The following is a 72,089-nucleotide window of genomic DNA, read 5'->3' on the forward strand; positions in this document are numbered from 1 at the left end:
CCTAAAAACATAAAAAAAAATAAAAATAAAGCAGTATGAAATTTAGTAATTTTCCACCTGTAATATGGTTCTTCTTTTGCCTTATTTCCAATTTTTTTTCTGAGGCTTTTAGGCTCAGACTTTACCTTTTGCCTTTGAAGACTCATATATGGCAACAAATTATGCTCACTTGGGGGTCAGTTATTAACAATTTTTAACTTAATCTTATTTAAACGTTTAAAACAAGAGTTAAGTATAGCACGTGAGCATTTCCTGCGTGCGGGGACTGAGAAGCTTCCGAGGATTCGGGAGAGTCCAGGGCTCAGCTTACAGTCATTCCCTTTGCTTCACTAAGAGGATTCAGGAAAGGAGGAACAGAGACTGTCCTGAGTTTATCCAAGGGCGAAGGACGGACTGAGAACCCGGCCGTGAGTTAGCGGAGGGTGAGGTGGCAGTGGATGCGGACAGCCACACCGTGGAGCCAGGCTGCTGGGTTTAAATCTCCCGCCTCCCCGAGGAGGCGACACCTCCGAGCACGGGTGTAGAGGGGCAGGGGCTGCCGGAGCGCCCCGAGCTCGAGGGAGGCAGCGGAACCAGTGCTGAGACGAACTCCGGGGCAGGGCGCGACCCCAGCGACGGCGGACCAGCCGGTCCAGGCTGCGGCGTTGTGGTGAGTGTCACTGGCCTCCCCGCAGCCCCACGTCGCCCCGAGGCCAACCCGAGGCCAACCGAAAGCATCTTCCGCCGCTGCCAGGGCCCAGCGGCCAAACCCGTGGTTTCCATGGCGACGCCCCAGGGTAGAGGCGCCCCCACGCACTCAGCACTCACACTGTCTCTCCGGGACCCTGTGGCCTTCCCTCTTGACCCGAGATCCTCCGGGCAGAGCTGTGGCGGGCTCCTCCTGGGATGAGAGGAGAGCCCACCTGCGCTCTTGTGTGGGTGGGGAGCGTGGTGGCGGCCTGAGGCTGGTTTCAGTGATTTCCCCCAAGTGAAGAGCCTGCCATCAGAGGCCAGTGCTCACAGTCTTTAGGTGCTTTCCTACTGACCTCCTTTTGGTGTGCTTATTCTTATGTCATTATTTTGAAATGGGAATGTCTTCTTTAAAAACTAAGTGGAGAGTGGTGGGTAAAAACAAAACGTAAGTAAATGTACGGTTTAAGGTGAACAGCGGAGTGCACGAGCTCCGGTGGGGTTCCGCGCACAAATACTGCAGCCGGGGCCTTGAATCCAGCCCCGCGCATGGATCCGGCTGTGGAAACACCGGTCATCTGGGCAGGTGCCCAAATGATGTCAGGATCAGATGCCTGCCTCTCGAGAAAGGTGGGGGTCGACGGGTTTGGGGGAGGGGGGAAATCCATCCTGGCAACCAATCCGCGGTACTGTGGGTTTGCCAATAGAGGGGGTGGGATTATTTTTCATGTAATGGATGATGATGATGCACAGAGCAGAAAAACTATTATAAACTATAGGTCCCTGTGAAATAAGTTATTGGGAAGGTAACGTTTATCCCTGGTTTTTGGTTTCCTCATTTGATTCTGATTCAGACAATGTACTGTAAGGTGATATTACTTTAGTCATCTTCACATGAATATTTATGGAGTAGCCACAAGTGCCTCAGGCTTTAGTAGGACTTAATTATGCATTTTTTGGCTAAATAATCATCTAATATTATGTACATATTTTTATTTGAAAAATTTTTAATCTTTTTATATATCTTGTCTGTGCCTCACATACCCAATATTCTCTGGAATTTCTGTATGTATTTAATAGTGCAAAATCAATGCAGATCTAGTCATTGAAACAATTGAATACAGGGTACTGTTCTCATTACAAAAATCATCAAAATTTTAGAGTTAAATGAGTGCTCAGAGATCAACCAGTCCAAAGTGCAAAAGCTGGAAACAGGCTGATGGGAAAACTAGAAAGCCATGTTTTTTGTTTTGTTTTTTTTAACAGCATTTTAAAAAATTTTAATTGTTGTTCAGGTACAGTTTTGTGCCTTTTACCCTCATCCCTGCCCACCCCACCCCCACAGCCCTCCCCACCTCCCTCCCATTTCCACACCCCCGCCTTGTTATTGTGCATGTGTCCTTTATACTTGTTCCTGCAAATCCTTCCCCTTTTCCCCTGAAACTCCCTCCCCTCTGGTCACTGTCAGCCTGTTCTCAATTTCAGTATTTTTGGTTATATTTTGCTTGCTTGTTTGTTTTGTTCATTAAGTGCCTGTTAAAGGTGAGATCATATGGTATTTGTCTTTCACTGCCTGAGAAAGCCATGTTTTTATTACAAACATTTATTATAAAACAATAAAATAGTATTTATACCAATGACTGGACTAGGACAAAATATTAAATATCAGATCTAAAACAGGTAATGTAATGTTTTGTTCTACTATACTGTCAAACTTGTGATTTTATTTTGTGATACATCTTATATTTAAAATTTATTTTTATAGTTTACCTTTTTTAGTGCTTGCTGTAGCTCTTTAAAATTTTGTCTTTTTATATTCTCTAACAATAACAGATGAGTTGTGTGACTTTTAAATATGTGTAACTGTAAATATTTCCTCATGGGAAGTGGCTTTTGTTATTTAATAATATCCTTATTCCCTTCTTGCATTTGTCTATTTTGTCAGTTTTTCATTCAACCCTTAAGTTTTTCCTTTTTTCTGAAGTCAAACTTTTCAAACTTGGATCCAATATTAACCATTAAAAGATAGTCACCTTCTATATAATTTATTATTATCATGATTGTCATTATTTCATTTTTGTTTTTTAAATATTTTGTTTATTTATTTTTAGAGAGAGGGGAAGGGAAGGAGAAAGAGAGTGAAACACCAGTGTGTGGTTGCCTCTCACACACCCCCAGTTGGGGGTCTGGTCCACAACCCATGCATGTGCCCTCACTGGGAATGGAACCAGCGACTCCGTGGTTTGAAGAGCATCATTCAATCCACTGAGCCACCCCAGTCAGGGCAATTATCATTATTGTTAATATTTTTAAACAAAGACTAAATTACTATAGCACATATATTTACAATAGCAACATTAACTGTGGCTAACATTGTCATATTTTTTCAAGTATTTTTTTTAGAATAAAGAAATAAAACATTTCCAATAAAGGTGAAGTTCTTTTTCTACCTTTACCATTCTCTTTCTTCCCACCTGATACTGCTTATTCATATTTTTCTTTCTTTTTGGCTTGGCCAGACTTGCTGGAAGCTTATCATTTTATTAATTTTTTTAAATAAGCCAAATTTTGACTGTTGATTTTCTCTCCTTTTTGCCTGTTTTCTCATATTTCGCTGATTGCTACACTTATTTTTTATTTTATTTATTCTACTTTGGGTCTAATTTTCTCTTCTCACTTCATAAGTTAGAAGCATAAATAATTGATTTTATACCTTTTTCCTTTCATATAGGTATTGTAAAGCTATAAGTTTTCATCTAAGCATGCTTTAGTTGCACCCTACAAAATTGGGTGTTTTCATTATCATTTAGTTTAAAATATCTTAAAATTTCTCTAATTTCTTTGATCCATTATTTATTTAGATGTTTTATTTTATTTCCAAATATTTGGGAATTTCCTTGATAGAGCATTGTTATTGATTTCTAAATTACTGATGTTGTTGTCATAGAACATACTCTGTATTATTTTAGTATATTTACATTTATTTATTTTTTTCTGTCTAGCTTATGGTGTATTTTGGTGAACGTTCCACTTACCCTTGGGGGAAAGATTTTATTTATTTATTCTTAGAGGGAAGAGAGGGAGAAAGAAGGGGGCAGAAACACTAATACATCAACCAGTCGCCTCTCGTGCACCCCTACTGGGGACCTGGCCTGCAACCCAGGAATGTGCCCTAGGACATTGAACCAGCAACCCTTTGGGGTTCCCGGGCTGGCACTCAATCCACTGAGCCACACCAGCCAGGGCTGATTACTGCATATCTTAAAAAACCTTTCTAGGCATTCAGTCTTACTCAAATACCATATCTGATTGATTCTAAGAAGCACCTGTTCATAGTTTCACATCTCTGAAATCATTTTTGATATCTGAACTTTTATGTATCCGACAATTTATGATTTAAAAGCATGGTTGACTTTGTAGCTCTTATATAGAGATACATAAAATAATGATGCCCCTTTTAAAGATGGTGCCTTCAACTGATGAAATAGGATAATTACAAATCATTACTTTACCCCAAATAATTTTTATCTATAAGGTAAAATATCAGAAAATTTAATAATAATACAGTGTGCTGGTCAGTTCTAGTGAACAAACACTTTCTTGCATTACTGGTGGGCTTAAAAATGGTGAAATCTCTATGGAGGCCAATTTAGCAAATGGAAAAAAGTTAAAATACATATCTCTTTTGATTCAGCCATTAGACTTCCAGAAATTTATCTTATAGGTATACTTGCAAATAATACATATGTTTATTCATTGTAGCATGGTTTGATATAATAAAATTCTGGAAACAATCTAAATATTCCTCAATGATAGACTAGTTAAATAAATTATATCACATCCATACAGTGGAAAATTCCATGTAATATTCCCTTTCTCTTAGCACCGTACACAGTATGCACTTTTATCCATTATCTAATGCTGCTGTTACTGAGGAGATGTCTGAGACCAGACTGAATTATTTAATTTGTAGGTGGCCCTGCTGCTTCTGTCTAGATGGCAATAGCCCTCTTTATTTATTCTTAAAATTCAGCAACATTCCATAATATATCTTAGTCTTAATCATTCCCTATTAATTTTTCCTGGGACATAATGAGCCCTTTCAATTTTTAGCTTTATTTCTTTGAATGTTTGGCTGTTTCATGTGTTTGTCTCTCTCTGCTCAAGAATATTATGTTAGATTTCAGTTGTTTCTCTTCTAAATCTATCATCTTTGTTCTATCTGTACAGTTTATTTGAATCTAGGCACCTTTATCACGTAATCTCCATTCTGAATGATTTCGCAGGCTTGTCATCCATGTTATTAACTTGGTTTTCTGAAATATCTATTCTACTTTGAGTTGTTTCTAATGTGGTTTCAGTTATGTGTATTTTCCCCTCTTTTTAAATATCTTTTGCTTCCTTCAGCTATTTTAAAATACATGGAGGTATAATTTACATGTCAGCATTCAGAGTAGTTTTTCTTTAATATTTTATGAAGCAGTTCTTCAAATGTTTATATATTTTCTTTTTCACATTATGGCCCCCTCTTTTTATTTTCATGCAGTGGTATAAATGCATGAAAACCCCCTTCCAGGGGCCATTAAAATAACTGCCTTAGAGGCGGGATAGGAAACTGGATACATTATTGTGGTCTCTCTTCTTCAGCTGGCTGCTTGGTGACAGTTTTCACATGCTTTCTCTCTCTGAGCAGTTTCACACAGCATGTATTAGTCATTGGCTTCGGAGGCAGGCAATGCTAACAGGTATCCCTCACTAGTCTACTTTAGTTGGCTGTGCAAGATTCACTTCCAGCCTGCTGTTTCTTTTTCTCTGCAGCCGTAAATTGACTCTTGGCAGAGAAAATAAAAAACATTCTGGCCACCGTAGGTTTTAGGGAGCCCAATGTGTAATACTAATTGCTGTTTTGTTTCCTCCTGAGATTGGAACCAATTTAGCTGTAGTTGGAGAAAGGAAGCAGATGGTGATAAAAATATCAGCTTTATTCTTGAAAGAGCTGTTAGAAGGTATGTTTGGTATGATATCAGTGGTGTTCTAATACTTCAGATCTGGAATTGTCCACCCAAAGGAAAGTTTGAGTCTCCATAAAAGGCAATTTACAGGAGACTTTTGCCTCAAGCTGACTAGGCCACAAGTGGTGATTAAGAGGTTTTTTAAAAAGGGATTAAATTTCCTAATTTTTAGACTTTTGATGAATTAGCTCTATCCAGTCAAAAATGTAAATGGTAAACTCATCAGTCAGATTTCTTACTTCAGGAGAAAAGGGCAAGAGGCTGGGAATATTTATGGAAAATCCATCCTCGTGGAAACCAGAAGAGTTGAAAAGAAGCATGCCCCACTTTAAACATCACAATCCCTTCCTGAGTAGTCTTCTTTGCTAGCCTCTGATAGGGAGATAGCCACCAAGTGGAATGCTGTATACTTCTTCCATAAGTCTCCCCGCTATGCCTTTAAGGATTCATGTTTCCAGGTTAGGACCCACTCAATTTGCCAAATTGAGATTAGAGGAGATGCGTATCAGATTTAGACCTTTTTAACTTTTAAAAAATTTATTGATTTTTTTTGAGAGAGAGAACATTGATTTGTGGTTCCACTTATTTATGCATTCATTGGTTGATTCTTGTGTATGCCCCAACTGGGGATCAAACCCTCAACCTTCGTGTATCGGGACGATGTTCTAACCAACTAAGCTACCTCGTCATGACTGGACATCATCTTTATGCTTCATATTTCATTGTACTGATATTGATTAGTTGCCAACAGATGCAGCCATTGTGCACAGGAGTTTCCTTCTCTAATTTTGGTCGGGGAAGGAATTATGCAAACATGTACTCATTCCCTCATCTTTCCCACGAGCTGTTAACATTTTTAATCATTACTCATCTGACAGATGAAGGTATTGTTTTCATTGTGCATTTGTACATATTTAGTTACAAGAGAGATTAAATAACATTTTTGTGTATTCACTGGACTTTTGAAGTATTTGTGTGTGTGAATTGCCTATTCTTGTTTTGTCCTTTTTTTTAAAAGATTTTATTTAGTTTTAGATGGGGGTGGGGATGGAGGGAGAAAGAGAGGGAGAGAACATCAGTGTATGGTTGCCTCTTGCACACCCCACACTGGGGACTTGGCCCACAACCCAAGCATGTGTACTGACTGGGAATCAAACCAGCAACCCATTGGTTCTCAGGCCAGCACTCAATCCGCTGAGCCACACCAGCCAGGGCTGTCCTTATTTTTCAGTTGGTAAATTTGTATTTTCACTCTCTAGTTATGAATTTCCTAACCTAAAAATATTAAATTTTCTTCCTCATATCTTACCCAGTTATTCCTTTTCAAATTTTGCTTATGATCAATTTTGTTATATAAATTTAAAATTTCTATGATCTGCATGATTTTCATGCCTGGTACCATGCTGGAAATGTTCTTGACCCCAAATTATGAAACATTTATCTATATTTCACATGGTAATGTTGTAAGGTTTTAATATTTAAATTTTGAACCATCCTTACATTGACTAAGAATCAAACACTTTTTCAAATAGATAGTTGTCCCAGTAATATATATGGAGTAATATTGCCCTTTCCTACTGATTTGACATCCTACATTGGTTGTAGTGAGTTGAATGTGACCCCCAAAGATAATAGGTCCTAATTCCTGAAGTCTGTGAATGTTACCTCATGTGGTAAAGTTTTCATAGGTTGGAATTGAGGTAAGGATCTTGACATAAGATTATTCTGGACTGACTAGGAGGGTCCTAAATGCCAATATCCTCATTTTAGACAGAGGCAGAGGGAGATTAAACACATACACAGAGGAGCAGGAAGTGAAGCGAACACAGAGGCAGAGACTGTAGAGGAGGGAGACCAGCAGCCACCGGAAGCTGGGAGAGGGAAAGTTTTCTCCCGTAGAGCCTCCCAGAGAGCACAGCCCGGCTAACACCTGATTTCAGACTTCTGCTTCCAGAAACGTGCAAGACTACATTCTTGTTGTTTTAAACCCCCCAGTTTGTGGTAATTTGCAGTATAACTTGATCACATACTATATTCTTTTATATTCTTTTGGTCTCTGTGGGTTTTTTTTTTCACTTGTTTCACTGCTCTATCTGTTTTGGTATATTATTCTGTTTTAATTAGTAAGGTTCATATTCAGGTTGATTTTTCAAAATTATCATTATTTTATTAAATTTGTACATATACACAACTTTAAAATTCCAATATTAAAGGATTATAGTGCACAGAAGCATTCACGTCCCCATTCCCATCTCCAGTGGCATCTACCTTCAAGCCTTCTGCTTCCTCGTATTTTCTGCTGTTCTTATACATCATGTTTATATGCTGCTCTGTGATTTATTAACTTAAGGCATTACCTACTTACTTTCCATATGGTAAATGAGGACTTAGCTATCCTTCTCCACCACAATCTCCACGTGTCCTTCCCCAAATAGCTATATTACAGTTTTTATTATATCAAATGTTTGTTACTGTGAACTATGAAGTATTGGAACCACCTATACCTCCCTATAGTGCCCTATAGGGCACTATAGGAGGAATAGTGCCCTATAACCATTCCTCCTTTTTTGAACATCCTATCTCTTCATTTTTATTGAAGTTACTATAATTGACTAATTTTCTGAATACCACTTCCCCTTACTGCTCTAACATTTCTGCCATGTGATTGTGAGCAATGTGCTCAGACATGTCGGTTATGTTTCCTGGAGATCTCCTGTGAGACTCTTTCACCTCCTGCCTGAATGTGGGCAGCTGGTTCCACGCAGCTGTCCTCTTGTACCTTCTTTTCTTTGCTCTTCTGGGCTGGATTTTGTCTTCTCTCTGAGAAATCTGCTTTTATTCTGACTACCAATGCTCTGTTCGTGATCTTTTTCTTTTAAAACTTTCAAGATCTTTTTATATAAAGATTTGTGTCCTTTGGTTACAAGAAAATTTCAATTACTTCTTCCCTTAGGCAATCTTTAGAATAATCTTGAGTCAAATATTGGACTTCCTTGATCATCTCTTGTTCTCTTATGCTTTTTATGGTACTACTTTCTGAGAAGTTTTTTTCAACTCTTTCATTTTTAAATGTCAGCTATACTATTTTTTTGCCCAAAGGTTCTTTCTTATTCTTTTTTTATTGCTTTCTAAGTGGTAATCTGTTCCCCCCGCCCCCACACACAGGAGCAGTGTCTTTACTTATCCCTCTGAGGGTATTAGTTATAGGGTTATGTTTTGTTTTGCTCCCTATATTTTGTTTCCTTTCAACTATTATTTCTTCTATCTGTGGGTTTAGTTCAGAGATCTTTCTTGATGGAGTCTTTCCTCAGGTATTTGGTGATCTTTGGGTTTCAATATAAGACTATAAAAAGCTAGTTGGAAGCTTTCTGCATATGAGTGAGCCTGTCTACTGGCGAGTTTTGCTGTACTGTGAATAGGCAAGGATTCATCCCTTTATTTTTATTTTATTTTTGTTATTTTTTTATCCTCATCCAAGGAGGAGAGAGGGAGAGAAACATGGATGCAAGAGAGAAACATTGATTGGTTGCCTCTCGTATGCACCCTGACCAGGACTGAACCTGCAACCCAGGCATTTGCTCTGACCAGGAGTTGAACCCACGCTTGGTTGGAGCATTGACATTATGGAACAATGCTCCAACCAAGTGAGCCACACTGTCCAGGGCAATAATTTATCCTTTTGGAACAGCACATTTCAACTTGTGTACTGCAAAAATTGTAAAACATTCAATACCTGACTATTTATTCAGGGGCACTGACCTCTTTTCCCTTAGACAAATAAGAAAGTGACAACAGCCAACACAACTATAGCCATATGGTGTGAATGAATCAAAACTATACCTATTTTTTTGTCAGACTGGCAGAAAATATATTTTTTGGTGTGCAGCAGAATATTAGTAATTAATTTATGTATGCCCTGAGATGAAAAAGGTTGAAAATCACTATTTAGAATGTCCGATGACATACTCCTTTTCTCTGGAGCTTTTAATATTTTTTAGAGAAAAGAATGTTCCAGTCTTTTCTGAGAAGTGTAGGTGTAGGTTGTGTGCATGTGAATGCTTTGCTACTGGTGAGCAAAAGAGAGCTAGACGTTTGACTTTCCCTTCATCACTTTGTTTTCAGGCCAAGCCCTCTGCCGTGTTGTGTGCCACGTCCAGAGCTTTCCCGATTCAATTTCTTCAACCTCCACTGAGTGACGCAGATTTGGGAGGGGCCTCAGGTTCCAGCCAGCTTTACGCAAACTTCGATGAATCCTCCTTCTACTTCCAAATGGTGAGTCTTTCAGATATTCCAAGGCGTAATGACTCACTTCTTATTAGCATTTCTGCATTAGTTCCTTAGGTTACTATTTCATGTGCTGTCTTCAAAAAAGTAACTGAAGTCTTTCATTTGCTTTTGTCAGTATACTTTGGTATACTTATTCTGTCTATACCTTTAGTGTTCACCTTACTTTTTACCTTCAATGTTATTTTAGTGGGTTTGGGAAGGAAAATCCGGTAAATGCACGTGGTTAATTCACATTTTCAGTAGGGCACTCTTGTAACGTACTTTAATATCTGAAAGGGCAAGTTCTTTCTCTTCCGGGTGATTCTCAGTATTGAGCCTTAGATTTTAAAATTTATATCCTATACATACTTACTTATTTGTAGGCTATAAGTAATACTTACAATTAAAGAATAATATCTTGTATACTTTATATTTTTCAAAGCAATTTTGCACACTATCCCATTTGATCCTAAAAGTATGACTGGCTTTGCACTTGGGTACATTGGGTATGGCAGAGAATTGGGAGAGGCACCGGCCTGACATTTGCAATAAAGTCGGAGATATCATTCTAAAGTTTCATGGGGAATTAGTTTTAATATCATTTTAACATACGAATTTAGTATTTGCTGCTTTAAAGTATCAAAAACATTTGAAATACATTTTTTCAGCCACTTTCAAAAAGATAATAATATTTTCTTCTCTAGTTCACTTGCCAATACATTTTTAAAAAACTTTTCAAAGGCGTTTTAAAAACATTGTATTTATTTATTTTTAGCTAGGGGGAAAGGGAGGAAGAAAGGAGAGAAACACTGATGTTGTGAGAGAAAAACGTCGATTGGTTGCCTCTCACACACCCACACCAGGGACAGAGCCTACACCCCAGGCATGTGTCCTAACAGGGAGTCGAACCTGCAACCTTTTGGTTTGAGGAATGACACCCAGCCCACTGAGCCACACCTGTCAAGTTCCTAATATGTTGTTTATATTTTGAATGGTCTTACTGATTTTCTTCAATATTTTTCAAGTCTTATTTTTTAATAATCTATTTTATTTGCTACTCATATATGAGGTCTGTCCAGAAAAAGCCTAACCATTGTTAATATAGTAAGAATGGTTTGTGTGACATCGATGTAACCTGGCAGCCAAGGAGAGTGGACTGGAATGTGCATGTGTGAACAATGATGACTTCACTGTACTAGTCAGTGGGGCAGCAGACACAGTTGAGTGAGCATGTGTACTGTGTGGCCATCACATTCAAAGTGACTGAGTGAGTAAAGCAATGAATCTGCATGGAATTTTGCATTAAGCTTGAACATTTCTCCATGGAAACTATTCAGATGATTCAGAAGGCCGCAGCTATGAGCAGCTGGTGATTGGCAGCTTCATCACAACACGCCAGCTCATGCATCACATCTCATGCAGTGTTTTGGTGAAACACCAAATCACCTAGATGACTCAGCCCCTCCACAGGCCAGATTTGGTGCCCTGTGACTTCTGGCTTTCCCCAAAACTAAAATCACCTTTGGAAGGAGAGAGAATTTGAACTGTCAATGAGATTCAAGGAAAATACTACAGGGCAGCTGATGGCCATTGGGAGAACTGGGAGAACAAAGTCCCAAGGTGTCTACTTTGAAGGGGACTGAAGCATCATTTTCCTATATACAATGTTTCTTGTATCTTGTATCTTCTTCAGTAAATTTCTCTATTTTTCACGTTATAGTGGCTGGATACCTTCTGGATAGACCTGTATTCTTTATGAAATAATATGATTAAAATGGTATATTAATGATATTTCCGTAATAAATTCTTAAATCTGTCAGAAAGTCTGAAAAGTAGATAATGGTCCATAACCATATTATTTTGGGAACAAAAAAGATCTAATTTGTCTTCTTTATATAGCCTCTTCTTTACAGACTAAAGTTATGCTGATTACTAAAATTATAGACTTACTTATATAAAAAAATCAACCTTATTTTAACTAGAAATTCAAATGTGGTTTGCAGTGTAGACATTAACTTTGTTAATGACTTCTCTTTATCATTTTTATTCTTATAAGTAACATTCTTTTTATATACCTAATTCTAAAAAACCTATGGGTTAAAATTAGAAAACTAATATTGTATGTTTAAGTAAACTGACTGTAAAACAGAAGACAACTTTAATCACACTTTTACCACCTTCAAAAATGAAAAAGATCACTGCCCATGGAGTCAGAAGACCTGGATGTGTGCTAAGTATCAAGATGTCTTTAACGTATGTGTATCCTTGAGAAATTTACTTTAATTTTACAGAACCTCAGCGATGTTTTCTATAAAACTGGAATAATAAAATCTGCCATTTCTAGCTTTCATAATTATCATAAAGATCAAAGGAAATAAAATGTGTAAAACTGTTTTTAAAACGGTCAAGGGAACTACAAGTATAATACAATTATGTTAGTAAGTAGTAGTACTGAGATTATCAGAAATTTTTAAATATCTTAAGCCCTCTCTAAGACTTTACCTTTCATGTAGTTTTGAGTTCTTTTTGAAAAAATGATTAAGCTTTAGTCTTTTTATGAGAATAATAGGTCGAGGTGGTAACCTCTCTGCAGGCAACTTACCTGCTTAGAAGAAGATTTTCGGGTCTGTAATGGGATGGTGGTAATTGCCATAGTCTTTCTGTTTTAGATATACACAGGTGTGCATTTAATTTAATTTTATTGCATCAGTGTCTTATTGGTATATGATTATAGTGCCAAGTATATTACTTAAAACAAAGCTTGCATTTATTTAATATGTGCACAAAACTGACTTTCTTACTGGGACTGTTTGGAAATTTCAGCTAATTTAGTTCTGCACTAGTTCTGCTATCTCAGTGTATTTGTAAATTTTAACTACTCTAGTTCTGTAATGGTTCTAGTATCTCAGTAACAACTCAGTAACCAAACCATGTTTGGCTAGACAACAATTGAGGTCACCTATCTGAAAGGATTCATGTTTATAACCTGGATGTGATTCTAGCCTGATATTATAGCTGATAATTTATATAATATATCCTTTAGAGCAGTTTGAGGAGCAGGTTCTCTTTTTTTAAAATTTAATCTTTATTGTATTTTTCCCCATTACCATTTAGTACCCTTATAACCCCCTCCCTGCAGCAGCCACCTCACTATTGTCCATGAGTCCTTTTTCCTTAGGGGCTGGTTCTCAATCCATGACTTGAGAGTCTGTCTTTTATATCAGTAGTCCCCAACAATTTCAGTAGGCTTCATGACTTATACTTGTCTTTTATCCATTTTGAGTTTATTCTGGTGTATGGTGTAAGTTGGTGGTCAAGTTTCATTTTTTTTGCATGTACCAGTCCAGTTCTCACAACACCATCTATTGAAGAGACTATTTTTTCTCCATTGTATGTTCGTGACCCCGTTGTCAAATATTAATTGACCATAGAGACATGGGTTTATTTCTGGGCTCTGTATTCTGTTCCATTGATCTTTGTGCCTGTTCTTATGCCAGTACCAGGCTGTTTTGATTACAGTGGCCTTGTAGTATAGTTTTGTTTTATCAGGTATTACTTCAGTTTGCAGTGGCTGATTTTCTGCCATGACCCTTGGGATCCCCTCCTTCAGCTCATGATCAGCACAGATCTTGGGAGGACTTTGTATGTAGATTTTGGGGATCCCCTCCTCTTTAGCTGCCTCCCTTCCAGAATATTTTTCCTAAATTTCTGGTAGTTTCTAGCCTTGAACTCTATCATCTAATATCTCACACCATTTGGCTTTCTGCTCAACCTACCCCCAGTGGAAGCAGAGTTAGCACTGCCCTCAGTCAAAAACCCAAAATTGCGTAAATCTCATGTTTCGCAGATTTACCCACCCAGCTACTGTCCTCCTCTTGCTAGGGATGGTTTGCACTCTGCAGGTAGGATAGCTTCCAGAGAGGAAAAGGAGGAGTAAGTTCATTACTCTCAAATCCAGTCAGATAACTTAGAGATGAAGTTACTCAGAGATGAAGGATGATGAGGGAGTGGAAAGAAGCCAGGACATTAGTGATTGAGGTACAGCAGCCTGGAAGTCGAGGTAGGGAATGGATGTTCTCTCCTGATACTCCCTAGATTTTGTTCTAGTAACTGATTGGGTTTAAGCGTGCAGTCAACATAGTAGAAGAGATCAGTATTTTGTCATATAATTCGACTGACCCTCACACTAATAACAACCTAGGGGCAGGGAAACTAAACAAAAGCAAGTCAAGAGCAACCAGAGGAGGAAAGAAATTGAAGCAGAAAGATGAACTGTAAGTTTTCCCTCAAGACTCTGTGTCAGAAAAGTATAATGCTGTTTGTTGTTTTAGGTGGATTCCAAACAGCATACCATTGGATATAGTTTTCTGTTTTCTATGATTTGAGGTTCTTGGTCTTTAAAAGGAAGTTTGAATTTATCATACTAAATAGTGTAATTGTTCTTTTTCTATCATCTGAGTATATACTGTTTTTATGTTGCATTACTCCTATTTTTCCCACCCTTCTGCTGTTTTTCTTGTTTATCCCCTAGTAATTTATAAATTAGACATCCTATTTTTATTTAATTAGTAGTTACTCTAAAATAAAAAAAAGAATCTCTATTTCTTTACCAACATTAAGAATATGTTAGTATTTATTGATTCCCCTGGAAATGATGAATGAGTCACATACTGTAGTACTTCCCTTTGTTCCTATCTCCCATTTACTAGAGGAATTTGGGCTTTTAAAACTATTATTATTTCTTTTTTTTACTTCTCTTTAAGGAACACTTTTCACATTTGTCTTTCCTTATATAGTCATGTTAATCTTGTTAAGAACAATCACTTTGACATTAATTTTTAAGCTTATATAGGTTACAATTTCCATCTCTATGTTTTTATAACAGATTTCCCCTATACCTAAGATTTTATTTTTTGGGTACTAAAATATTTCTTTGAGTGATTTTTAAAGAGAGTGTATTTGAATCTTTGCATATCTGAGAGTATTTATTAAGTGTGTATTCTTTTGACATAGCAGTTATAACTACAGGAAGTTTTCCTAAGGAAATGATAGTGGTATACAAAGATGTGTGTACACATTCATTTTGCAGCATTATTACAAAAGCAAAAATTAGAAACTAATAAATGTCTACAAGTAGAAATTGGTCAGATAAAATAAAATTATTTCCAGTCATTATTGCAAAATCATTACCAGTTTTATTACCTTTGTCACCTAACTGAAATTAAGTATCATTAATCTTTTTGCCTGTTGCTTGTACAGGTTATAATTATTACCAGTATATCATATAGAGCAAATATTAGCATGCTTAGCTATTAACATTAATATACTATTTAACATCTTTTTAGTTTTTAACTCTATTAAATATTGACTAAGCAGATATTTGTTATTGGAAATATTTTAATTACATTTTTCCATTACCATTTACCCCTCTTATGTCCCCCACTCCCCAGCAATCACCACACTGTTGTCAATGTCCATGAGTCCGTTTTCCTTTTTGCTCCATCCCTCTCCCCATTCACTAACTACCCACCGTCCCCCAGAGCTGTCAGCTTGCTAAGTCTGTCTCTAGTGTGCTTGGTAGTTCTGTTTGTTCATTAGATTCCACATATGAGTGAAATGATACTGTATTTGTCCTCTTCTGACTGGCTTATTTCACTTAGCATAACTTTAATTTTAGTCTGTTCCTTATAGTCACTCCACGGATTCCTTTGGGCAGCCTAAAGCAGAAGATGACCAGTCAGTGGTCAGCAGAATGCAAAAAAAATACTGGAGAACTAAACAGATCTTCATCAAAGCCACTGGAAAGAAGGAAGATGAGCATGTGGTGGCATCTGATGCAGAACTGGATGCTAAACTTGAGGTATATGTGAGGATTCTGTGTATTTCATATTAGTGGTTATTATTTGGGACTCAAGGAGGATTATGACAGGTTTTTACACTGAAGAACTTAATGGGATAAATGCAAATTTGATAATAGAATATATCCATCTCTTAGATCTTCTGGATAGGAGGTCATAATTCTCAAAAATTGAGAACTGACAGAACCAGTGTTCATAAATTACATAAATCAGGAATTAATTTCTCTGGTATAAGTAGTATAGTTTTTAAGCTAAATGTTAATGAATTAATTATATTTCTAACTGATACCATATATTCATTATATATCATGTCATAATAGTTTAACTACATTTATGTGAAGCCTTACATCTCACATAAATAGCTAGACTTTTTTTTTCAATTATTAAGAGATAGAGTTATTGAAGTATTTGATAATGCATTTTTGGCTGTTTTTCATCTTAATTAAAAGGAATAATTACCATGAAACAACTTTAAACTTATAAGTAATTAAGCTAATTAGAGGAAAGGTCTCATGTATATTAATGAAACATCTGGATTTTAATTAATTAAATACCCACCTAAGTACATGTTTATTGATTTTTAAAGAGAGAGTAAGGGAGGGGAAAAGAGAGAGAAGAACAGCTATGTGAGAAAGAAATATCAATTGGTTGCCTCCCATACATGCCCTGACCAGGGACTGAATCTGCAACCTTTAGGTGTATGGAATGATGTTTCAACAAACTGAACCACTTGGCCAGGGCAAAGGTCTGGATATTTAAATGCAGATTTACTAATTACATGTACATGTACTAATTCAAGATAACTTGCACAAATATTTCCAAGCCAGATGCTCTGTTATGCTTGAAATATAATCATCTGTTGGGATTCTTAAAGATAAAGGTCACCCTGGTTGGTGTGGCCCAGTTGGTTGGATCATCATTCCAAGAACCAAAGAGTTGCATATTTGATTCCCAGTCACAGCACATGCTTGGGTTGTGGGGTTGATCCTGGCTGTGGTGCCTATGGAGGCAACCAATCAATGTTTGTCTTTCATATCAATGTTTTTCTCTCTCCTTTTCCTTCTCCCTTCTTCTCTAAGAGCAATGAAAAAAAATGTTCACAGGTGAGGGTACAAAAATTTTTTTAAATAAAGGTCTAACTAAATAGGGCTTAATGTATTAAGTATTTTCATTCATAGTAAGTAAACTGTGTCATTGCCCTAATACATATGGAAATAGAAAAATTATTTGAAAAGTATTCCTCTTAGGGTTCAAGGACAAGTGTTGGAAAAATAAAGAGACTTTATTTTAAGTATTTTAAAGTAAGTACTTTATGTTTTAACACTCAGAGAACTCTTCACTGTGTCCTCCTATATTCCCCAGAAGTAGATATTTTTGTATTGTTTTACATCATTAGGCAATCTGTGAGTGACATATTTTTTAAAAAGATTTTATTTATTTATTTTTAGAGGGGAAGGGAAGGAGAGAGGGAAAGAAACATCAATGTATGGTTGCCTTTCATGCATCCCCTGCTGGGAACTGGCCTGCAACCCGGGTATGTGCCCTGACTGGGAATCGAACCGCAATTGTCTGGTTCGCAGGCCCGCGCTCAATCCACTGAGCTACACCAGCCAGGGCTGTGAGTGACATATTTTACATTTTAGTGTTGTGCTTGTTCATTAGACAAATATTTTGAATTAGCCAAGAACTTTCTCCCACATTTGTACTATTTTTTTTAAGAATGAGAAATATTTTCATTGTTTGTATGCTTATATCAATCATTATGTTATATACTTTAAATGCACATTGATATTTCTTTTTTTCTCCCTCCCTTCCCTGCTCTCTAAAAAATGAATAATTAAAATATTTTTTAAATAAATAAATAGAATCTTATTTGTGAAATTATACTTCACTAAAACTAAAAAATATATTTTCATTGTAAAAATTAATAGCAATGGTATATAAATCTTTCAAGGACCATGGAAAAAATCAACCATAATCACTTTCTCATAGTACTGCTATCATTTTTTGTATTCTTCTCTAGTCTTCTTCCATATGGATTTAAAACAGCTTTTTAAGTTTCCAAATGTACATACCAAGTTCAGTTGAAACATATCTAAACTTACATGGAAAATTGATGGTTGCTCTCCATTTAGATTTTAGTGTCTGTTATCAATCTTCCTTAGTCCTAATCAAACATCCAAGTAGTAGCAAAAGTGCTTCAGAGATAGGATGATCAGGCTTAATGGTGATACTAGAAATTTTATTTATTTAAAGATTTTATTTACTTATTTTTAGAGAGGAGAAGGGAGGAACAAAGAGAGGAAAAGAAACATCAGTGTGTGGTTGTCTGTCGAGTGCCCCCTACTGGGGACATGGCCCACAACCTAGGCATGTGCCCTGACTGGGAATGGAACTGGCGGCCCCTTGGTTTGCAGTCCAGTGCTCAATCCACTGAGCCACACCAGCCGAAGCAGAAAATTTATTTGATAATATAGGATTAGGACTTAATATTTATCACAGGGCCAAGGTCTTTTTCAACTAAAATTTCATAGCAGCTCTTCACCACAGGAGTTTGTTAGAAGAAGGCCTGAACCCTAAACCTATACCAGCCATTTCTCTGGGAAAACTTCAGTTAATAGATATGTGTGAAGAGCTACCTCATGTGTATGTGTCCTAATCTCAAGTTTTCATGTTCTTACTTTGAAATGGGAATGTACTGGATAATTAATTTTTCTATTAGCTATTAGCAATAGTAGTAATACAGGAATTACATGGAATTCCTGTATTCCATTAAGTAATTCCATTACTTAAATGGAATTAAATTCCATTTAAACATTGAAATGTTTAAATAAAAATAATTTACAAGTAATTTATTTTTGATATTGTAGTACATTATTTAATTTTTATAGTGAATTCATTAACCTTTTGCTTAGAGCAATATTGGAGGAAAGCCAGCATCAGAGTTAACATTTTCTAAGGTTATCTATACTCTTCATGTGGTTGGCAATGCTCGATGCAGTTTATGTTGGAGTTACTCTTTTGCTCTGTAGACAGCTTGAAGACGAGGAGAGTACAAACTCTACAGTCATAAATTTTTATTAGCTACCAGGTAGCTAATAAACATCATGGGAGAAATTTTTTCTAAACATCATGGGAGAAATCTAAATGTGCTTTCTATATCAGAAATAAAACCAAAACTGAAGTACATCACATTCCAGGAAAAAATAGACAAAATACATACAAGAAAATGTTCTGCTTTTGAAGTGTTTATAAAAGATACTTTGTATTTATGGTTCTATAAATTGTCCTAATAAAATTTATATTTCAAAGGTTTTTCACTTCATTCAAGAGACATGCTCTGAACTCCTGAAGATAGTTGAGAAATATCAGCTAAGACTCAATGGTATGAAATTGTAGATATATGTCCTATAATTTCCACTTAATGTACATAGTTGAATGGAATGTTTAATATAAAAATAGTTTATTGAACTGTTTTGTGAGTAGTTTCTTATGACAACATATGAATATTTACAGTGAACTGGTCTCAAAGTCCCCAGTGTCCTCTGACAGATTCATTTCAGTTTTATTGCCCAGAATCTTAACTGGATTTGCTTCCATCACTTAAAAACTGTCTCTTGACCCCCCACTGTAGACTTTTTTAAAATTTGATTTTATAGGAGAAAGAGAGAAAAACAATTTTTTCCACTCATTTATGCATTCATTGGTTGATTCTTGTATGTGCCTGATCCAGGCATTTCAGGCTGACATTCTGACCAATGGAGCTACCTTGCCAGGGCTGTATGCACAGTCTTTATTCCTGTCCTTCCACTTTCTTTTCTACTCACTCCAGTTAAATTTTCTTCCCCATTACTCCACCAAATTGCTCTTGTCATAATCATGAAGAGCTGAACCCAGTGCCCAATTCTCCATCCTTACCTTACTTGATTCATCACATTACTTAACACAGTTCATTATTCTCTCCTTCTCTTGGCTTGGCTTCCAGGCACCATACTTCCTGGACTTCTTTCTACTGGCCATTCCTTCTCAGTATCCTGCCTTTGCTTGCTGGGTTCTTCTCTCTTCTCGACCTCTTCAAGTTGGAACTAAATTTTTGGATCTCTTCTCCTTCTTTAGTTGCAATGGCCTACTGCATGTTGCCACCTCCCTGAACCTGGTTACCACTCATTTCCTAAAACTCTCTTCTCTTTAGCCATATTGATCTTCCTGTTAAGCGTATCTGCACAGCAGGATCTGTAACTTCCTTTAGGTGTTTGGTCAGATATCATCTTTTTAGTGAGATCCTCATATCTAAAATGAAATATCCTTCTTTCTCATAACTTTCTTAACTACTTAACAATATTCAACATTTTATATATTTTATTAATGTTTTTCTTACCACCACTATAATATGTTCTCCCAATGGACAGGAATTTGTCTATTTTGTTTACATCTGTGTCCTCAAAGCCTAGAAATGATGTTTAACATGTAGTTTGTACTCAGTAAATATTTGCTCAATTAATGATATTTCTTCCAAGGAATGTCAATTAATCTCAAAACATTATAATCAGCCACGAGCTGTCTGGCTCAGTTGGTTTGGTGTTGTCCCACAAAGTGAAAAGGCACCAGTTGGATTCCCTGTCAGGGCACATGCCTGGGTTGTGGGTTCGGTCCCCGGTCAGGGCATGTACAAGAGGCAACCAATTGATGTTTTTCTCTCACATTGATGTTTCTCTCCCTCTCTTTCTCCTTGCCCTTCTCTCCAAAAATGAATAAATAAAATCTTAAAAAAATAAAAGAAGTGTTCAAAGTGATGAAAAGCAAGGACCTACAACCTTAATTACTCTATCCAGCAAAGCTGTCATTTAGAATTGAAGGGCAGATAAAGTGCTTCCAAGACAAGGGAAAGCTAAAGGAGTTCATCATCACCAAGCCATTATTATATGAAATATTAAAGGGACTTATCTAAGAAAAAGATCAAAACTATGAAGATTAAAATGGCAATAAATTCACAACTATCAATAATTGAATCTAAAAAGCAAAATAAGCAAACAAGCAGAACAGGAATATAATCATACATATGGAGATCATTTGAAGGGTTGTCATTTGGGAGGGGGAAGGGGAAGAATGAGGGAAAAGGTGCAGAGATTAAGAAGTACAAATTGGTAGAAAGGAAATAGACAGGAGGATGTTAAGAACAGTATAAAAAATGGAGAAGCAAAAGAGCTTATATGCATGACTTATGGATATGAACTAAGGGGGTGGGGATTGCTGGAGGGAAGGGGTATACCAGGCAGAGGGGGGCAAAACAGGAAAAATTAGGACAACTGTAATAGCATAATCAATAAGATATATTTTTTAAAGTAAAATACTTAGTCATATTAGTAAAAGTTTCTAAAACATTTCTTAGTTTTGGTACTTGCCACAGGCTGGTAACAAGTGGTTCTGGACTGACATTGGTTCGTGGCCCACACTTTGAGTAGTAAGGTGCTGCACAACAAATTTTAGGATTTCAGCAGCAAAATTGTGAACATCTGTGGGTCTAGGGTACTGAGCACAGGAAACTGAGCCAAGATAGAAGTCAATTATAAGGTAAATTTAGCCCTGGCTGATGTGGCTCAGTGGATAGAGTGCCAGCCTGCACACTGAAAGGTTGCCAGTTTGATTCCCTACCAGGGCACATGCCTGGATGCAGGCCAGATACCCAATTGGGGGCATGCAAGAGGCAAGTGGTTGATGTTTCTCTTGCACATGAATGATTCTCTCCCTCTCATTCTCCCTCCTTTCCTCCTCTCTGAGAATAAATAAATAAAATCTTTAAAGAAAAGAATAAGTTAAATTTAACAGGAAATGACTACTTTGTAAGAGGCAAATTCTAAAATGTATCTCTGCATATTTGAAAATGCATCATTTGAGATATTATTTGTCATTTTTTTTTAACTAAAGATCAATTTTTCCCAAGGCAAGTCTCATGGATTCACTGCAGCCAAGCCATCAGGAATTATTTAAAAAAAACAAATAGGTGGTATAGATAGATACACTGTGCCTTCTCGCACAATCAAAAGAAGGAGAACAACCAATTTAAAAACAAAAAGCAACCAGAACTGCCAGAAAATTGAACTCTATGAAAGTTTGATAACCAAGGAGTTAAAGAAAAACATTCATCCAGACCATTAGGAGGGGCAGAGATGGGCAGGTGGATGGAGAGGACTCACGGCAAGGCAGCAGATGGTGGACCAAATGAGGTGGCAGCTGGTGGAGCAGTTGTTCCACTTTTGTGTGCAGAGAAACTGGGAGGAGGACTTCCGCCAAGATGGAGGTATAGGTGGATGTGCCGTGCCTTCTCACACAACCAAGTTTAGGGACAACTAAATATTAGCATCAGAAAACACAACCAGAACACGGAAAATTGAACTTTTCGGAAGTCCGTTAACAACAAATTCTTCAGCCCGACCGGTAAGGGGCGAAACCGGCGTCTGTTGAGGGGTTGCACAGGAGGACTCGGTCGGACGGACCCAGGCGCGGAATCCAGACGCGTGAATCCAGACGCACGGGTTCCAAACGCAGGATTGGACCTAGTGAGCGACCGAGCAACCCACCAGGTGAGCCACTGCAGAGGAGACAGTGGGGAGGCGGTGCTGCATGTTGACTGCGGTCGCCTATTTGCGCACCAGTGGACAGGCGAGGGAGTGGGCGGTTGGACCGGCCGCGGCGGCGATACAGGGCGCCGCCATTTCCCCGCTCTGACCACGCCCCCACATACAGCGTCACAACCCAGCGACCTGGGAGTCCAAGGTGCCGCTTCTCACATTTAAAGGGCCAGAACAGACCAAAAATGTCGCAAGAAGACCTCAAAGCCCCAGAGATAAATCTAAGCGACGAAGAAATAGCAAAACTCTCAGACGCACAGTTTAAAACACTGGTCATCAGGATCCTCACAGATCTGGTTGATTATAGCCACAAATTAGAGAAACATATGAAGGCTAAACTAATGGAAATGAATGGAATTCCACAGGAAACCAATAGCGATGAAAAGGAAACTGGGACTCAAATCAATGGAGTGGACCAGAAGAAAGCAAATAATGGCCAAACAGAAAAGAGTCAAGGAGCAAGAATTCAAAGAAATGAGGAGAGTCTTAGGAACCTCCAGGACATCTTTAAACGCTCCAATATCCGAATTATAGGGGTACCAGAAGGGGGAAAGGCACAGCCACCAGTGGAAAACTTATTTGAACAAATAATAAAAGAAAATTTCCCCAATCTGGCAAAGGAAATAGACTTCCAAGAAATCCAAGAAGCTCAGAGAGTACCAAAAAAGTTGGACTCAAGAAGAAACACACCAAGGCACATCATAATTACATTAGCCAAAATTAAAATGAAGGAGAGAATCCTAGAAGCAGCAAGAGCTAAGGGGACAATCACCTACAAAGGAGTCCCCATCAGACTGTCAGCAGATTTCTCAAAAGAAACCTTACAGGCAAGAAGGGGCTGGAAAGAAATATTCCAAGTCATGAAATCTAAAGACCTACAACCAAGATTGCTCTATCCAGCAAAACTTTCATTTAGAATGGAAGGACAGATAAGGTGCTTCTCAGATAAGATCAAATTCAAGGAGTTCATCATCACCAAGCCCTTATTATATGAAATGTTAAAGGGACTTATCTAAGAAAAAGAAGTTAAAGAAACATGAACAGTGAAAGGACAACAAGCTCACAGTTATTAACAACCACACCTAAAACGAAAGCAAACTAAAAGGACAGCTAGATCAGGAGTGGAAACATAGAAATGAAGATCTCAAGGAGGGTTAGCAACAGGGGAGTGGGAGGAGGAGATGGGGGGAGAAGGTACAGAAAATAAGTAGCATAGACAGTAGATAGAAAATAGATGGGGGGGGGCAAGAATAGCATGGGAAATATAGAACCTAAAGGACTTGAGACACATGGACATAAACTAAAGGGGGGTAATGGTGGGGATGGGGGGCAGGGTGGAGGGGAATGAAGGGGGGAATAGAACAACTGTAACAGCATAATCAATTTTAAAAAATAAAAAAGAAAAAAAAGAAACTGGGAGGAACGACTGGGGAGCAAGACAGACTGAGCAACCCCAGGTTCCAGCATAGGGAAATAAAGCCTCAAAACCTTGAGTGAAAAGACCTGTGGGGGTTGTGGAAGCAGGAGAGACTTCCAGCCTCACAGGAGAGTTCGTTGGAGAGACCCAGAGGGTCCTAGAATGTACACAAACCCACATACTGAGAAATCAGCATCAGAACGGCCCAACTTGCTTGTGGGTAGGAAAGTGACTGAAGAGAGTGGAATAAGCAACATTGTTGTTTCTTGGGCCCCTCCCCCACCTACAGTGCTACAACACTGTGATTGCCCCACCCGGGTGAATACCTAAGGCTCTGCCCCTTACTAGTAACAGGTGAACTGAGACCAATAAAACAAAAATGGCCCAAATGAAAGAACAGATCATAGCTCCAGGAAAAATACAACTAAGTGACGAAAAGCTAGCCAACCTATCAGATGCTCAGTTCAAAACACTGGTAATCAGGATGCTCAAGGAATTGGTTGAGAATGGTCCCAAAATAGAAGAAAAAATGAAGGCTATGAAAAGTGAAATAAAGGAAAGTGTATAGACAACCAACTGTGACAGGAAGGAAACTGGGACTCAAATCAACAGTTTGGACCAGAAAGAAGAAATAAACATTCAACCAGAACAGAATGAAGAAACAAGAATTTGAAAAACTGAGGAGAGGCTTAGGAACCTCCAGGACAACCTTAAATGTTCCAACATCCGAATCATAGGAGTGCCAGAAGAAGAGGAAAAACAAGAAATTGAAAACTTATTTGAAAACATAATGAAGGAGAACTTCCCCAATCTGGGAAAGGAAATAGACTACCAGTAAGTCCAGGAAGCTCAGAGGACCCCAAAAAAGTTGGACCCAAGGAAGCACACACCAAGGCACATCATAATTACATTATCCAAGATTAAAGATAAGGAAAGAATCTTAAAAGCAGCAAGAGGAAAGGAGACAGTTACCTAGAAAGGAGTGCCCATAAGACTATCAGCTGATTTCTCAAAAGAAACCTTACAGGCAAGAAGGGGCTGGAAAGAAGTATTCAAAGTGATGAAAGGCAAGGACCTACATCCAAGATTACTCTATCCAGCAAAGCTATCATTTAGAATGGAAGGGAAGATAAAGTGCTTCCCAGATAAGGTCAAGTTTAAGGAGTTCATCATCACCAAGCCCTTATTATATGAAATGTTAAAGGGACTTATCTAAGAGAAGGAAGATGATCAAAACTATGAACTGTAAAATGACCATAAACTCACAACTATCAACAACCAAACCTAAAACAAAAATGAACTAAGGAAACAACTAGAACAGGAACACAAAATGGAGATCATAGGGAGGGTTATCAATGGGGAAGGGGAGGGAGGGAATGGGGGGAAAGGTACAGAGAATAAGTAGAATAAAGAGGTAGAAAATAGACAGGGGGAGGTGAAGAATAGTATAGAAAATGTAGAAGCCAAAGAACTTATATGTATGACTCATGGACATGAACTAAGATGGGGGAATGTGGTTGGGAGGAGGTGTGCAGGGCAGAGGGGAATAAAGGGGGGAAATGGGGATAACTGTAATAACAATAAAATACATTAAAAATAAACATAAATAAATGAAAAGTAAAAGCAGATCCTCTGAACCAGAAAATCAGAATCTTTGCAGATTGAGCTCAGAAACTGAATTTTTAAAATGTGTTCTTCCTGCCCCTCCATCCTCAAGTAGTTCTTGTATATAGATAATTGTTTTTGTAAGAATTTTACTTATATGTGTGTTTGAAGAAATGATAAAAATGAAACAACTATACTGTAATTTTTTCCTAGTTATATCAGAGGAAGAAAACGAACTAGGGATCTTTTTAAAGCTCCAAGCAGAAGGAGATGCCTCACAAGCTGGCAAAATGATGGCTGCCACTGGCAAGGCACTCTGCTCCTCGGCCAAGCACAGGTTTGCATGGTTTCGCATCATCCTTAACTCTGTAGTCAGTATGGCAGTTTTGATATATGCACCTAAGTGTGCCATTCCAGTAGGGGGTTAAAAGAGAAATATATTGCAGTATGCAATTGTTTTCATGCCTAACTCATTTTTTTGTATTTTAAATAATTATTTAGAAATTGACATTCTTCATTGCTTAATTCCTAGAAATGTACCTTAGGCCTATGTTTAAATTCATTAAGGAATTTAATGTAACAGAGGCATAGCATAGCTAAAATTTGAATATGTATAGGTATATATTTTACACTTTTTTGACTACTGTACTATCTATGACTACATTAGAGCTTTTTCAGCGGAGGAAATTTTTCTTCTTAATCACATACTTTGCATTTATCATTTTGCAGTTTTTTATCTTAAAAATACCCGCTTCAGAGAATTTCCTACAATTATTAAATACAGCAAAAAATCTTTGCATTTTCAAAGAAAAATAAAGACAGGCCTTATCAGACCTGTAATGATCATTGATAACTTAAGTTGTTTTCCTCTGAAACAACACATCAATGCCAAAGTCCATCGTTAAGGCAGTGAGATACTCAGTACAAGACAGTCAAAAGCTGACCAAGGAGCTGAGTTGACCGGATGTTTCTTAACTCCATTTTTTTTGTTCTCATACTCAGCTGCTAAGAATTTGATCCTCATTAGTTCTTCTAGTATTTCATCTGCTTTCCTATACCTAGGTTTTTCCTAAATTTGTCAGATAAAAGGCTATTTATAGGATAATGCTTTATAAATACAGGGTCTCTTTTACCCATGGAACTCTTTTCTAAATGGCACATTTACCTGACAAGTAATTAATATGTGGATTAACACTCAAAATGTTGCAAAAATGATATATTTTCTAAAATAAGAAAAGGGAAAGATATAGACACATCTTTATTAACAATTCAAAGTTGTCTATATGATCCTTATTTGCTTTCTAAAGCTCTTAGGCATCTTAATAATTTCCTATTTATAGACTTGACAGTAAATATGCTTTATGGTTGTTTTAAATCTTTGTGTGTTTTTTAATGGGATGTACATCTCTCTGAGTTTTACCTCTCTGCCATTAGATTGGCCCTGTGTACTCCCCTGTCTCGACTTAAGCAAGAAGTAACAACATTCAGCCACAGGGCAGTCTCCGATACCCTGATGACAGTTAATCGGATGGAGCAGGCTCGCACAGAGTACAGAGGAGCTCTGCTGTGGATGAAAGATGTGTCCCAAGAACTGGACCCGGACACCTTAAAGCAAATGGAAAAGTTCAGAAAAGTATGATGATATATCCTTCTCCTTTTCTTGATACATAAACCTGTTGCACTTCTACAGAATAACTTAATTAAGGTCAGACTATTTTTTAAAAATCTTCACCCAAGGATATGTTTATTGATTTTAGAGAGAGAGGAAGAGAGAGAGAGGGCATTGGGGGAGTGGGGAGGGGGGAACATTGATGTGAGAAACACTGATGGGTTGCCTTCTGTATGCTCCCTGACTGGGATTGAACCTGCATCCTAGGTGTGTGCTGTAACTGGGAATCAAACCTGTACCCTATTGATGTATTGGACAATGCCCCAACCAACTGAGTCACCCAGCCAGGGCAGAGCAGAGTGTTTTTAAGAAAATGTTATATTATAAATTCTTGGCTGCTTGGAGATCTTTTGTAACCGAACAAAAAATGGGTATAAGGCTGTCTATCACCACAAAAGCCAAACTCATGAAGCAAATGCTGGTGAAAAAAAGAAAAGAGGTTTTATTCAGGTGCTGCACATGATCTGGGAGAATGGCAGGCTCCTATCTCAAAGCCTATCTCCTCAGCAAGGCCAAGACAAAAACTAGTGTTCAGAGCCCCTGTTCCAATTTAAAATACAGTCCTTTGGAGCCTACAGGTGGCTGCTAAGTGGCCCTCATCCCCATCCAGAGCTTAGCTTGTTTCCAGCTGCTGTTCATTTCAGGCTCCCCGTTGGGGAGCCTGCGTGTGGTGCCCACATGGCCATGACCATGCAGTTGCTAAGGCTGCAAAGTCATGTTCTTCTGGGAGAGCACACAAATGCACAGGTCAGTGCGTCACCAAGCACGTTAGAAAAAGAGAGACTCTGCTGAGGCCAAGTGGCCCTTGGAAAGAACAGGCGAATGCACTAGCAGGTGCAGGTTACAAGCAAGCGAGCCATGATCCAGAGTTAGTTTCTTTGTTCCCCTGGGAGTATATTAGTTTGGTTGTGGGACAGACCAGGTGCTTTGGTGCTCTTCGGGTGCGTCCATCTCCCAAACAATCCCTTCTTTCTCCGGGCTAGACAACAGGCCTCTGGTCCAGCACCTCCACCATGCCATTTCACTTCAGTTATGTACGTGCCTACCTTCCCCTGGTCCTACCCCTGGTACTGGAATGATGTGGGCAGGGCTTTTTCCTATCTAATTATCCTGCTAGCTTTTTGCTCAGTGTAAGGACCTCCCACTGCTGCCATCTGCCAATGGGCAAAGATTCCCCTGCACTCCAGACAGTCTAGCAGTAACACTTTGGTTGAAGTACAAAAGGCTGTCACACTTTTTGGAAAATGTGCCCCCTCCCCCTTCTAGTCTTACCTAAATATTATTCATCAGTAGTTTTGGGTGTTACTTTTTATTTGGAATCTGTGGTTTTTTTCCTTCCTAACTATATACTCTTCATCTATCATTGCATATTTTCTCAACATAAAGATACCTGGAAAGAGTCTCATATAATTACTAAAAATAGCCCAAATGTTCACCATTAATTATGAAATAATAATACCAGGAAAGGAAATCAGTCTTCTTCATTATAATGTCATATGTCTGAAAATATGTGTCATGAATCTGTATGATATACTCATAATCTGTAACATTTTTGTGGTTGCAGGTACAGATCCAAGTGAGAAACAGCAAAGCTTCTTTTGACAAGTTGAAGATGGATGTTTGTCAGAAAGTAGACTTACTTGGAGCGAGCCGCTGCAATATGTTATCTCATTCACTCACTACCTACCAGGTACCCACCTTCATAGTCAGCATGTCCTAGCTGTAAAGATGAGTGGTGAGATTCCTTTTTAAAAGTTGTCTAAAATGATATAAAAATGTAAATTGATCAGATTCCTTTGATTTGCCAAAATTGACTTACTGAAGGTATGATGATCAGAAAATTATAGAATTCTAGACTGTAAAAGACCTTGGGGACCATCTACTCCATTAACTTCACAATATTCCCTTTGGTATCCTAAGAAAGAAAGACCTAGAGACCATCTAGGACTGAGGATTTAAGGCCCAGAGCCCTGGTTTACCTACAGCTACTCTACTTTGAACTCCTCCATAAAATTTCATGTGAAGCAAAGATGCTGTGGCCCCCAACATTTCATTGAAAAATTTTCTGTCATTTTATGGATGAGGAAAGTGAAACCTAAGAGAATTAAAGTAAATGGCAATGTTGGGCTTAAAAACGTACATTTTCTAATTCTAGGTTATGGGCTTTTTGTTTATTTGTTTGTTTTTAAATTCTGCCAAAGTTGACATCTACATCACTTCAACCTCAAAAGTCTCACTTGTACTTATATTAGTACCCCAAATCACATGTAAATAGCATACAATGAATAAGGTATATGTTAAAAAGTAGCAGGTACTGATTTTAACATGTATGAACTCCTGGGAGAGCACCACTTTGAATGGCAAAATAGGACAATAAACTACATTTACTTAAGAATAATAAACTATGACATAGGCCAATGGAACAGAACATAGAGCCCAGAAATCAACCCAACTCTCTACAGTCAATTAATATTCGACAAAGGGGGAAGTAACATAAAATGGAGTAAAGATAGCCTCTTCAACAAATGGTGTTGGGAGAACTGGACAGCTATGTGCAAAAAAATGAAACTTGAGCACCAACTTACACCATACACCAAAATAAATTCAAGGTAGATAAAAGACTTAAATATAAGCCGTAACACCATTAAAGTCCTAGAGGAGAACATCGGCAAGAAAATCTCAGATATTTCACACAGCAACATTTTTACCGATATGTCCTCTAGAGCAAGGAATATAAAGGAAAGAATAAACAAATGGGATCTCATCAAAATAAAAAGCTTCTGCATGGCTAAAGAAAACAGTATTAAATTAAAAAGACAACCAGCTGTATGGGAAAACATATTTGCCAACGATACCTCAGACAAAGGTTTGATCTCCAAAATATACAAAGAACTTACATGACTCCACTCTAAGAAGACAACTAACCCAATTAAAAAATGGGAAAAGGACTTGAACAGACACTTCTCCAAGGAGGACATACAGAATATACAGAGACACATGAAGAGATGCTCAACATTGTTAGCTATCAGAGAGATGCAAATTAAAACCACAATGAGATACCACTTTACACCGGCCAGGATGGCCATCATAAACAAAGCAACAAACAACAAATGTTGGAGAGGTTGTGGGGAAAAGGGGTCCTTAGTTCACTGTTGGTGGGATTGCAGACTGGTACAACCATTATGGAAAAGAGTATGAAATTTTCTCAGAAAAATAAAAATTGACCTGCCTTTTGACCCAGCAATTCCACTGCTAGGATTATATCCTAAGAATCCTAAAACATCAATTTCAAAGAACCTATGCACCACAATGTTCATAGCAGCACAATTTACAATAGCCAAGAGTTGGAAGCAACCTAGGTGCCCATCAGTAAATGAATGGATCCAAAAACTATGGTACATTTACACAATGGAATTCTATGCAGCAGAGAGAAAGAAGGAGCTACTACCCTTTTCAACAACATGGATGGAACTAGAAAGCATTATGCTGAGTGAAATAGGCCAGGTGTTGAAAGACAAATACCATATGATCTCACCTTTAACAGGAAGCTAAACAATAAAACAAACAAGCAAGCAAAACAAAAACAAAGACACTGAAATAGAGAACAAGGGGATGTGACCAGAGGGGAGAAGGAAGGGAATTTAAGGGGAAAAAGGGGAGGGATTTGGAGGAATGAATATGAAGGACACAGGGACGAGAACTAAGGGGGTGGAAATGGGAGGAGGTGGGGAGCACGGGGTGGGGAGGCTGGGATGGGAGAAACAGACAAAAAACTGTACTTGAAAAATAACTAAATAAAATTATTGAGAAAAAAAGAATAATGAACTAAAGGAAATGGACATTCACTGCTGCTTCTAGAAAATCTACTTTATTCATTTCAATACTGTGGAATTCTAGAATCAAGAAAGGATGCACTTGATAGCTGTTAGCTCCATTCTCCTTTATTCTCTCCATTCATCCCCCTCACTTCGAACAGGAACCTTTAAGCAGCAAGGGAACTGTTCTATTAATTGAATTAGCTTGAGAACAAATTTTTTGGGTAAGGGTTTCTTGAACCCTAAATGAAAGACCAAATTTAGTGGTACATATTATCTTTCTCCAATTAATAAAAGTCTCTATATACTTACCAAAATAGAGATTTACACATACTCCTAATACCACTATGGTATTCTCGTGTTTTTTAACATTTCTCTCTCGGATTCCTCAGACGGCATTCTAATCCACCAGTTTTCATTCTCTCGGCCACAGTTACTCTGTAGCTGGCCCCAGTGCACATCCCAGTCAGTGCTGTATGCAGACAGCACACCTGCACCTAGGTACAGGAGCCAGTTCTTAGGCAGAGCTACTATTTCCAGCACTTCCTGGTTTTCCTAACTTGGAAATTAATTTTAGTTCCTGATTATTATTTGGCAGCTATTCACCTGCTACACTAGTGAGGAAAAATAGCACTGAAAAAATCGTGGGGTGGAGGCAGACCTGTCATGTCACCTCTCCTTTTTCTGCAGAGAACACTGCTTGGCTTCTGGGAGAAAACAGCTCGAATGATGTCCCAGATCCATGGGGCCTATAGTGGCGCTTATCCAAGTGACTTCATGGGCCTCAAGGTACATTCCTGTCCATGGTTTCTTGTTAGATATATGTTACACATCATTCGGGTAATAACATTGAAACTCTTTTTTGCTAAGCCTAATTTCAAATTTACAAAACATTGAGAATTTTTTTTACACTCCTTCAGCTAAGAATCTGTAGTCCTTTAGCCAGTCATTTTTATGCAGCACTTCCCTGATTCCAAATGCTATTGGCAACTAAAAAAACACACGTGGAAATATTGCTGATGGGCTTGAGATAATAGTAGGGGGCTAAGTAAAGGGGGAGAATGTGGAAAGAAAATTAAAGTGCAAAAGAGATAAAAGGTTATGGAAAGGAAAAACTTAGGAGGAACAGGTGATGGAAAGTGGTCATGTTTTTAAATAAATGACCATACTACTTACATGAAAATTTTAGAAGTTAAAAAAAAGTTTCCTTGCTTTACTTTCACACTCATGTCTTAGATGTGATTCATGATACAAAATTGATACCAGTTTGGTCATCATATATGTGTGATTGCAGCTGATGAGACTGCTGGATTATATCAGCTCTTTCTGTAACGCCTACATATACAAGGTACTCTCGGCCTACGATTATAATGCTTTTAACATTTGTATATCTTCCTGTGCACCTGCTTTGCATATGGCTTATTCTGCACGGTCACACTGTGGTAATCGTTCTGGTAGGTGAGGTTTCAGTACCTTCGAAGTTATCATTCTGCTTTATTTTCAGTAGACCTTGAAAATGTTGCTGGATTTGTTTGAGCTAGATGTGGTAATCTGTGATGGATTCATGTCTTGCAAGTATACATTCCTGAGGTTCAGTATAGATATTTTTAAAATTTTGTTTATTTCTTTTTAGAGAGAGATGGAGAGAAGTAGAAAGAGAGGGAAAGAAACATGGATGTGTGTCTCACACATCAATCAGTTGCCTCTTCCATGCCCCCAGCTGGGGACCTGGCCCACAACCTAGGCATGTACCCAGACTGGGAATAGAAGCGGCGAACTTTTGGTTCACAGACCAGCACTCAATCCACTGAGCCACACTAGCTGGGGCATTAGTATGGACTTTTAAGTCATGTTCTGACATAGCATATTGCAGTTTAATAGTTACCTTTGAATTAGTGTTTTTGGTTTTTGTTCTGTATATGTTTTGTTTTTTAATTTTTGTATATTAATACTTCACAGGGTAGCATACTATGTATTGAGCCAAATTTAATATCCAGTTTCTTTTCAGAATTGAAGTTGAAAATCTCGAGCTGTTTTTACAGCATTGCAGTACAGGCTAGAACCACACAATAAATCTTTGGCATATCGCCAAGTAGTAAACTCTGTTGCTAGCCCATGTTACAGTGTGTGTGGTTTCCAAGGACCCGGGGCTCAGTTCAAACTACAGTAGCACACACTTCCCATGTCTCTCACTGTCCACTTCAGAACTATTCCTACTTTATATTGTTCTTTAGAACTTTTATTTTCATTTCGTATGCACAAAGAGAGGAGCAGATTCTTTTCATCTCCTTAACAATGAATGTCTTATCTTTAGCAACTACAAGACACTTCAAGCAAGCTTACTGGAGACCACAAAGAACAACAAATAGCAAACAATTCACTCACTGAAAACCTCAATAAGTAAGCAGGCAAAATTTATGTACCATATTATGGAACTGCTGGATATCATTGTATATTTGGAAAGAGTTGAATCTTCTCTGGCTTAATGAATACTTATTTCTGTCATTTTTCCAATTATCATTAGAAATTTGGTTTGAAGTCTGATTTTTCTCTCTCTCTCTTTTTTTTTTAACATGGCAGGCAAAGTCTATGGCAGGAGTACAGAACAGATTGGGGTGATAACTCCAAATTCTGTAGTGTAGGAGGAGACAGGCTCATCTTAAGAGTGCCTATGTAGTGAATCCCAGAAGGGGCAGCTTGAAAAAGAAAGTGACAGGTGCCAGCAGCTTTGAGGACAGAAGCTGTTGAAAATCAATCTGCAAAACAACCCAGGTGGACCTAGGCCTGGTCACCTGAGAGCAGAGGCTCTCTGTACACATCCTTCATGTTGCCTGTTTTCCTTTTATCACAGCCCACCTTTGTTTTCCCTTCAGAACTGCCACTTATGTCTCATTTTAACCAGATCGCACCGAGTATAATAACGAACCCAGAAATAAAGCCCGAACAATTATGAACTGTATATTGTGGAGTTGAAGGGGATCTGCAATATAAACAATTCTTTTCTCTGGGGGGAAATTCAAACACATTTTTTTGGTGTAACTTATATATATAAATGTTTTAGGATGCAGGTTAAATAATCAAATGTATAGTTATAAATTAAACTTAGTTTTACATTGACATTTGAAATCATTACTTTAAATATATTAATTTAGTAATTTTTTCCATTATCATATTTCATGAAACTTTTATTCAAAATCTTCTCATATATCTTCAGCATTATGAGAGCTACTTTTTGAATTAACAGATTTCAAAGCACTTCACCTTCATTTCCACCCAAGTTGTTTAAAAAACCATGTATGTATACTGTCATTGGAAATTTCACTCTGAAGTCATCAGTATCTATTTGCTCTTTAGGCCTATTTTTGTATTTGCAAATAAATATTGCATTGCTTTATAAAAACATATTAAAAACAACCTTCAATGCTAAAATTTTGAGCCTAAATTCCAGGAATAATAGCTAAACCTGAGTTCAATTTCTTTGACTCATTTTTTTTCTTTTTTTTAAATTGATTGACTTTAGAGAGAGAGAGAAGGGAGAGAGATAGAGAAGCATTGATCGGTCATTCCACTTATTTATGCGTTCATTGGTTGATTCTTGTGTGTGCCCTGACTGGAGGTGGAACCTGCAACCTGCATAGGGGATGATGTTCTAACCAACTGAGCTAACCCAGCCAGGGCATCTTTGTCTTACGTTTTTATTTTATACCAGATGGATTATATAAATATTCAAAATTGGTACTGATTGAAAATATTTTAGGCAAATGTATCCTCTTTTGCAAATATCACTCAATAGCTTTGGTGATAGAGGTTCTCTGTAGTACAGCACTAACATTGTGTCTGCAAAGCTGAACACGGTACCTGGAGCTTTGCCAACACTCAGTAGGTTTTTGCTGAATGAATAAAGGGCGAAGGATTATGTTCACAGTCTGTGTAGATCTAGAGAAGAAGCAGAATTTGTCTAAGACAGATTTCAAGAGATTTACTGGGCAACTGGTTAAAAATTTTTTTAAATATATAGAAAACTAAGGAATATAAGTCTCAAATGTATTTTAACCAAAATCTTTGCATTTTTTTTTTACTTCAGGTTAGTTTTGTCAGATGAGGAAGTAAGCTTGAGAAGTGAATCAGGTAAGATGGTAAATTCATTAAAATGTGAAATTATCACATTTTATGTGTCGAAACAGTTTGTCATAGTTTTTAAAAAGAGATTACATTAATATCTATTTAATTTTTTAAAGGTCATTGTTTTACAGTTTACATTCAATATTACTTTGTATTAATTTCAGGTGTACAACATAATGGTGAGACAGTCATATCTTTACAAGGTGTTCCCTGCCCCTGATACTTCCAGTGCCCACCTGGCACTATTCACACCTTGGTATTACTGACTATATTTCCTATGCTGTACTTTTCACCCTCTTGCCCATTTTGTAACTACCTATTTGTACTTCTTAATCCCTTCACCTTATTCACCCAGTCCCTGAAACCTCTTCCCCTTAAAACACATTATGTCTCTTCTGTACAAACACCTGAGTTACCTTTATTTTTTTCTAGCTTTTGAAGTTGTAATTGGCATATAACACTGTGTAAGTTTAAGATGTACAATGTGATGATTGTGTGTGTGTGTGTGTGTGTGTATGGCAAAATGATTATCACAGTAAAATTAGGTAACCCATCCCTCACCTCATAGTTACCATATTTATTTGGGGGGTAAAAACATTTAGGATTTACTCTCTTAGTCAAGGATACAGTACAGGGTTGTTAACTAACAGTTACCATGCTGCACATTAGCCCAGAACTTCTTTGTACCCTCTGACCAATCTTACAAAACACATCCATTCAGGTTTTTTGCCCATTTTAAATCAGATTATTTGGGATTTTTTTGTTGTGTGCTATTGAATTATATGAGTTCCTTATATATATTTGGATATGATCTCCATATCATATATATGGTTTGTGGATATTTTACCCATTCTATAGGTTTTTAATTATAACATTTCATTGATATTTTTATGCCATGTAGGGTTTAAATTTTTTTTTAATTTTAATTTTCTGTTTAGCCATTTAATACAGGATGAAGACACAAATCAGTCCTCTCTTCAGTTTTCAGATCTGTGCAGAAGATTTTTAGTTCGAAGCAGTGCCACTGGTTTAGTTTTGAATTTGCTTCTTGTACTTCCCATGTTGTATCAAAAAAAATTACCAAGACCAGTATCAAGGAGCTTTTTTTAAAATTTTTATTCTAGAAGTTTTATGGTTTTAGATATTACATTGAAGTCTTTAATCCATTTCAAATTAATTTTTGTGATGGTATAAAATAGTTTAGTTTCATTCTTTGTATGTGAATATAGTAGACATAGCTACCCTGGCTCTTTTTTGGTTACCATTTGCATGGAATATCTTTTTTCAATCCTTCCTTTTTAACCCATTGGTATCCTTTAAGCTAAAATGATTCTTTTGTAGACAGCATATCACTGGATCTTGAGTTTTTTTTTTAATCCATTCAGCCATGCTATGTTTATTGTAAAATTTAATCCATTTGTTCAGTTATTGATAGGTAAGCACTTACTAATGCCATTTTGTTTATTGTTTTCTAACTGTTCTATAATTCCTTTGTTTCTTTCTTTTTCCCTTGGTGTCTCCTTTGGGATCTGGTGACTTTTTGTGGTGGTACGCTTTGTTTCTTTTAACTTTTTTTGTATCTATTATAGATTCTTTTGCTTTGTGGTTACCATGAAGCTTACATAAAATATATTTATAACATTCTACTTTACGCTGATAAGCTTAATGTCAATAGCATACAGAAACTCTGTACTTTTACTTTTCTCCCCCTCCCATTTTAAATTATTTATGTTGTAATTCACATCTTTTTTTATCTTGTGTATCCAATAAAAATTATTATAGTTAGTTTTTAATATGTTTGTTTTTAACTTTCAAACTAGAGTTGGAAGTGATTTACTCATCATCATTACAATATTAGAGAATCTGACTTTGACTGTATATTTTTTGCCCATGAGCTGTACACATTCATGTATTTTTCTGAGGTTAATTAGCCTCCTTTCATTTCAGTTTGTAGATGCCCTTTAGCATTTCTTGTAAAACAGGTCTAGTGGTGATGAACTCCCATTCTTTGTTGACAAATTTTTTTTCAATATTTTGAATGTATCATCCTACTCTGCTGGCCTGCACAGTTTCTCCTGAGAAATCTGCTTATAGTCTGATAGAATTTCATTGTATGTGACAAGTCACTTATTTCTTGCTGCTTCCAAACTTCTTTCACTTTTGACAATTTAATTATATGTGTCACAGTCTCTGGTTGGGTGAAGCTACTACCCATGCTCTGAGGTGGCAGATGGGGCCACTGGCTGTGTTAAGTGCTGGCTGGCCCTTCTGGTCAGGTGGGGTGTTCTCTGAGGGCAGGTGGGGTCACTAGCTGGGCTTCACATTGACCTCTGGTCAGGCAGGATTACTGGCTGTGCTCCCTAGCCAGATGGTGCTATGGCCTAGCCTGCATTAGACTATTTACATTACCCCTTAAACTATTTCATTCTTGTTTCCAATTAATCCTTCCTCCCATTTCCTTCCATAGGAAATTGCTGATCTCATTTCTGCCCCAATAAATTGCCTTTACTGGACATTTCACACAAATGAACTTATGCAAAAGCTAGTCCTTTTTTGTCTGGCTATTTGTGTCTTTCATTAACCATAATGTTTTGTTAGATTCTTCAGTGTTGTTGTATATAGCAGTAGTTCGTTACTTTCCCACCGTTTTTTTAAAATTTATTTTAATTGTTGTTCAAGTAGTTTTCTGTCTTTTACTCCCATCCCAGCTCACCCTGCCAGTGCTCCCCACCTCCCTCCCATTTCCACCCCCCTTAGTTGTTGTCCATGTGTCCTTTATACTTGTTCCTGTAAACCCTTCCCCTTTTCCCCTGGAATTCCCTCCCCTCTCCTCTCTGGTCACTGTCAGCTCATTCTCTATTTCAGTGTCTTTGCTTATATTTTGCTTGCTTGTTTGTTTTGTTGTTTAGGTTCCTGTTAAAGGTGAGATCATGTGGTCTTTCACCATATGATTTGGATTTGTCGTACAGTGTCATATGGATTTGTCTTTCACTGCCTGGCTTATTTTACTCAGCATGATGCTTTCTAGTTCCATCCATGCTGTTGCAAAGGGTAAAAGCTCCTTCTTTCTTTCTGCTGCATAGAATTCCATTGTGTAAATGTACCATAGTTTTTGGATCCATTCATTTACTGATGGCCACCTAGGTTGCTTCCAGCACTTGGCTATTGTAAATTGTGCTGCCATGAACATTGGGGTATATAGGTTCTTTTGAATTGGTGTTTCAGTGTTCTTAAGTTATAATCCTAGCAGTGGAATTGCCGGGTCAAAAGGCAAATCCATTTTTAGTTTTCTGAGAAAATTCTATACTGTTTTCCATAGTGGTTGTACGAGTCTGCAATCCCACCAATGGTGCACTGGGGTTCCTTTTTTCCACAACCTCTCCAACACTTGTTTGTTGCTTTGTTTATGATGGTCATTCTCAATAATGTGAAGTGGTATCTTATTGTGGTTTTAATATGCATCTCTCTGATAGCTAGTGATACTGAGCATCTCTTCATGTGTCTCTGGATCCTCCATATGTCCTACTTGGATAAGTGTCTGTTCAAGTCCTTTACCCACTTATTAACTGGGTTGCTTGTCTTCTTAGAGTGGAGTCATGTAAATTCTTTGTATATTTTGGAGATTAACCCCTTGACTGAGGTATCATTGGCCAATATGTTTTCCCATACAGTTGGTTCTGTTTTTATTTTAATACTGTTTTCTCTAGCCGTGCAGAAGCTTTTTCTTTTGATGAGATCCCATTTGTTTATTCTTTCCTTTATGTCCCTTGCTCTAGGGCAATATCAGTAACAATGTTGCTGTGTGAAATATCCGAGATTTTCCTGCCAATGTTCTCTAGAACTGTAATGGTTTTACAGCTTATATTTAAGCCTTTTATTCACCTTGAATTTATTTTCATTTATGGTGAAAGTTGGAGCTCAACTTACCTCGTTTTTTTGCACATAGCTGTCCAGTTCTCCCAGCACCATTTGTTGAAGAGACTATTTTTACTCCATTTTATGTTGCTGCCCCCTTTGTGGAATATTAATTAACCACAGAGACTTGGGTTTATTTCTGGGCTTTCTGTTCTGTTCCATGTGCCTATTTTTATGACAGTACCAGGCTGTTTTGATTACAGTGGTCTTGTAATACAGTTTGGTATCAGGTATTGTGATCCCTCCTACTTTGTTCTTCTTTCTCAAAATTGCAGCAGCTCTTTGGGGTCATTTATGATTCCATATAAATGTTTGAAGTGTTTGTTCTATGTCCGTGAAATATGCCATTGGTACTTTACTAGGTATTGCATTGAATCTGTAAATTACTTTGGGTAGTATAGACATTTTGATGATGTTAATTCTTCCAATCCATGAACAAGGTATATGTTTCCATTTGTTTGTGTTTTCCTCGATTTCTTTCCTCAGTGTTGTGTAGTTTTCTGAGTACAGGTCTTTTACCTCCTTGGTTAGGTTTATTCCTAGGGATTTTATTTTTCTTGTTGCTATATCAAATGGGATTTTTTTTTCTGATTTCTGCTTCTGCTGATTCATTGTTGGTATACAAAAATGCCTTTGATTTCTGGATATTGCCTTCGTATCCTGTTGTTTTGCCAAATTCATTTATTAGGTCAAGCAGTTTTTTTGCTAAGTCTATAGGATTTTCTATGTACACTATCATGTCATCTGCAAACAATGACAGTTTTGTTTCCTCCTTTCTGATTTGGATTCCTTCTATTTCCTTTTCTTGTCTGATCACTGTGGCTAGGACTTCCAATTCTATATTGAATAGTAGTGTTGAAAGTGGACATCCTCATCTTGTTTCTGATCTTAGTGAAAACAATTTTAGTTTTTGCCCATTGAGTATAATGTTGGCTGTAGGTCTCTCATATATGGCCTTTATTATGTTGAGAAATGCTCTCTCTATTCCAACTTTGCTGACTGTTTTTATCATAAATGGGTGCTGTACCTTATCAAATGCTTTCTCCACATCTGTTGATATGATCATGTGATTTTTGTTTGCTTTTGTTTATGTGATGTATTACATTTACTGATTTGCAAATATTGAACCATCCTTGCATCCCTGGGATGAATCCCACTTGGTCATGGTGTATGATCTTTTTAATGTATTGTTGGATGCGATGTGCTGATTTTTTGTTGAGGATTTTAGCGTCTATGTTCATCAGCAATATTGGCCTAAAGTGTTTTTTTCTTGGTTGTGTCTTTATCTGTTTTGGGGGATTAGGATGATGCTGGCTTCACAAAAGGAGTTTGGGAGTCTTCCATCATTTTGGATTTTTTGGAATAGTCTGTGAAGGATAGGGGTTGGCTCTTCCTTAACTGCTTTGTAGAATTCTCCTGTGAAACCATCTGGTCCAGGGCTTTTTTGTGTCAGGAGTTTTTTGATTACTGCTTCAATTTCATCGCCTGTTATTGGTCTGTTCAGGCCTTCTGCTTCTTCTTCATTGAGTTTTAGAAGATTATATTATTCTAGAAATTTGTCCATTTCACCTAGGTTTTCAAATTTCTAGGCATACAGTTCTTCATAGTAATTTCTTACAATCCTTTGTATTTCTGTGGTGCCAGTTTTAATCTCTCTTCTACCATTTCTGATTGTGTTTATTGGGATCCTCTCTCTTTTTTTTATGAGCCTGCTTAAAGGCTTGCCAATTTTGTTTATCTTTCCAAAAAATAGCTCTTGGATTCACTGATCCTTAGAATTGTGCTTTTAGTCTCATCTCAGTTAATTCTGCTCTGATCTTGGTTATTTCCTCACTTCTACTTGCTCTGTGATGTCTTGGTTCTGTTTCCTCCAGCTCTTTTAGGCACAGGGTTAGGTTTTTATTGCAAATGTTTCTATCTTTTTTAGGTAGGCCTACATCACTATGAACTGTTCCATACTATAGTATGGAAAGTTCTGTTCCATACTATTTTAATTACCATGGCTTTATAATAAGTTTGAAATTAGGTAGTGTAAGTACACAACACTGTTCTTTTTTCAAACATTTTTTGCTATTCTACTCCCTTTGCTATTCTAATCCCATTGCATTGTATAAATTTTATAATGAGCTTGTCAATTACTACAAAAAACCTGAATTTATATGTGAGTTTGGAGTTAATTACCATGTGGACAATATTGGTCCTTCCAGTCCATGAATGTGGGGATTTTACCTTTGGGTTTCAATAGTTTGTCTATGATATCTGTATATAAGGGTCTTTTTGTATTGATTCAACTTAGGTTTTGTTAAACCTGTTGAATGGGTAGGTTGATGTTCTCTATAAAGTTGGGACATTTTATCTCTTATTTCTTCAAGGTCCCCCTCATACTTTTGAGACTTATTATGTGTATATTGGTACTTTTTTTCCCTGATTCTTACCTGAGGATATGTTTATTGATTTTAGGGAGAGTGCAGGGAACAGGGGAGGAGAGAGAAAGACAGAGAAATCAAAGTGAGAGAGAAACATTCTTTGGTTGCCTCCTTCCATGCCCTGACCAGGGATTGAACCCACAACCTAGGTATGTGCTCTGACCAGGAAGCAAACCTGCAGCTCTTTAGCATACAGAACAATGCTCCAATGAACTGAGCCACCTGGCCAGGGCAGTGTATATGGTACCTTTGTTGTTGGCTCACCATTTCTCTCAGGATCTGTTCATTTCCCTTTATTCTTCCCCACCCCCTCTGTTTTTGGATTGCTAATCTCTACTAGTCTATCTTGAAGTTAGCTAATTCTTTTTCATGCAAGTTTGAATCTATTGTTGATCCACTGTAGTTGATTTTTCTTTTCAGTTTCAGTATTTCTATTTGGTTCTTTTTTATGATCTCTAACTCTATTGATATTCTCTGTTTGATGCAACATTGTCATAATACTTTTCTATATTTTTTTAAATACTGCTTTTTACATTTTTTCCAGGTTTACTGAGGTAATTGATAAGTAAATTGTAAGGTACTCAAAGTACTATATTGTGTGGATATGATATACATATACATTGTGAAAAGAGTCTCCCCATCTAGTTAATTAATACATCTATCACCTCACCTCCTTACTTTCCTTTAGTTCTTTGAAATGTTTACAAGGACGACTTTGAAAGCTGTATTGAATCTGACATTTGGTCACTCTCATTGGCAGTTTCTGTTGCCTGCCTTCTTGCCGTTGTATGGGTCATATCTTTTTTTTTTTTTTTTTGCATGCTTTATTATTTCTTGTTGGAAACTAGACATGTTAGATAATGTATTTTAGCAACTTTAGCTACTAGTCCTCCCTGCTTGGGCTTGTTATTACTTTTTGCTTAGAGATAGGCTGTCTTGTTTCAGTGGATCTGTTCCTCCCAACAGTGGAACTCCTCATGGGTTGCAGGCTGGGTTTATACCCAGTCACCTTGGCATGACAGTGATCTTGAAAGGGTTCATTTCAAAATGACTCTCTCTTTCCCTGACTCCACCCAGCTGTTAAACTCACTAATTTTCAGCTGTTTGCTCTATTGTCTTCAAGAATGCTCTGAACCTTAAATTGTTCTACAGACAAAACCAATCATAACTGGACTCCTTTGAAAGCACAGTTCCCAAGGCCAGTGTTTGAGATTTGTTCTTATCCTAGGCAGGCTCTTCCCTGCTGGCTTTTCCACTGGTTCTTTCAGGCAAACTAGTTGGCCACTATAAATCCAATTCACTGTCCAAGGAGTCTAGCAGTCTTCTCTCAGCTGCCTTTCACCACTTTCTGAGAGCATCCTTAGGCTTGAATTTCTTTAATCTCAGCTGCAAATGCAGTCAGTTCCTTTGGGAAAAGACTAGGAGCTATTTGGTAGTTTGCCTCTCCCTCCAGGCAAAATCTCTTAGTCCTGGCTGATATGGGGGTAGCAAGTGTTTCTCTCTGAGTGACATCCTTACTCTAGGAGCTGCAGTGAGAAGGGTGACAGTAGTCTTAGGTCTTTTTGGTTTGCCTCCTGCTGGGTGAAACTACCACCTTATGAACAAAGTCAAGTGATGAGGGCCCCCATGTACTCAGCAGGCCAAATTAGGGTCTCCATCTGGAGTCTTGGCATCTCAGTGGCAAATGGGAGCTTCCACCTCTTCACTGCACTCCCCAGGGCTTTGCCTTGGCAAGAGGTAACTTAGGGCAGAATATGAAAAGCTGACCTTCCGCTCCTCCTGGGGAGAAAACTCTAGACACAGAGGTGGGGAGAGATAGAGCCCTGTGTTTTTGGCAGCACCAGGATGGATTGGGATTACTGAATTGGGAGTGGGAAGGAAGAGAGTGGTCCTTAGTTCAAATACCAGTCTCTTGTTCTTACCAAATTTTAATTGATTTTCTTGAATAAATGTTTCTTTCCTTTGATGTGTGGTCTTAGAATAATTTAAAGAGAATCTATATGGTTGTTTTTAAAATAATTTCACCAGCTACTTAAAAACTGGTATGCAGGTCTGTAGAACTCCTTACTCTATCCTGCTAGAAGCCCTCTTTTATTTCTGTTAAATCAAGGTGTTTAGGGTTGATGCAGATCCTGGCAGGCAGGATCTGTATGTTGTGGTTGCTAGACAAATACACATGGACTACATAAATCCTGTGGAGAAAAAGGGACAGTGTGGACACTCTGTAAGTGAGAGAGAGGGCAAGAGGTCCCTGGCCCCTGGCCCCTGCCTGGACAGCTTTTTATTACTTCTCTGGGTACATTACATGGAGGAGGGTCCTCATTTACTATGCACAGGTTCGCTGCAGGTGAATACCTTTTACAGATAACAAAGGAAAGAATGTTGCTAGTTACTTCAAAGAGAAAGATGTTACAGATGCGGGGGAAGAAGTGGTTGAACTGGTTACACTCCATACTGGGGAGGTTAGCACAGACTTTAAGAAATTACAGTAAGCACTCTCTGCCTCAATTCAGGGTGAGGAAGTTTTAGCAAAAGCAAGTCTCGTAGCAGTCTAGGTATAATGCAGGAGTGATTCCCCATGGGAGAACCTCTCTGCAGGTGTGGTCCTGTGTGCTGACTCGCTCCCCACTGGTTTTCCACATGACTATTGAGCTGCATTTCCACACCATGCAAAATGGTTCCCTACATAGAGTCATGATTTCTCCTCTGTTAATTGATATTTAAGTATCCCATGGATCATACAGGTTAGGGCAAAAATGGTTTACTGTGGTGAGTACATGAGAGTTTATTTTTGTGTTATTATTTATCGTTGTTTTATTTTCCATATGAACTGTAAACCTACTTTTGTCTTACCCTGTAATATAAAATGTCTTCTTTATCATTATTTTTTAAAAATTCCACTTCCCTTTCAAACAAGAGTTAATAGAAAGTATTAAAATTTGCAGGTGGAAGAGCCTTTTTGTTTTATTTTAAAAATGATTTCTTTTCAGTGCATTGTAATCAGAGCATGTTGTTTGCAATATTTGTACTGCGAGAAATTCACTGACTTTCTTGTGCCTTAGTATAACTAATTTTTATGAATTTTAAATATATGTTTGAGAAGATATATTTTCCATAAGGGTTTGTATATATTCAAAACAACTACCTTAGTGATTATGCTGTTGAAATTTTTTATTTTTGTTTTCCTCTTGGAGTATTTTTTACTGAGTAAAATATTAAAGTCTCCATTATTAATTTGTATTTCTCCTTGCATGTCCTGTAGTCTGTCTTACATAGGCAGTTGTTTAATTGCTTTGTATGTAGATATTCATAACCATTATATACTCATTGTGAAATGAGGCCATTGTGACCCGTAGTCTGTCTAACTATAAATAATTTTCACATAAACTTCAAATTATTTTGTTTATTGAAAATTATGTTAATAAAATTTATGTTAGTAAATTGTGTTATTAAAATCATGTTATTATTTTAATAACATAAAATTATGTTAATATCAGAGCAGTGAAACAAATTTGATTTGCCCTACATCCTACTTTCATTTTTTCAAAAAGAAAAAAAGCCATCCTGTTTTTATTTTCACTCAACAGCTGCAAAAGATGTACCTGTAGATTCATTGGAAGATGATTTTGAGAAGGAATTCTCATTTCTGAACAACCTCCTAAGCCCAGCTTTTTCAAATACTAGTGAATTCTCTGGAGAACGCCAGACTGCTGTGGGGAGACTCAATGCCAGTCTCAGGTCCCAGGAGCCTTCTGTGGGGTCTGAGCCTCTTGCTCAATCTGCACGATTCCTTCCTTCACACCTCTTTGACCTTGGCCTTCATGCTGCTGGAGCTTTCAACAGTGAGTATCTATGAAACATTTGGACACCCACGACTTATTTTGTCTTTGTGAAACAAAACATTGCACATGTGGATGCTAAAACCAAGAAGACTTGATTTTAATTATCTTCAGTGCTACTAGATAAAATCTGTAGTCACACCAATCAACTGGAAAAATAACAGATAGTATCACTACTGGGGTCTGAGAGTGAAACAGGGGCTGCTGTCTTGCCACCTCCACTAAACCCCATGTTTTCTTTGTTGACTTTTTCAGCTATCTTCTCTACACAGAAAATCAGTGTTTCGTCTGAAACTCTTGACTTGCTAGGTTACCCCGACAGAGGACAGGCAGGTGGATTTGCCCACCCACCAAAATTTGGTGTTTTCCTTCTGTGGGTTCAGAGTTGACAAAGCAAAAAGGAACATCCCTGGAGGCTGGCAGCCTCAGCAGAGGGAACGGCGGTAGAAAGCTGGGGGCAGACTATCTTCCTGAGGAAAGGCCACCTGCTGCTTTGTTTATACTTCAAGGATTCCCCCTCTTCACCTACTGTTGTATCATCATGTGTCCAACTCAGCACCTTGGGAGTCATTTTACTCCCCACTTCCATATTGGTTGTTAAGTCCTGTCTATTCTCTTTCTAAAACGTGTCCTAAATTTCCCACTTCTCTTCTCTGCCTCCACAACCAAAGCCACTTACAGCCCCATTTGGTTTCCTGGATTGTTGCTAGAGTCCTCCCAACCCCCCATGCATCCTCCAGAGTTCTCTCTCCCAGCCCCAGATTCTGACGTCAGCACCCTGCTTACATGACTTAAAAATGAAGTACCATGGGCTCCAGGATAAAACCTGCCTGGGCCTGCATGTCCACCCTTATCTCTATGTCACTTCACAATACTGACCATTTCCTGTAACTGTATTGAGTATTTTCAGATCCCTCTCTGGCATCTTTTCTTGTGGCACTTCTTTGAATTACGATGTTTCAGTACTGGACCTTGGGGTTGAGCCTGAGTATTAGATTCCCAATACAGGGTTTGCTCCATGACAGCCAACCTTTGAAGACGTCCTCAATACTGCCTAACAGAAGTGGTTTCTCCCTCCTCTGGACTCATAGTAATTTGTTTTCATGGTTGTAATCAGTTTATCTTGCCTTATAACTCTATCTTTATCCCCTAGTAGGTCTTAACTCTTGAGAAAAAGCCTCATAGTACCTAACAGTGTCTTAATACATTGTACTTTGTATTAAAATACTTATGTTCATACTTTATCTGCAGGACCATTATATTTTATGCAATCTGCAGGCATCTCAAGGGCATGCTCTGTGGGGTGATTCATCTTTGTAACAGAAAGTTAGCTTGATAAATACACATCAGTTGACCATCACTCAGTAAGAGTTTGTCACATAGCCTAAAACTGAGAAGGGACAGTATCACTTGATAAAGAGGTATTCTAGGATAATTAAAATGTTTTGCTATTGTAAAAATTTAGAAAACAATAATTTTAATATGGCTTATCACTGGCCCAATTGTTACACATATTTACAAACTGATTCATTCTCCACCGTGAACTCCTCTGTCTTTCTCCTTAACTTGCCACATGCCCAGCAGCATTGGACTCTTCTCTTTCTGGCAATGTAATATCAACAATATTTCTTTTAAAATTGTTAATTGATGTGAGAGAGAGAGAGTGGAAGGGGGAGGGAGAGAGTGGGAAATATTAGTTCATTGTTCCACCCATCTATGTATTCATTGGTGGTCTCCTGTATGTCCCCTGACTAGGGATTGAAGCCACAGCCAGCATGGCAGGATGAATCTCTAACCCACTGTGCTACCCAGCCAGGGATCAACAGAATTTTTTCACCACTCAGAACTTTTGTTCTGGCCCCTGCCTGCAGGCTGACAGGGTATTTCCAAGTAATAGCTGAGGCAGCTGATACCAGTATTTGTGTCTTGTTTAATTCAAGGTCATCAGAAGACAAAAGTCTGGTTTCCTGCCTCCTAGTACAGGACTCTTTACTAGTCTTTCTTCTGTGTTTACTTCTTTTGTTCCTGTGACAGACCAGGAAACTGAGCTGCCTTGAGAGTTAAAAGATTTACGTTCTAGGAATCCCAAAGAAGATCTTGGGCCTCAAAAGATCTCTTCCATACAAGGAAAATAATAGGCAGGACAATCTAACTTCCTTTCTAGTACTGACATTTAATTAAAGCATAGATAACTTAATGTTACAGCAAACATTTCCCTGTGTTACCAATAGAATATTCATTGTGAACTTTTTAATTACTACATAGTATTTTGTCACATTTACCCACCATAATCTGCTTAATTCCTTACTTATTGTTTCTGTTTTTTCATTTAATAGATAATGCTGCAATAAACATAATCATGCATGCACTTTTTCCTTCAGTTAAATTGTTTCCTTGTATTTCTAGGACTAGGATTACTGAGTCCAAGGGTATAAACATAATTGTTGGTTTCAAGATTCTGTTAGGTCTATTTCCTCTCTTCCTGACTCCTTAGGACTTCTCTTTCTCTACATATCCATTTGCAACTGTTAAAAACAAAACTTATGTATTTACAGTCAGTTGGCCTGTAAAGATGGGGAAACATTCTGAGAAATGTATCATTAGGTGACCGTGTCATTGTGCAAACATGACAGATCATATTTTCACAAACCCAGACAGTGCAGCCCACTACTGTAATTGTATGTGCTGTACTCTCATACAGCTGGCAGTGCAGGTATGTTTACACACATCACCACCAACACGTAATGCATTGCACTATGTTGTGTTGCATTACAATGGCTGCAGTGTCGTTAGGCACTGTGAATTTTTAACTCCTTTATCATGTTATGGGACAACTGTTGTATATGTGATCTGCCACAACGACATTAAACTGTCGTTGTGTAGCACATGGCTGTATTTCAAAACCACTTTGAGAAATGTAGGGAAGTCCAATTTAACTTTAGCTGGGACTAAATTTAGATTTGAATAAAATACATGATTGCAGATAAATTGTAAGTGTGTTATACCTTTTATACTGTAGAATCTTACCCTGGTATGAAGACTTGTTAGATAGTTTTACCTCGTCTTGTTTCTGTGGTGCTACTCGATGCTAATTCCTATTCAGTCAATAATGGATAATTCATTACTTCCCTCCCCCCAGGCTGGGCCTCCAAAGGGGGATTAGAAATTCCTCTTTCACACACTGATAACAAACCAGTGCCTTCACAGAGTCCAAAGAAATTAACAAAATGTAAGTTATTTATTTATATTCTCTACCATTGTATTAGCAATCAGTCAAATTCAGATAAATGTAGAAAGGGACCATTTTAGTCTTCACCTCATACTACCCAGAAAAATATTTTATAAGCAATGAATTAGAATGAAAGCTGTACCTGGATATCCGTCACCATAGAAAGCATTGAACAGAAATTTGGGAGCTTGTCCTAGTAAACTAAATTCTGAACTTTAACCTTTAATATTTTGTGCTAAGGTTTGTTTACAAGGGATAATACCACTGGGGATGGAAGATGCTCTCTGATCACCAGATGCCTACTGACAATGCATTCTTGCACTCACTAGCATAGGGCCTGGCACGCAGTAATTGCTAACATACTCAGTACTTACCATATTGTTGTCTGAAGAGCTGGTCCATGTTGTAATTTCCATGTAGGGTATACATAGGAAACAGACACACTCTGTCTTGCAGAACTTTACATACATATTAATCTTAGTCACTGACATTTTCAAAACTTTTAAAATTGGAATTTCAAATGTACAGAAATTGTGCATAAATGAAAATACCACAAAAACATCTGTATACCCATTACTCAGCCTCACCTACTATGGTGTTTTAGCACATTTGCTTTATGCAGGCCTCAGTGCTATTTCTGAACCCATTGAGGGTAAGTTACATACATCATGGCCCTTTAACCCTAAGTACTTTAGTTTGCTTCCTGAGAACAAGTATAGTTACTTGCATGATCACAGTATAATTGTAAACTTTAGGAAATTTATAGCACTTTCCCCAACTGGTACATCAAGTCTAGGGGTAGGTATTGTATTCACTTGCTATCTCTTTAGTTGTTTAATCTGATGCATTTATACAGCTTTAAAAAATCTTTGGATATGAATTTTTTAATAGAATATAGTCCCTCTGTTCTACTATTTTGTGTTTTTACTAAAATGCTTCTTATTTCAATTTAGCTGAGGTCTTCATGTGATTAAAGTTAGGTATTCATTCATTCTTGCATTTAATTTTTATTAAATTTTTAATTTATGTACAGGGGTGTATATTAGATCCAGGTGTGCAATACAGTGATTCACATTTTTATGCCTTGCAGTGTCATCACCGTACTTATTCTAGTGACCATCCGTTACCAGGCAAACTGATCACAATATCATTTACTGTATTCCTCTTCATCTTTTTTATCCATCCACCTGCCTCTTCCTTTCTGGTTAGAATCCTTTTGGTCTCCATTTCTGTGAGTCTCTTTTTGTTTTGTTTTGTTGTGTTTTTTTTAGATTCCACATATAGATGAAACCATATGATATTTGTCTTTCTCTGATTTATTTCAATCAGCACAATACCCTCTAGGTCCATCTATATTGTTACAAATGTCAAGATTTTATTATTTTTTATGGCTGCATAATATCTCATTGTGTGTGTTTGTATAGCTAAAAAACATCATTACCCATGGAAACCTAGATGGCTTCCATACCTTGACTACTGTAAATAATGCTACAGTGAACATAGGCATGCATATATCTTTTGAACCAGTGTTTTTGTCTTCTTTGAATCACTCCCAGAAGTGGAATTGCTAAGTCATGTAGCAGATCTGTTTTTAGATTTTTCAGGAATACTGTTCTCCACAGAGATCACACCAATTCGCAGCCACTCCAACAGTGCACAAAGGTTCCCTTTTCTCCACATCTTCTCCAGGACATTTGTTTACTTTTTGATAATAGCCAGTCTGACTGGTATGAGGTGATCTCTTTGTGGTTCTGATTTGCATTTCCCGATCATTAATGATCTTGAGCACCTTTTCATGTCTGTTGACCATCCGTATGTCTTCTTTAGACAAGTGTCTTTTCATGTCTCTGTCCATTTTTAACTGGATTAAATTTTTTGTTATTGATTTGTATGAGTTGCTTGAGTATTTGGGATATCAAACCCTTATTGGACATATCATTGATGAATATCTTCTCCCATTCAGTAGGGCTTTTTTGTTGGTAGTTTCCTTCACTGGGCAGAAGCTATTTAGTTTAATGATGCCCATATGTTTATTTTTGCTTTTGTTTCCCTTGTTCGAGAGAACATATCCCAAAAAATATTACTCAAACTGATGTAAAATATTTACTACCTATATTTTTTTCTAGGAGTTTTATGGTTTCAGGTCTTGCATTTAAATCTTTAACCCATTTTGAGTTTATTTTTGTATATCATGTAAGAAAGTGGTCCAGTTTTGATTTTTTTGCATGTATCTGTCTAGTTTTCCCAAACTATTTGTAAAAGAGACTGTTGTTACTCCATTGTATAATCTTATCTCCTTAGTTGCATATTAGTTGACCACATCAGGAGGATTTATTTCTAGACTCTCTATTCTGTTCCGCTAATATTTGTATTTGTTTTTGTGACAGTACCATACTGTTTTGAGTATTATAGCTTTGTAGTATAGTATAAAAGCAGTGTATGATACCTCAGACTTTGTTCTTTCTTAAAATTGCTCTGGTTATACATAGTCTTTTATGGTTCCATATACATTTTAGGATTATTTTAGTTCTGAGAAGAATGTCATTGGTATTTTGATAGGAATTGTATTGAATGTGTAGACTACCTTGGGTAGTATGGACTTTTTAAGATATTAATACTTCCAATCATGAGCATGGTGTATCCTTCCATTTATTTGTGACTTCAATTTATTTCCTCAATGTCTTATAGTTTTCAGACTATACATCCTTTATCCTCTTGGTTAAATTTATTTTTAGATATTTTATTCTTTTGATACAGTTGTGAGATTTTCTTAATTTCTTTTTCTCATATAAAAATACTCACAGGGATGTAAAGTACAGCATAATGAGCATATTCAGAAATAGTGTAGTAATTATGTGCGGTGTCAAATTCGTACAAGGCTTATTGGGATGATCCCTTCATAAGTTATATAAATGTATAATCACTATGTTGTACACCTGAAAGCAATACGGTATTGTATGTAAACTATAACTGAGAACATAAATTAAAAAATATATTAAAAATTTGTATAGTACACATGGAGAAGACAAATGAAACAACTGTAAACCAAAATAACTGTTGGGTGTGTTAATGTGATAAGGTTAGCAGAATTTTTCCCCTTATGTTAATATTTTAATATTGCTTTTATAATAAATACTCTGAGTACTAAGTTTACAATGTGACGTTCCTACTTTGTAGGAAGAAAGACTACTTTGAATTTTGAACCTCATCTGAGAGCCTTGTATAAATGATCTTAGTGATTCTCAGAAAACTTCACCACTGCTTCCCTTTCAATCAGGTCTTTTCTCAGAGCAACATGCAATCACTTAGATATAAGAGCCTCAGCAAAGTATTGGTGTCTGCATTAGTTTTTCATAATTATCCCTAAGAAGATATTATTGATAGTTTATTCTTGTCAGTTGTCTTTTTTTGATTCAAAACAAGCATTTACTTTACAATCATAAACGTGGCACAGTACTGTGATTCCAAAATCTGAGACTTGTTAATGTGTGTGTCCTTCTTTTCATAGCTCCCAACAGTGGTAACCAAGACATGTCAGCCTGGTTCAGCCTATTTGCAGACATGGATCCACTTTCAAACCCAGATGCTATTGGACACTCAGATGATGAACTTCTTAATGCTTGACTGAAGTCATGATGTCCCGTCTGTGGTCTTGAAACATCGATTTTGCAACATATTGCCTTTATGTAAAGGAGTTTATATTGTAATCCACAAACAAAAGCATTGTGTCCGTGAATATAACACTTGTCAGGCAACTTTAGACAGATGGTAAAGACCACGTTTAAATTGACGTCTCTCTTTAATATCTTGGATTTGCAGTTGTGATAATATGTGGAAAATACTCAAAACCATTTAGTCTGAGATACAGAATGAAACTTATTTTGAACCAACAGCTAATAAGAATTTTGTCAATGAGTTGGGCTTATTCCTTTGGAAAGCCTGTAATGTGTAAGTTGCCTTGCTGGCTGTGAGAATTCTTTATGTTGATTGAGGACAGCATGGAAAACGGGTTGTGATTTAGGGTCAGTTTTTAAATAAAACAGTGGCAAGGAGAATTTTCTGTTATGGAAAATAGCACTAGAACCAGACCAGTTTTGGCTTTACTAGAAAGGCAGAATAAGATTTGAGAACTCAGTTTGCTTTAATGAAATCACAGAGACACTTGGTGCTTGTTCTTTCCATTTAGAGATGAAAATGTAGTATTACTTTCTTTCCTTCATAGAAAACCATGGACTCCCCTCAATCCACTATCACATTTTCATGGGAAAGTAGCAGGAAGATTTATTTGTTTAGTTCATCCTCTGTGGAAATGGAAACCTGTCTTTTCTTTTTTTTTTAAATTTTATATAGTTATTTTTCAAGTACAGTTTTTTGTCTATTTCTCCCACCCCAGCCCCCCCCCCGCCCCGTGCTCCTCACCTCCCTCCCATTGTCACCCCCCTTAGTTCTTGTCCCTGTGTCCATCCTATTTGTCATACAGCAAACCGCAAGAACGTCCAAACACATTGCGACCATAACATGCAGTACGCCTACTCTTCCCGAAAAGCAGGGAGGGCACTCCCCACACAGTTGACAACAGCATCCCTGAAATTACCCAGAAACTTCTCTCTGAATGGGGGAGAAATTCTAAACACCTTATCCTTATACATATTTGCAGACTTACACGTTTCTTGACTTGTTTTAACACAGAATACTTCCTGCCAGAGTTACACAAAGCTGATCAGTAAGTGTCTTACTTTTCTACTTTCTCCTTTAATTGGAAGACATCATCCAAAGCTCTATTTCATTACTAAGGAAAAGCTGTAATCCCCTGGGAGGATACTGAATCGAAGTAAAAGGGGAAGGATATTTAATTCAAATTAGTGTAAGCCAATGAAAACAGCTACTGTGTACACACACCAATCCCTACATTTGCTGGTCTTTTTTCTTGCCCACTCTTTAGTGTTGAGGCAGTTCTCAGGTGTGTTATTTTTGCAACCCAGACCATTGCATTCCGCAGGAAAACATTTAAACTTAATTGTTCACAGCAGTTTCAATGTGCTCTGAGTTCTAAAGAGGCTTATTTATTATTTACAAGAGAATTGCTTGTAACATCTGAGTCATTGCATGGACCAGAGTAGGTGAAATGCACCTCTCATCCACAGGGGTATGGCCCAAGTTCTGAATTGCTCATGAGCTCTTGAAAAAACCACCACTATGGCCAAGTACTACATAGGCTGGAAAGACCTTACCCGAGGGTCAGAAAAATGGACCCAGTTGAAAACTTAAGTCTTTCCTTAAAATCTCTTCACATGCGTAGTTCTAGTTCTTTTTTGGTTATCCCTTCAGAAGTATTTTTCAACTCTTCTTTTTTATTCAGTGAAAATCTGCAGAATGCAATACTGTCTTTGTTCTGCCAAGATTCAGACGCCTTTGAGCACCCCAGAAAATGCTGACTTTATGTCTTTGGTTTGTGTCCTTTCTATTTCACTGATCTATTTCTCTAACACCTTAGTTCAAACATATTTATCTCCTTCACATGCAGACACACACACCATAACACAGAGGAAAATCACCAGTTCCTCCAAGCCAGAAGCCTGAATCCCAGACTACGAATGTGAAGGGATGCTGCCCTTAATTTCCCATGAGGAAAGGTTCTCAAAAACAAACAAACAAACAAACAAACAAACAAAAAACATACAAGGGATCTTTATTATTCAGCTCTTGTGTCTCTCAGATTTTCTTTCAACACAAGAGTATGTGGCTGTCCACTTAACCCAAATGCAACATGAACTGCTTTGGGAAGTCCAGTTACAACTTTAGCAAGTCTTAACTCCATTTTTGAAGAGCACCCTAAAAACTTTGTTATTAAAATCAAGGTAACCAATCATAGTTTGTCAAGATCAGTTATTTGAAGCTCACTCATTAATTCAGAGACCAGAAACAGAAATGTGGTTGTTATGATACCTGGATGGCTAACAGAGAAAACCACCATATTTTCAGGAGGGAGTGAAGGAAAGGACACAAGAAACAACACAGAACAGTTACTGTTTGTCTGAATCTAGACCAGGGATTGGTCAGAAGCCTGCCTTGCTCACAGGCAGGCTGAGAACAACTCTTTCAGAATAGATGGCTACTTTCCATAGTAAGTGGGGGAAATACCCATCCTCTACCTTTTATACCACATCAGAATGCATTTAACCTTAGAAAAAAACAGAACTAAAATTTGCATAAGGTTTCTACAACCACTTTATAAGAAAGACAGGAATAGACAGAAAACTGGTACTTGAACAACAGTTAAAATGAAAAACATTTTAGAAACAAACAAAAAAAGAAGGACAGGAATACCAGGGGATATTAAGATTAGATAGGTGTAACTTTATATTTTTTTAAATCTTTCATCAATTGTAAAACTTAGCCCTGACATGGTTAGAAACAAACTGTATTTTAACAAAATAGGTTTCAGTGTTTGTACAATATAAACTCTATATTTCAACTACGGATATTTATTTCATATAACTCACTTTGTAGACCATTTGGAAATAAATGTGGAGATAAATAAATGTGGAAATAAATTTGTTCTTATAGCCTAAGAACAAATGAACTTTGGATGTGCTCTATTTTTCTGACTTCTTTTAATAAAGATTATGAGATGACATAAACAAAAAAAGCTTATTTCCTAAAGTACTCAATACCAATCCAATTATTGTTTCCCTATTTCAAAGCTTGGGTTTTACCATAGCACTGTAGTATTGACAAGGTGGTTTGAATTGAAAAAAATATATATATATTTTGTATAAACACAGATACACACACACACACACACACACACACCACAGAATGACAATAAACCAGAGCACTTAAAATCCTTGTGAGATTGATTCTAATTTATTTCTTACAAAAGGAACACTGTACAATATGGGAAATAACAATGTGTGTTCTTTGTATAAATACTCTTGCTAACAAAACACAAACTATCAACTATCAAAAATTTGGGCCCAGAAGAAATAATAATGAAATAGAAGCCATCGTGTTTAACCCTAATTCCTGAAGGCAGGGAGAGAAAGAAGCCAAAATTGACCCACTGCAGTGCATTTCCTTACCCTGAGCAATAAAGCAGCCCCAGAATTTTCTGAGGGAAATTTAACTAGGAAGGAAATACAAACTTGTAAATATCAATGAACTCAGCAGTATTGAAAGTAATGCATTAATGCATTTAAAACATACAATGCATAAGTTGTTTAAATAAGTAAAGAAAACCTATGTAACAGTATAGGAAGAAAAATTTGTTGGTCTGGATGGGATATATCCATAAGCCCAAAATAAAATATCTTCCATCTTTTATGTGTCATGAACAGAGAGACAGTACAAAAAAAGAGTACAGTAAAAACTGTCCTTGGTATTGAAAGTGAAGACATGGTTCTTAACTTGGTGTTGTAAAAATAAACTGTTCAACGCCCAAAGAGTAAATATAAAAGGCATATATAGATAAAAGTCTGCATGATGTTAACAGGTAAAATTTTAAAGTGCATTGTTTTTAAAGAAAGTTGTTTCCTTGTTCCTATTTCCCAAAGTAATATCTGGAAGTCTGAAAAATACTAAAAAGTAAAGAAAGAAATTTTCCACAATCCTACCACCCAGGAATAGCTAATGTTAACATTATTTATTGTATATTGTCTTTCACTTATAGTTTAAATTGCAATAGTGATGTTTCTCTTGTTTTTTTCCATCTGAAATGGGCATACAAAGTTATTGAGACTGCTTAAACTATTTTTGTCTTCGAAAAAGTTAAAAACATACACCAAAAATATGACTGGAGTCTATTTCTGCATCTCTGCAAGATGTGCTCCAAATGTTTCTCTTTCATTGTTACAGCTATGGCAACATTAAACCCAGAAAGCTTGAGGACATGTGTCACTAACTTGCTGGGTCAGGAACTGGGGTCTCACCAGCTGGCTTTGTATTCGCACTGAGCCAAGTTGCCAGCAGTGCTGTCAGCAAAGGACAAACAGAGCAATGGCCCTAAAAACCTTTGTTTTTTTTTAGTGTCACTGTTGCAGGAGAACACAATAGTTAGTCTCTGTGGATTGAGCACTGTCCTATAACCAAAGGGTTGCAGGTTCAATTCCCAGTCAGGGCACATGCCTGAGTTGCAAGCCAGGTCTCCAGTAGGGGGTGCACAAGGCAACTGCACATTGATCTTTGTCTCCCTCTCTTTCCTCCTTCTTTCCCCTCTGTCTAAAAGTAAATAAAATCTTTATATAAAAAAGAATTAAAATAAAATAAAATAAATATCTAGGAATAAATTATCAAGGAGGTAAAAGATTTTATCCATACTTGAAAAATTATAAGATACTTAAGAAGAAACTGAAGAGTTACAAGTAAATGGCAGTCTACACCATCATTAATAGATAGGAAGAATTAACATCATTAAAATGTCCATACTAACTAAACAATCTATAGATCAATACAATTTCTATCAAAATAACAATGGCCTATTTTACAGAACTAGAACAAATAATCTAAAAACTTGTATGGAACCATAAAAGACCTGAACAGCCTCAGCAATTTTGAAAAGGGACAACAAAGTTGGAGGTATCACACTACCTGATATCAATCTGAACTATAAGGCCATAGTAATCAAACCAGCATGTACTGCATAAAAGAAGACATATAGATTAATGGAACAGAATACAAAACCCAGAAATAAACCCATACCTATATGGTCAATTAATGTTTGACACAGAAGCAAGAATATACAACAGGGTAAAGACAATCTATTCAATAAATGGTATTAGAAAACTGGACAAATACATGCCAAAAAACAACTGGACCACCTTACACCATATACAAGAATAAACATAGAATGGATTCAAGACTTAAACGTAAAACCTGAAACCATAAAACTCCTAGAAGAAAACATAGTAAAATCTCTAGCATTTCTCTTAACAATATTTTTCCTGATATATCTCCTTGGGCAAGGGAAACAAACAAACAAAAAATTGAAGAAATGGGGTTACATCAAAGTAAAAAGTTTTTACACAGAAAAAAACATCAGCAAAGTGAAAAGACAACCTACTAAATGGAGGAAGATATTTGCCAATGACACATTTGATAAGGGATTAATATCCAACTTTATAAAGAAATCATGTACTTGACACCAAAAAAACACATGATCCAATTAAAGAAATAGAGAAAGGGCCTGAATACACACTCCTCCAGAGAAGCCATACAGATGGCCAATAGACATATAAAAAGATGCTCAATGTTACTAATCATCAGAAAGATGCAAATTAAAACCAAAATGAGGTATCACCTCATGCTTGTCAGAATGGCTATCATCAATAAACATACAAACAACAAGTGTTGGCGAGGATGTGGAGAAAAGAGAACCCTTGTGCACTGTTGGTGGAAATGCAGACTGGTGCAGCCACTATGTAAACAGTATGGAAGATCCTCAAAAATTTTTAAATGAAACTGCATATGACCCAGTGATTCTACTTCTGTGTAGATATCTGAAGAATCCCAAAACACTAATTCAAATGAATGTATGATCCCTTATGTTCACTGTAGCATTACTTACAACATCCAAGACATGGAAACAACCCAAGTACCCATAAAAAGATGAGTAGATAACACAGTGGTGGTATATATATGCAATGGAATATTACTCAGGCATAAAAAAGAGTGAAATCTCACCATTTATTTACAATATCATGGATAGACCTAAAGGATGTTATGTTAAGTGTGATAAGTCAGAAAGACAAATACCATATGGTTTCACTTGTATGCAGAATCTAAAGAACAAAATAAAAGAACAAACAAAAAGACTCATAAACAGGGAACAAACTGATGATTGCCAGGGGGAGAGATGCCTGAGGACTGGGTGAAGGGATTAAGAAATACAAATTAGTAGTTAAATAACAGTCATGGGGATGCTAAGTACAGTATAGGGAATATAGTCAATAATATGGTAATAACTATCTATGATGCCAGGTAGATAGATACTGAGGATATCAGGGGATACTTTGTAAAGTATATGATTGTCTAACTACTAGGTTGTACACCTGAAAGTAATACAAAATAATACTGAGGACTTCTGGTCAAGATGGAGGCATAGTTAGACAGGCAACAACAAGAAGGATCACGATTAATCTAAAAAAAACCCCAGAATGCCTAGAAAATCAAACTCTATGAAAGTCCGACAACCAAGGCATTAAGAAAGCCATATTCATCCAGACAGGTAGGAGGAGCAGAGACAGGGAGCTGGGGTGGCAGCTGGTGGAACAATGGTCCCACATTTACATGTGGTGGGTAAAAATTGGAGGGATACCTTGGCAGTAAGTGATCCCAGCCCCAGGTCAGACTGTACCACATCAGGAAGATAAAGTCTCATATCTTCTAGCTATAAAAGCCAATGGAAGTTGGGGTGGCAGAAGAAACTGCTGGTCTCTCAGTAGAATCTGTTTAAATGGCCCATACGGTCCTAGAACATACGCAAACTCACCCACTCTTGGAACCACCACCTGGGCAACAGCTAGAAAGGTGCCAGGTGCATATGGGAAGTGGGTGAAGTGACTGGAAACATGGAAAGTGCCAAAAAAAGCCTCCAGCATCCAGGCAGCAGTAATGTCCCCCCTCTGACCCCTCCCCCACATACAGAGCCACAAAGAAGTAAAGTCAGTGACTGGACCTGGGCAAATACCTAGGGCCACACCCAACACAATTTAACAGGTATACTAAGACAGAGTCCAAGCAGCTCTACCTAACACACAGAAACAAACACAGGAAGGCTGCCAAATTGAGAAGACAAAGAAATATGGCCCAGCCCTGGCTGCTGTAGCTCAGTGGACTGAATGCAACCTTCAAACCAAAGTGCTGCTGGATTGATTTCCACTCAGGGCACATGCCCGGGTTGTAGGCCAGGTCCCTAGTTGGGGAAGTGCGAGAGGCAACCACACATTGATGTTTCTCTCCCACTCTTTCTCCCTCCCTTACCCTCTCTCTAAAAATAAAGAAAAAAAAGAAATATGGCCCAAATGAAAGAACAGAACAAACCCCCAGAAAAAGAGATAAAGAAAAAGGAGACAGGCAGCCTATTAGGTACAGAGTTCAAAACACTGGTGCTCAGAGAACTCACTGAGTACACCAGAAGCATAAGTGAAGAAATGAAGGCTATACTACATGAAATAAAGAAAAATCCACAAGGAACCAACAGTGAAAGGAAGGAAGCCAGGGTTCAAATTAACAATTTGGAACATAAGGAAGAAATAAACATCCAACCAGAACAGAATAAAGAAAAAAGAATTTTTTTCAAAAAGGAGAGAATAAGACAACTCTGGGACATCTCCAAACGTGCCAAAATCTGAATCGTATGGATGCCAGGAGAAGAAGAGGAAGCAAGAAATGGAAAACTTAGTTGAAAAATAATGAAAGAAAATTTTCCTAATTTGGTGAAGAAAATAGACATACAAGTCCAGGAAGCACAGATAGTCCCAAACAAGATGGATGCAAAGAGGCCCACTCCAAGACACATCATAATCAAAATGCCAAAGGTTAAAGATAAAGAGAGAATCTTAAAAGCAACCAGAGAAAAGCAGAGAGTTACCTAGAAAGGAGTGCCCACTAGACTGTCAGCTGATTTCTTAAAAAAACAAAAAAACAAAAAAACTTTGAAGGCAAGAATGGACTGGCAAGGAGTATTCAAAATGATGAAAAGCAAGGAACTACAACAAAGATTACTCTATCCAGCAAAGCTATCATTTAGAATGGAAGGGCAGATAAAGTACTTCCCAGACAAGGTAAAGCTAAAGGAGTTCATCATTGCCAAGCTATTATTTTATGAAACATTAAAACAATTTATTTAAGAAAAAGAAGATCAAAACTATGTACTTAAAAATAATGACGAACTCACAACTATCAACAACTGAATCTAAAACAAAAATAAAAAGCTAAGCAAACAACTAGAATACGAACAGAATCACAGACATGGAGATCACATGGAGGGTTATCAGCAGGGAGGGGGTTGGGGAGAATGGGGTGAAAAGGTACAGGGAATAAGAAGCATAATGGTAGGTACAAAATAGACAGGAGAAATTAAGAATATAAGAAATGGGGAAGCCAACGAACTTATATGAGTAACCCATGGACATGAACTACTGGGTGGGGAGGAATGCTGGAGAGAATGGGGATACTGAGTGGAGGGGAATAAAGGGGAGAAAAAGAATGGGACAACTATAATAGCATAATCAATAAAATAAATAAAAAACTTAGTCCTAGAACTCATCACTTAATTCAATAAAAGTCAATCTTAAACCCTATTTTCCTTTAAGTGAAAGTATCAGTTGAGGAATGTAGCCTTATCTCTTAGAAATACATGTAAACTATTTATAGATAAATTAGAGGGAGTGGAAGATTGGCAGATTCACCTGTAAAACCATCTGGGGTGTAGAATTTTGAGAATGAGTGACTTTGTTTTTTAATTAGCATTACAATTTTAGTGTTAATAATGTATACAAATTTTTTACTTATTTTGCCAATTTTACATTTTCTATTTCTCCAGATATAAATTCAGTTTGTTTAAGTTTTTTAATGTTATTAATGTATATTCATTTTTGTAAGTAAATACATTATATAGAAATAAACCATTGGAGGTTACAACCAAACTATAAATTCATGAAATCAAATTTGACCCATGCACCAATATTTTAGGACAAAATTAGTTTCAAAAAATATACTTTCTCTTGAAAACAATTCACATGTCCTTGACAATTATCAGAAGCTATTAACCTGTATATAAAATGGGTCAGCAAACTTTTTTCTTGCTTTCTCCTTGCAAGGGGACCCCATTCAATGTCAATTCAGTTAAAGAGAAATGCTCCCGGGATGAGCCATCAAGAGTAGTTCATAAGGTTCCAATAAGAAATCAAAGCAGCTAAAAGATTTTCCCTACTAAAAGATTTTCCCTTTATGATACAGGTATCGTTACTGTCCTCAATCTTCAGGTGAGATAGCTGAGACTTAAAATAGGTTACTTGTCCAAGGTCTAGTTCCATAGCCAGTGCTTATCTCTCTGTATTATTTTTCTTCCAACATACTAAGTTGATAAAGACAAAAATATGGTAAATCAAAATATGGAAAATTAGCTGTGTCTCCTAGAATTCATATCACAGATCACCTAAGGCAAATACCATTATCTCAACTTAATATTTAATTTTTTTAAATGAAGGCTGTGATTCAGTACTTAATCAGTTTCAAATGTGCTTTTGCATATTTTGTCCTACACAATTACCTATAAAATAACACATCACCAGCAAAACAATAAATCCCTTCTCTGGATTTTGTAATATCTGTGCTCCTACCTGACACTGATTAATGGCTGAATGGTTGCCATGGAATGGAGACTGTCTTTCTTTATCTCGGTGATGCCGACAGCTGTGTTTACTTCTCTGCAGTTGCTGACGTAATTTTGCAATCTAAAAAAAAGGGAAAAATAACAAACACATCAGTGTTTTTCACACTACATAAACATCCTTACTTAATAAGAACCAGTAAAATTCGGCCTTAATAAAGGTTTTGAATTTTCATTTCAACCTGTATCACAAAACCTAAGTTAGTGTACATAATTTTTATATATACTCATACAGGTGTGCATGTGAGCGTATATTTAAAAAAGAAACATCCATAGCTGGTGTGGCTCAGTGGATTGAGTACCGGCCTGAAAACTGAAAAATCACCAGTTCGATTCCCAGTCCAGGCACATGCCTGGCTTGTGGGCCAGCTCCCCAGTTGTGGGAGTGTGAGAGGCAACCTACTGACGTATCTCTCACATGCTTCTCTCCCTCTCTTTCTCACTTCCTTCCCTTCTCTCTAGAACTAACTAAATAAAATCTTTTAAAATAAATAAAGAGAAATGAAATTATGTTCCAATATTGTTCTGAGCCTTCATGCCTCCCAAGTACTAACCAAGGGAACTTTTCAGCATTTAAATAAATTACATTACAGCTTTCACAAAGAAATAAAAAATAATTATTATTCTCTCATTGCCCTTATAAATCACATTTTATTTAGATTTAGATTTCTTTTTTAATATATTTTATTCATTATGCTATTACAGTTGTCCCATTTTCCCCCTTCATTCCCCTCAACCCTGCACACCCGCTCCCACCCACATTCCCCCCCTTTAGTTCATGTCCATGTGTCATAAGTTCTTTAGCTTCTACATTTCCCATATTATTCTTGCCCTCCCCCTATTTTCTACCTATCATCTATGCTACTTGTTCTCTGGACCTTTCTCCCCTCTCCTCCTCCTATTCCCCTGTTGCTAACCCTCCATGTGATCTCCATTTCTGCAGTTCTGTTCCTGTTCTAGTTGTTTGCTTAGTTTGTTTTTGTTTTAGTTTTAGGTGTGGTTGTTGATCATTGGGAGTTTGCTGTCATTTTACTATACATGTTTTTTATCTTCTTTTTCTTAGGTAAGTTTCTTTAACATTTCATATAATAAGGGCTTAGTGATGATGAAATCCTTGAATTTGATCTTATCTGATCTGCCCTTCCATTCTAAACAAAAGCTCTGCTGATAGAGCAATCTTGGATGGAGGTCCTTGTCTTTCATGACTTGGAATACTTTCCAGACCCTTTTTGCCTGCAACGTCTCTTTTGAGAAATCAGCTGACAGTTTGATGGGAACTCCTTTGTAGGTGACTGTCTCCTTATCTCTTGCTGCTTCTAAAATTTTCTCCATTTTAATCTTGGGTAATGTAATGATGATGTGCCTTGGTGTGTTCATCCTTTGGTCCAACTTCTTTGGAACTCTCTGAGCTACCTGGAAGTCTATTTTCTTTGCCAGACAGGGGAAGTTCTCCTTTATTATTGGTTCAAATAAGTTTTCTACTTGTTGCTCTTCCTCTTCTCCTCTGGTACCCCTATAATTCAGATGTTGGAATGTTTAAAGATGTCCTGGAGGTTCCTAAGCCTCTCCTCATTTTTCTGAATTCTTGTTTCTTTATTCTCTTCTGTTTGGTCATTTCTTTCTTCCTTCTGGTCTACTTCATTGGTTTGAGTCACATCACTATTGGTTCCCTGTGCATTTTCCTTCATTTCACTTAGTTTAGCCTTCATTTTTTCATTTGATTTGCAACCAAATTCAACTAATTCTGTGAGCATCCTGATCAGCAGTGTTTTGAATTGTGCATCTGATAGGTTGGCTATCTCTTGGTCGCTTGGTTGTATTTGTTGTGGACCTTTGATCCGTTCTTCCATTTGGGCCATTTTTTCTGTCTTGACTGCTTGTTACATAGTGAGGGGCAGAGCCTTAGGTGTTCACCAGGGGGAGGCAACCCAGTTGCTGGGTTGTGATGCTGTAAGTGGGGGAGGGGTCTGAGAGGGAACAATGGCACTTTCTCTGTTCTCTGTTGGATCTCAGTCCCGTTCGTTGCTTTCCCCAAGCAAACTGGACCTTTCTGGTGCTGATTCCTGGGAGGGTGGCTGAGCTTGTGTACTTCTAGGACCCTGTGGGTCTCTCCAACGAACTCTCCTGTGAGGCTGGGAGTCTCCCTGTGCCTCAATACCCACAGGTGTTTCGGTCAGTGTTTTGAGGCTTTATTTCCTGGTGCTGGGACCCTGGGTGGTATGGTCTGTCTCACTCCCCAGTTTCTCCTGGTTTATCCACACGCAAATGTGGGACTGCAGCCCAGTCAGCCACCTAGCACTCAGTGCTTTGCCTCACAGTCGCGGCCTCACTGGGTATGCCAGTTGCCACCCCGCTCCCGGGGTCTGCCAGCCACTGCCTGCGAGCCCAGGGTGCCTTGCACTCCCAGTGTCGCCACTTCTTGTGCTGAGACCTGTCTCTGCTCGGCAGCCTGACTCCACCCCACCTACCAGTCTGGATGAATGTGTCTATTTCAATGCCTTGGCTGTCTGACTTCCATACAATTCAATTTTCTATAAATTCTGGCTGTTCTTTTGTTCCTAAATATTTGTTGTCCTTATTTTGGTTGTTCGAGGAGGCACAGTGTGTCTACCTACACCTCCAATCTTAGCCGGAAGTCCACTAGATTTAGATTTCTTTATGAAGTACTTAGTATTCAACAGATCCAAAAATTAAACAGTATTTCAAAATCATTTCATGCCAAAAAATGTATTCACAAATACACTACTTAAATAACAAATATAATTTTAATCACTATCCAATATTATTCTTGGACCAAATTTTAGTTTTACTTCTATATTACATGTAAAATGTAAATGTTATAATTTTCAGGCACAGAAAATGGTACAGGGACCATAGCATAAGGACATAGTCCACTTGATTATACTGGGTTACTGAATTGCAAGAACATTATCATTATATATATAAATAGTAAATGTGAATTTGTTATAGCACTACAAGTTTATACATCTGATATTTGTATTATATTAAAAGGTACAGATCTCATTATTAAAAAGAATACACACTATCAGATAAGAAATGCGTACATTTCTCCATGGAAATTTTTATCCAATCAACATAACTGTTTTTCTGTTATTTCTCAATTAAACAAAACTAAAAACAACAAAAAAATAAAAACAAAAAATTCCCCCCCGCCCCTCCACACAATGACAAATTACTGCTGCCCACAACTTTAAGGAACTAGATAGCCAAGGCAGGAGTCAAATTTCCACACCCACTTTCTTGGAATCATTTTCCTGACCTTTTTAAGTTGATCTGTACTGCCCCAGGATGCTGAACGCTTGTGAGACCCTTTCTTCTTTTCAGAGAATTCTTCAGCCCTTGCACTCTCTGTCTATAATGGAAAAAAAGAGGGTAGGAGAATTTTAGTAAAATAGTTTAAGAATGGACATTGAGGGCATTATGCTACATGAAATAAGTCAGACAGAGAAAAGACAAATTCTGTATATGAAATCTAAAAAACAAACCAACATAGAAAGAAAGATCAGATTTGTGGTTGCCAGCACCAGGGGGTAGATTGGTGGAGGAATGTGATGAAGGTGGTCAAAAGGCACAAACTTTATGCAGTCATAAGATAATAAAGTACTGGAGATGTAATGTACAACATGAAGGTTGTAATTACCACTGCCGTATGGTACAATTAAAAGTTGCTAAGAGTAGATCCTAAAAATTCTTATCACAAAGAAAAAAATTTATAACTGTATCAGTGATGAATGATATTAACTAGGCTTATTATGGTAATCACTTCACAATACATATCTATCAAGTCATTATGTTGTATACATTAAAATTGTACAGTGATCTATGTCAATTGCATCTCAAGAAACCTGAAAAAAATTTTTCTTTCTAAAAAATACCATACTTTTCTATTATAAAATAGCATCCCCATTACAGAAGAATTAGATATTTGAAAATAATTAAAGTAACACAAATTACCCAAAATTATTCCAGCTCCCTTACTTAATTGCAATATTCAGCCTAATTCTTGCTTTTTTATCACTAATAAAATTCTTTTTATATAAAAATAAGTATAGCATTTGTTGAACAAATGAAAACTAACAATAGCTAACAGTCCTATGATCTTATTCTTTGACAGGCACTGTGCTTAATGGAAGTACAGTACAAGGATCTTCATTGCATTATCTGATTTAATACAAAGTTTTCTCTAAGTTTTACAGATAAGGAAGCTGTGACAGTGAGGTTAGATAAGTTTCCCAACAGTGGTAAAAGTTCTCAGGAAGTGGTATAAGTTCCTGAATGGTAAAAGTTCCTTTTACCACTTCTCAGGAAGTGGTAAAAGTTGAGGCATAAACCCAAGACTCCAGAGTTCATAAATCTTAACCTCTATACTATGTCTGCTCTTGCTTTAAAATATGTGCAGAGGATAGCCTCAAAAATGTTAAATCCTTAGTGGTTATACAAAATCCCAAATCTAAAAACAGTGTATCAGAAAAAATTGTGAGTTTTTAACGCATGAAAATATGCTCAACTTCACCCATAATAAGAGATATGCAAGTTCACCAATGATTTGGTGATATGCAATCTTCTACATTGCTGGTTGGAGTGTAAATTAACACAGCCTTTATGGAAGAAGATTCAACAACTGCTGTCAGTTCCAATGCACCTACTGTTTGATAGAGTGATCCCTCTTTTATCCTGCTGATACATAAACTGTATATCTTTATCACTAAATGAAATATCATATTATTCCCTGTAGCACTGTTTTTACAAGTAAAAGAACAGAAGGTAAATAGAGGAATGGCTAAATATATTCAGTATACCTTTACAACAGAATACTACACACCCATAAAAAATGAACATGGAGGCTTTGGCCAAACTGATAGAGTAGGTAAACACGGTGCTCAATACTCACATCCTCCCACAGGAAAATTACCCAAGTCCTATAACTAAGGATACACAGAAGGAGCCGCATGGACACTGGTCAGAGGGGCAGAGACAGTGAATGGGCTAGTCCCACACCCATGTGTGAAGGTTAAAAATTGAGAGGGATATCTCAGCTGTGGAGGTACCCCCTGGGGAGTGAGGAGTCCTAGCCCCACACCAGGCTCCCAAGCCTGGGGTTCCAGTGCCAACAAGAGAAGTCCCCGTAACTCCTGGCTGTGAAAACCAGTTGAGATTGTGACTGAAGTGAGATGCTTTGCTGTTTTGTGGTTTTGGGTTTTCTGGGTGTCTGCACTGGTAATTGAATTTTGCAGCAGTACAGAGCTGAGGAGGCTGCTGACATCGGGTCGCATCTCCTAAATTTTCCTTATCTTCTTCATTATCATCCCCTCTAGACTGTTGTTGGTGAAAAGGGCCCCTTTGGAATAATGGTCTATAGCCCACATACATACTGGTCTACCTTGTTCTCCTGCACCCTGGTTGTCAGCACCCTCCATCACTCCTCCCTACACAGAAAGGTTGGAGTACTGTGGTTGACGCTCATAAGGTGTCCTCATGTAGTAAAGTGGGAACCATCTCCTGTGGTATGGTCGGAGCTGTTGGGCCTTGCCTTTGGGAACACTCTCTGATCCCTCATTCTTTCCCCCATTCTCACTAGCCTGGCAATTCTGCTGGTAATTGCATGGAGGACCCCAGGGTTGAAGAAAGATAACAATTCAGAAAATCAAAAATCCTTATAAATTCCAAGCAGGATAATTTTAAAAGAAACTACACCAATGTATATTGAAGTCTAAGTACTGGAAACCAAACACAAAGAGAAAAATTTAAAAGCATCCATAAAAAAAAAACATAACAGAGAGACCAAACCCTCCATTCCCCCCCCAAAGCCAGTGGGCTCCCTGTAGTAAGAATAATATTTGCCTTCTCATTAGAAGGATATGGTAGAGGATAATGGAAGGACATCATCTAAGTGCTAAGAAAAAAATCCCAATATTGTCAATTTAGGATTTTATAGAATGCTAGGCATGTGCAAAAACAATAGCCTTCAGTAATAAATGTAAAATAAAGATATTCTGTAGTACATGAGAACTGCGAGGATTTATTCCCATCAGACTTATTAAGAATTGTTATACAAAGTGTTTTGGGATAAAGAGAAATGATACAAGCTAAAACTGATATATAATAGGGACTGAAGGTATCTGGGAACATTAGATAAGAGGAATATTTCATAATGATAAAATGATCAGTTCATAAAAAAAGGCATAACATCCTTTCAATACACCTGTAAGAAAATTTCAAAATCCATAATGGAAAGATTGAAAAATCAAAGGGATAAATAAACAAATCACAATCATGATTGGAGATTTTAACACACCTTTTCTCAACAACTGATAGAATAAGTAAACAAAAACCAATAAGGACATAGCAGGTTTCAACAACACTATAAACAACATAACCTAATATGTACTCATTGAACATTACACCTTATAAATCTTGAGTATGTTTCTCTTCTAGCACATATAGAACTTTTATTATCAGTGTCCATATGCTGGGCCACAGAGATGTATCAATATCAAAAATTGTGGTACATATACACAATGGAATTCTATGCTGCAGAGAGAAAGAAGGAGCTACTACCTTTTGCAACAACATGGATGGAACTGGAAAGCATTATGCTGAGTGAAATAGGCCAGGTGCTGAAAGACAAATACCATATGATCTCACCTTTAACAGGAAGCTAAACAACAAAACAAACAAGCAAGCAGAAAAAAAACAAACAAACAAAGACACTGAAATAGAGAACAAGGGGATAGTGACCAGAGGGGAGAAGGAAGGGAAGTTAAGGGGAAACAGGGGGAGGGATTTGGAGGAACAAATAGGAAGGACAAAGGGACGAGAACTAAGGGGGGTTGGAAATGGGAGGGAGGTGGGGAGCAAGGGGGGGGGGGAGGCTGGGATGGGAGAAATAAACAAAAAAACTGTACTTGAAAAATAACTAAATAAAATTAATTAAAAAAAGAGATGTATCAATAAATATTAGAGTATTCAAATTCCTCTAAGTATATTCTCAAATCACAGTGGAATTGAATTTGTCATCAATAATAAAAGGACATCTAGAAAATATCCAAATATTTGAAAAATAAACAGCACAATTCTAAATACATTAACTCATGGAACAGTGAAGGATTCAAAAGATCAGAAAATACTTTGAGCCCAATCATAATGAAAATGCCACATATTAAACTATGGCACATACTTCAAAGTAATGCAAAGAGAAAACTCTGAGTTCAAATGTTTATATCAAATATCAAAAGGGAATGTTGAATCCAGTGATCTAAACCTCCACCTTAAAAGGCAAGAACAAAAGCACAAAGTAAACCCAACTTAAATACAACATAGTACTAAAGATAAAGAAGAAATCAATGAAACAGAAAATACAGAAGATCAGTAAAGTCAGCTGTTTGTGTTTTGAAAAGATTCATAAAATTGATACCTTGCAAGAATGATCACAAAAAAGAAAAAATTAACAGATTAAGAAAAGAAGACATTATTATATGTCTTATTATTATAAGATGGATCCAGTACAAAAAACTTTATGCAAATACATTTAAAAATGTAGATTAAAAGTAAATAGTTCCATAAAAAACAGTTTTAACTGAGATAAGAAGATAACATCTGACTACCTTGGCATTAATAAAATCTGTAGTATTATAAATGTTAAATCCTGAATATAAAATACAGTAAACAAAAATAAATAATAAATATGAAAATAATTTGTCAATAAAATCCTCCCACAGTGAAAACTTGTGACTCAGAAAGCTTGCCAAATCCAAACATTTAAAGAAGAAATATCAGTCCTACATTAAATCTTTCAGAAAACACAGAAAGCATCCTAATTTACTTCATGGGGTCACCATATTTCTATATTTCTAACACTAAAAACTTGCAAACATATTTCAAGAAAATAAAACTACACACCAACACTTCTTATAAACATACACACAAAATTCTTAACAACATTTAATAGAATCTAGCAATGTATAAAAAGGTTATTATAAGATGACTGTCTGGGTTGATCCCATATAAGGAAGATTTATTTAAAATAAAAAAATCAAACATAATTCACCATGGTAACAGAATATCAGAGAATAATCATATTTTATCTCAATAAGTGGAAATAAAAACATTTGAAACATCCAGCACCTCTTCACATCAAAAACTTCCAATGAAAATGCACCTTCTCAATTTCATAAAAGGCACCAAAATAAACAGCTAACATCTTACTAATGGTGACACTGCTTTTCTTGTAAGGTTGGGAGGAAGGAAAGGATGTCTGTGCTCACAGTTTCTATTCATCATTGCAGTGAAGACCCCAATCTCATTAATTAAGAACATGACAAAAAAGTTAAACCCATGTGGGGTAGCTCAAGACATGGCCCCTTCCAGCACCGTGACGAGGGCTGGCCAGAGGGAATGTATATTGTTTTGGGAATGTAAGTCCCTTCTTATTTCCTTTTAGGAGAGGCTTGTGACTGCTTCTTGACCTTTTCCTTCTGCACTTGCACACTGATATAATGTCCCTCCAGGCCACACGTAGGTTTGTGCAACCTGGACATGTGCTGCCTTTGTCTGGGACCTTTTATAAGGAGGCTCAGACTGGAGGAGGTGTGGTCTCTCTCACATGTACCCGCCATCACGAGTGGACTCCCCTGTAATGTGAGTAATGAAGGGCATGTCTACATCTGCTCATCCACCAGGTGGTTTTCTCTTGAATATCACGAACATTTAAGCAGCTCCCCAGTTTGGACCTCTTGTGCTATAAGCCATAAAAATTTCAAGCTAGAAACTTAACCATTTTTATTTGTAAAGGACATGATAGTCTATTAACAGAGAACATTTACTCCTGTTCTATATGCTCTTTCCTCAGTTCAGAGCCTGCATAATTAGTACACAGCTTGAAAAGTTTGTTGGAGAACCAAATTGGCAATATAACAAACTAATCCAAGACAAAGGTCAATGAGCTAAACTCCTTGCTTTATTTAAATTTTAATATAAATATAAATAGCAGCAAAGTCAAAACAAAATATTTAGAGAACTGCATATAGTAACATTTAGATTTGTACAAGTTAATCAGAGAAAACTGCCTTTTTGTAGAAATAATGGCTACGAGTGATAACCTCCCAAAACAAAACATTTGTAGGTAAAGTTCAACATTTCACATGTCAATTAGTTTTCACCATGTATAATTTTTATATGTAAAAGAATTGAACCATCTGAATATACTTTTAGTAAAATATAAATCAAGCTGGATAAATAGAAATTATGTAACTGGCTTAAGAATAATGAAATTAAATTGGTTTTCTGGCATTTAGATGGTACTCCTTCTTATACATACTTTAATTTGGAGATTTCAACTAACTAACAAAAAAAACTGGAGAAACTAAAATTTTTAGATTACAAACACAATATAGAGATTTCATGTGAAGCCGACTGTAACTATGAGGAAAACATCTGGGGTGAGTATCCCAGACTCATTTCCCACATCAATGTAGTTTACTTGCAAGGTACCATACTGAGTTTGCCTTATCTTCTTAAAGTGGTGGGCCAAGGTAACGGTCCTAACAGAGGAACAGCTGTTAACTGCAGGTGAACAGCTGCACATCAGGCACTGGGTTTTGAATTCACAACAGAATGAAGGTAAGCAATATCATATTTCATAGGAATTTCTCTTTAGATACCATTAAAGAGCTGTAACTTGATGCCTGTGAATGTCTGTATTTTGATTAGGTGTTACTGGGAGTTAAACAATTACTGAACTGGCCAATCAAAGATTTCCTATGAAGGAAATAATTGATTTTGTGTACATATCTTTTGTTTGCTCACAAAAACCTGCTTGTGTCAGTCACTACTTCTGTCCTGCCTCGCATCTTCTCAGTACACTTCCCCCACAGCCATTGCAAGGCAGCAAAACCTAACTTTAGTTGGACTGCATGTCTTTTGCATTGCTGAGCTAAGGCTTTTACATGATGTGCTAGGGATGCTTCTAGAAGCCAGTTATCATTTGTGGGTGCTCAGAATGCAAATGTAGGGGAATTAACACCCCATGGGACAATCCTTGACTTTGGAGAATGTGGATCATTGAACATTTTTGTGCATGTCTTTTGATAACATAAATATTCATTTCTCATAAGAATATACATAGAATAGCCCTGGCTGATGTGGCTTATAGTGGATTGAGCACTGGCCTGAGAACCAAAGGGTTGCTGGTTCGATTCCCAGTCAGAGC

The 72,089-nt window shown here is 37.2% G+C and overlaps 1 protein-coding gene across 2 annotated transcripts; it reads left to right on the forward strand.

Annotated features, from left to right (window-relative positions):
- Nucleotides 1–422: 422 nt before the first annotated feature.
- Nucleotides 423–54,128, forward strand: ICA1L (islet cell autoantigen 1 like). Of its 2 annotated transcripts, XM_037166021.2 has the most exons (13): nt 423–649; nt 9,804–9,953; nt 15,639–15,807; nt 19,118–19,190; nt 25,670–25,793; nt 26,891–27,089; nt 28,690–28,815; nt 31,631–31,729; nt 33,255–33,340; nt 35,025–35,068; nt 44,991–45,245; nt 48,382–48,471; nt 51,980–54,128. In XM_037166021.2, the coding sequence occupies exons 2-13, from the start codon at nt 9,928–9,930 to the stop codon at nt 52,093–52,095; spliced, it is 1,407 nt and encodes a 468-aa protein (XP_037021916.2). In that variant the 5' UTR covers nt 423–649; nt 9,804–9,927; the 3' UTR covers nt 52,096–54,128. The 2 variants fall into 2 exon arrangements, with proteins under 2 accessions (XP_037021916.2, XP_053526159.1); XM_053670184.1 differs by lacking the exons at nt 28,690–28,815; nt 31,631–31,729; nt 33,255–33,340; ... (2 more) ...; nt 48,382–48,471; nt 51,980–54,128 and having other exon boundaries at nt 26,891–27,095.
- Nucleotides 54,129–72,089: the final 17,961 nt, after the last annotated feature.

This window comes from Artibeus jamaicensis, unplaced genomic scaffold (assembly GCF_021234435.1).
Source record: "Artibeus jamaicensis isolate MK-2021 breed Jamaican fruit bat unplaced genomic scaffold, CSHL_Jam_final contig_1015, whole genome shotgun sequence".
Classification (NCBI taxonomy): Eukaryota; Metazoa; Chordata; class Mammalia; order Chiroptera; family Phyllostomidae; genus Artibeus; species Artibeus jamaicensis.

What these genes read in the sequence shown, in the direction of transcription:
- ICA1L (XM_037166021.2), top strand. Translation starts at nt 9,928, where the DNA reads ATGAATCCTCCTTCTACTTCCAAATG. An exon ending in AACTGGATGCTAAACTTGAG is followed by an intron (nt 15,808 to 19,117) that starts GTATATGTGAGG and finishes TATATTTCAAAG; the next exon opens with GTTTTTCACTTCATTCAAGA. An exon ending in GTGACTTCATGGGCCTCAAG is followed by an intron (nt 31,730 to 33,254) that starts GTACATTCCTGT and finishes TCTTATCTTTAG; the next exon opens with CAACTACAAGACACTTCAAG.